A 61,662-nucleotide genomic window follows, 5' to 3' on the forward strand; every position below is an offset into this window, starting at 1 on the left:
GGATGTGGCGATATGATTTTCAACTTTTACCTTAAGTTAAGCAGCCCCCAAGTGATGCTTCGCTGATTTTGTTTTGCCTTGTTAGGATGATCCTGCTGAGTTCGTGCCACCCCGTATGTCCATCCACTATCAGGGGACATATGGGTCGATTGAGGAGATGATTCCTCCGGCTCCTGAGGGCGAGCGCTTTATGGAGCGGTCGATTCCTCGTCACCAGACTCGGGTAAGCTTGTTTATTTGCAACTTTAATCCATATATATTATGCATGTTTACTAACTTATTTCTTTGACAGTTCTCACGCGAGGTGGTCTCGGCGATGGCACAATGCATAGATGCCTTCCGTAGCCAGCTCGTTTGGATGAGGAACGTGGCTACCTGCCATCGAGACGACGCTGTTCAGGAGGTAGCTTCCCTTCTTATGTTTTTATATTACCGCTTCTATTTTACCTGATCTGATTTTAATTTCTTTTGCAGGGTCAGCCCATTCCTTCTCGTACCCGCACGAGACCTGAGGTGCAAAGGGATCCGGCGAGGTCTAGCTCAAGACGTTGTCGCACTGGTTCGGGAGGTCGGGGCAGTCGTTCTTAGGCTGCTCGTACCGAGGCGGTAGAGGGCTCAGGTTCTTCATCTGATGGAGCACATGTCGCGCCGGTAGTCTAGGGAGAGGCTACCTCGGCTCTTAAAGGTGGTGGGATGTACGAGGTCGGCTTGTCATCGCAGCAGCCTCCGCAGCCTTAGCCTCAGGCTGATCTTGGGTGGACGGGTCCCGTGTTGAGTTTTCCTTCTCCCGAGGAGACTGGAGCTGGAGCCGGAGCTGGTGGAGAGGTTACTCCTTGTACGACGCAGTTTTATGAGATAATTGGTGTACATCCCCCGGTGCCATAGTTTGTTCCTGTGCTTTTTATTATTTTATTTTGAGTTTGTATAGAACTTTGCCTTTTATTAGACTCATTATTTATTCATCATTTATCGTGTTTTTTTTTTATTATTATTATTATGTGCATATTTGTGTGTGAAATGAATCGTGAAAAATGATTTTGCGCAAAAAATTCCGTCATTTTTATTATTGATGGAGGGTATCCGACTTTCTCCCCCAAAAAAGAAAAAATGAAAAATAAAAGTTGAATAAAAAATATTGGATTTATAAAAACTTGGAAGTTAGTCTAAATAAAATCCGAAAAATAATATAATTAATATAATAGTTATAATAATTAAGAGGGAGGAATAGATGAATTTTTAGAAAAAGATAAGGAAATTGTAAAGTCATTAGCAGACTCGAATCAAGTAAAAAACGCGGTTTTTTAGGAAGCGCTTAAGATGAGACATATTAGCGCCAGCTGGCGCCACGCGTTTTGGTGTAGCACAAGGCGCTACACTTAGCGTTTGGTGCTAGGCTCTAGCGTCAGGCGCCAATAGTTGGCTTCTGGCGCTAAAGAGCGCTGACTCCGAATCCTTCCTGGATTAAATCTGCTCCGATTTTGTGTATAAATAGCCCTCTACCTAGCCGATTTTCTTCATAATTTCAACAAATAAAATATTTCTTAGCTTTTAGAAAAATAACATCATGTCTTTAGTCTCCAAAAGTTTTACCTAATACACTCATGAATGGTGTCGGTCTCTTAATGCCAAGGGGAGAAAAGAGTTAGATGTGTTTCACTTGGGGGGTATTTATGGTGTCAAAGGGGTAGATTTTGATTCAGCTTTTATGCATACCGCTCTAGAATATTAGGATGTAGATACTCATTGCTTTAGAATAGGGTATGATGAAATTAGCCCTTTGCCGGAAGAATTTGATGCTATTTTAGGCTTCCTTGCGCTAGATCTTGTAGTAATCCCTAGAATAAATGAATATTATTATAAGGATTTTGAACGCTTCTTCAATTTAAAAGACAGAGATCTAACAAAAATAGTAGTTGGTATCATAGTTAATTTGAAAGAATTTGCTCGCCATTATTTTGATAGACCTTATTGTGAATCTTTCCATGTTTATAGAAGAAGGGATTTCCTCTTTTGCATGCTTAATCAAATTTTTCTTACTAGTGGTAAAAATAATGAGGGTCAATCAATTATATCCACTGTTTTAGAACAAATTGAATCTGGGAGAAATCTAATGCCCTTAATAGTTGGAGAGACTATGCTTAGTCTTGATGAATTAAAGAAAAATCCAAAAGAACCTTTTCGGGGCTCTCCAATTTTATTACAGGTAGAAAAATAATATTTTTAATCACATAAATCAAAAATATATTTTTTTATAGTAATAATAATTTATTTTCATTGCAATTTTTATAGATGTGGCTAACGGAAAGACTGGAATTAATTAGCCCTGCGGACAACATTGAGAAGTATACTCCAAATCGCTTCATGGGAAGGAAGAAACGCTTCTCTAAGATGGGGCGCCATGAATGGAAGAAGGTCTTCGAGTCTTGTAATTTTTCCATCAAGTGGGTCATCCCTTGGTGGAAGATAAAAAAGATGGTTGGTGTCAACAAGAAGCCTTTCTGTCGTCTTCCAAGCTTGTCCCGTATGTCTTTTTATTATTCCTGCAGGGTAAAAAGACAATACGACCTGCTTCAGTCTATTCCTTCCGTTGATCTTCGTCGTCCCTACGAGTTCCCTGTCTCCTAGGAAGTAGACAAATTTGATGCTTATTGGAGCGTTAGACCTTTATGGGAAGTAATTACCCAAAAGGTTCCTCCTTCCTTGCCCAATGATGTGAAAAAGTGGCTTTCGAAGAAACTTTTAAAGGACGTGAAGAAAAATCAGAGTAAAACTGATGTGAAGAGTCGTCTCGGTGACAAAGTGATTCCTTTTAAGGAATGCTTGGGTGAAGGATCGAGCTCAAAACACTTATAATGCCTAGGAAGAAGAGTACTGCGAAAGATAAAGGAAAAAGGAAAGCTGACACTACAGAAAAGAAAGCTTGGGTAGAAAAGAAGCATGGGGTCCTAGCTGAGGGGGAAACTATTTACTCCAAGATTGAATGTAGGTCCTCTAAAGGATGCCTACTAGCTAAGGTTATGGATGAGGAAGAAGATGCAGACAAGAATTGGAAAAGGGCTAAGAAAGAGAAAGAAGATTGAGATCATTGCTTAATTTCCAATTATTAGACGTAGTTTTAAAATTTAAAGTTAATTTATTTAAGATTTATTTAAATTCCATCAATAATGTAATTTATTTTATTAATGAAATTTCAGCTTTTTAATTAAATTATTTACTTTAAATTTATTTTTATTAAAGCAATGAAAATCGAAGAATTAATTTTCCAGAAATTTTTTTTCGGGTACGGAAGTCGAAAATTTTCCGAAAAACGCCGAAATAATCCCAGATATTTAACTGTAAATTGGCGCCACAATTCTACAACTGGCGCCGGCTGCGGCAGTCTGGCGTCAGGCGATTGATACCATCGTCTGGCGCTAACGTTCATCGGCTGGTGCCAGAATCTTTTCTGTGACGCCGATGTTTCGTCGATCTTCTGTTGAATTTTTTATTAAGTTTGGGATGCGAGATTTTTAAAAATAAAGTGGCCGCACCCGTAAAGGGTTGCCTACGTATCCTTTCTTAAGGAATCAGGCCAAACGTAGCTCTCTTGAGTATCCTACTCAAGTGATTATGGGTAGTATTTCTTAAGTTGGTCAAGATTTTTCATGTTCAAGAACTCATTGCCATCCATATCAGTTAATTTTGCTGCACCTCCTGACAGGATTGTTTTGACAATGTAGGGTCCGGACCAATTAGGTCTGAATTTTCCCCTTGGATCAAAAACATTTTTCCTTAATGCTTTTAACACCAAGTCTCCTACTTTGATGTATCGTGTCTTGACCTTCTTATTAAAATGCCTAGCCATACGTGTTTGGTAACATTGAGTGTGATGTAGAGATTCTAGTCGTTTTTCGTCGAGTAGAATTAACTCTTCATATCTTGCCCTAGTCCATTCAACTTCATCGAGTTTACTTTCTAATGCAATGCGTAAAGATGGAATCTCTAGTTCTACAGGTTGTACAACATCCATTCCATAAACCAAGGAAAATGGCGTATTTCCTTTTGATGTGCGAATTGACATGCAGTAACCCCACAATGCGAAGTGAAGTTTGTCAGGCCAATCTTTGTAATTTTCCGTCATTTTCTCGATGATAGTTTTTAGATTTTTATTAGCTGCTTCGACTGCTCCATTTGCTTGAGGCCTATAAGGGGAAGAATGATGATGTTGAATGCCATATTTTTTTAGCAATTCTTCACATTCGGCTTGAAAGTGAGTTCCATTTTCACTTAACATTTCATGTGGGACTCCGTATCTACAAATAATATTTCTCTCGATAAAGAGTGCTACATGTTTTGCAGTGAGTTTAGCGTATGATTGCGCTTCGACCCACTTTCTGAAGTAATCAATTGCCACTAGGATATATTCGTGGCCTCCTGTTCCTGGGAGAGTGATTTTGCCGATGATGTCAATTTCCCATGTAGAGAACGGCCATGGGGACGTGTAGGTGTAGAGCAAAGATGGAGGAAAGTGTTGTAAATTGGCATAGATTTGGCACTTAGGGCATCTTTTTACGTATTGATGGCAATCTCTATTCATTGTAGTTCAATAATATCCTTCTCGCATTATATTTTGGACTAACATTTTACCATTTACGTGAGTTCCATAAATTCCTTCATGGACTATTTTCATTGCTCTTTGGGCATCCTTTTTTCCTACACATAAGAGAGCTCTACCCTTAAGTACCCTTTAATGTAACTCGTTGTCTATGAATACATATTGGGAAGCCAAGAGCCTTAATACTCGTTTTGCTCTTTTGTCAACATGGGGAGGGTATTCTCCTTTGGTGACATAGTTGAGTATATCCGTATACCACGGTTCTTCTTCTTCTTCTTCTTCTTCTTCTTCTTCTTCTTCTTCTTCTTCTTCTTCTTCTTCTTCTTCTTCTTCTTCGTCTTGGACTACTTCATCATCTTCTATAGCTTGAATATATGTTGGTTTGTGCCTTTTTTCTATAGTTAGAAGCATTTGCTCGATTTCCGTGGGAATCCTAACCATCGAGGCTAGTCTTGCCAAGGCATCAGCAAATTGATTTTCTTCTCTAGGTAGATATGTGTATTCTACCTTCTCTAACTGATTAGTAAGGGTTTCCAGATAGGTTTGGTAAGGGGCTAGACTTTCGCTCCTTACTTTCCACCTTTTGGATATTTGATTGATGATTAATGAAGAGTCTCCGAATATCCGTAACTTTTTTACTCCCAATGCCAAAGCTGTTTCAAGGCCTACCACGCATGCTTCGTATTCAGCAGCGTTGTTGGTAACGTCGAAATCAAGCTTTATGGAGATTGGAACATTCTCTTCTTTAGGCGATACTAGTATTACCCAAACGCCACATCCCTTTTGGTTTGAAGCTCCGTCGAAGTATAAGGTCCAAGTATCATCTTCCGTGACCATTAAGTCTTCATCTGGAAACTCATTGTCGTGTATTGGCGTCGAGTCTTCTATTGGAAAGTCCGCTAGAAATTCTGACACCACAAATCCTTTGATAGATTTTTGCGGCATGAACCTTACATCAAACTGGGCTAAATTGACTATCCATCTCGATATGTGCCCATTGAGTGTAGATTTATTGAATAGATACTTGAGTGGATCTAACCAGGAGACTACAAAGACTGTATGCACTAGCATATAATGTCTTAACTTGGTCGTGGCCCACACCAAGGCGAGGCACAATTTTTCAAGTGGTGTATAACGTGCTTCATATTCGAGCATTTTCTTACTTAGATAGTAGATCGCATTTTCTTTGCCTTCTACTTCTTGTGCTAGCACAGCGCCCATTGTCTCTTTGGTAATTGTTAAATATAGCCTAAGAGGTATTCCCGGAAGTGCTGGTGCTAATACGGGAGGATTTGCGAGATATGCTTTGATCTTTTCATAGGCTTTTTGACACTCGTCATCCCATATTTCTGGTACATTCTTCTTAAGCTTTTTAAAGATTGGTTCACATATCGTTGTCAATTTTGATATGAACCTACTTATGTATTGCAACCGGCCAATAAATCCTCGAATCTGCTTCTTGGTTTTGAGCGGTGGCATTGACATGATTTCCTTGATCTTGGTTGGGTCTATCTCTATTCCTCTAGAGCTTATGACATAACCTAAAAGCTTGCCTGAGGTGACTCCAAAATCACACTTAGACGGGTTCAACCTCATATTATATTTTCTTAGCCTTTCGAAAAATTTTCTTAAGGCTACTTGATGGCCTGAGCGATCTTTTGATTTTACAATCATGTCGTCCACATATACTTCGACTTCTTTATCCATCATGTCATGGAGTAAGGCAGTCACTGCACGTTGGTAAGTAGCACCCGCGTTTTTCAACCCGAATGGCATTACTGTGTAGCAGTAAGTGCCCCATGGTGTTATGAAGGTTGTTTTATCCATGTCTTCTTCTGCCATGAGAATCTGATTGTAGCCTGCGTATCCATCCATGAACGAGAGGAGTGCGTGATTTACTGTGTTGTCCACCAGAATATCGATGCGTGGTAAAGGGAAGTCGTCCTTTGGACTTGCATTATTTATTTCTCGATAGTCGATACACATTTTTACCCTTCCATCTTTTTTCGGAACTGGGACGACATTGGCGACCCATTCAGAGTATTTGGATACCTTGATGAAACCTGCAGTTATTTGTTTTTGAACTTCTTCTTTTATTTTAAGAGCTACGTCAGGTTTCATTCGACGTAACTATTGTTTTACAAGTTTCATTCCCGCAATTAGTGGTATAGTGTGTTGAGCTATTTCTCTATTAATGCCTGACATATCTTCGTATGACCAAGCAAATACATCGATGAATTCTTTAAGAAAGTTAATTAAATCGGTTCTTTCTTGTTCATTAAGTGTTAGTCCGATTTTAACTTCTCTTTTATTGGTTGAATCATTTGAGATATCAACCGTCTCAGTTTCTTTAATTATCGGTGCTTTCTTTTCAAGTGTTTCCATTGCTTTAATAAGTTCTTTGTCTTTTTCATTGTTAGTTAAGCAATGCTCGTCATCTTGGGTTAAGGAAGAACACAAAGGGGTAAGGAGAAGAAATCATATTATTATACTCTGAGATCATTACATCAAAGAGTGATATGTCCTCAGGGACTTGATCACTAACTATTCTAGGAGAAGAGATAGAAGGAGAAGGTGCTACAACTAAAGACCTAGATGACTCTATAGGGAGAGACTCTAACTCTGACTCTGACTCAGACGACTCTTCGAACATCGGTGCTTGCCCTATCGTGATGAAGATTTTCCTTCCACTTGGAGTAGTCACCTTGACTGTCTTGCGCCACCCTTGTATTGATCCTTCCGCTAGAGTGATTAGCTTCGAGGGATCGAAGTTTTCACTTTGTAGGACTGTTTGGATGAGCGAGGAGTTATCATCTTTGTATGTTGGCTCATCCTTTTCTCGCCCGAATAATAATCCCATGACATTAAAGTCAAAGCATGGGGGTGCTTTCTCCTTATGGACAGGAGTTAGGATTTCGTGTACGAAATAACAATCTAAGAAAATTTCGAATACCGGTTGCCTTATGCTGCTTACGACAAATGGTTCAGGAAATTCGTAGCATGGATAGTCCTCTCCTTCTTTTATGAATTGACCATTAAGTGTGAGAGGGTACTGATCCATTGGGATTGCTTTCTTTTGAATGCGAGCGTCCCTACGGGCCTTTGACTTTTCCTGCTCACTTAAGATCTTTCTAAGTCGGTTCAAAACCAAGTCCGAAAGTGTCTAACTTAGGGAGGCCAGGTGACTCCAGCGGTTTTTCTATTCTTTTCTTCTTTCCTAGGGTCATCCCAGGAAAATGTCCTTGCTTTTTCAGAATAGCATTCACGATCATGTTGGAATGGGGGTCATGGCAGAGAGGGGTCCTTTCATCCTCCTTGATTAAGGAGACCTCTTCATTAAAGCCCCACAAATCTTCATCATCTTCATCGTGCTCCACATTAATTATTAGATTTTCTATAGACTTGATTCTCATAGGCAAAGCACCAATGGTGATAGCAATTCCCCCAACTATAGCTTTTACTTGTTGGTGGAGAGATGAGGGGACGGCCTTTAGGTCATGAAGCCAAGGGCGTCCCAACAATAAATTGAATGAAGCTTTAATATCTACTACTTGGAAAGTAGTAGCATATTCTATCGCTCCCGCCGTTACATTCATAGTAATTTTACCAAGAGCTTGACGACGAGTGTTCTCGTAGGCTCTTATTCTTTGCGTTGACGGGGTTAAGTCTTCATCCCTTATGCCTAGCATCCTCGCGGTTCTAACTGGACAGACGTTAATGGCTGATCCATTGTCTACAATAATCATAGGGACGTTCATTCTCTTGCAAACCACTATGAGGTTTAATGCCTTAAAGTGTTTGTCACCTTATGGGGTAAATCCTTGTCGGAAAAGGTGATCAAATTGATGGGGCTAGGGAGATCACTCGTGAGGAAGTTAGCCAACCCCTCAGGAGTGGTGTCAGAATCTATCCCTATTTTGTCCAAGGTATTCATTACAGCCAAGCTATGTTCTCGAGATGTTGCCAGAAGCTTCCATACATTCATTTCAAATTTTGTTTTCTTGAACTGTTTGACGATGTCATTATCTTCAATGATAGGTATGGGAACTTGCTGTGTGGTAGGCATGGGTTGTGTTGAAATAGGAGCTTGCATTCTCCCGGATCTTGTGAGGACGTCTATTGATGAATCTTCTTCAACCCAAAAGTCATCTATGGCATACGACACCGAAGGTGGAGGTCCTACCATGTCTTTTAAATAGATGTCTTCTTCGTCACTGTCCCAAACTCCATTAATATTTACATCCTCTTCTTGTGGAACTTGGACTAGTTTCTTATCATTAATCATTTTCTGAATTAAATCCTTGAATTTAAAACGGTTTTCGATAGTGTGACCCCCTGATTGATGATATTGACTGTAATATCTATCTGTCTTTTTCAATGATTCAAATGGTCTCGGTTCGAGAGGTTTGATCTCGCCACTCTCGGAGAGCATTTCAAACATTTGTATATATGGGATCCCAATTAGAGTGTAGAGTCTATTACTCTTCTTGGGTTTTTCGGTGACTTTTAAAGGAAAACGTTTCGCCTCATAAGTCGTTCTCATGGGTGTGATTTCTCTCTTAGGTTCATTTTTCGGGAGTGGAACCTCGTCATATTTCTTCTGAAGTTCCTTTATAACCTTGAGAGTTTCACGTAGCAAGTGTGATCCTTCCATCATAGACAGTGTGAGCGATTGTATGTCCTCTTTACTTGCTAGTTCTGGAAGGTTATCCTTGGCGTCGAAAAAGATCTCCTCCTCTTCTTCGATGGTATGGATTTCTTTAACAGGTTTGATGAGAGACGAGGGATCAACCTTGTTTTCTTCATCAGAGATGGCCAAGGAGTGAGCGAGAGGAGCATTATCAATACTTGGCTTTTTACTGGCAGGGGGCAACGACAGCTTGTTGTTGTCGATTAAGTCTTGGATAGCTTCTTTAAGCTTGCAACAGTTCTTGGTAAGATGGCCCCTACCTTGGTGATACTTGCAATGTGCATTGGGGTTCTTGTTAGCCGTCCTTTTTTCGACTGGTGGGTCCCCAAATGGTCCAATAGGAGTTGTAAGACCTTTTGCATTTAATCGGTCAAATGCGGTGTCATAACTCATGCCAATAGGAGTAAAGTTCCTCCTAAATGGTTTCTTTTGTCCTTGATTATTCATAGCAAGGACTTCACCTAGGTTAAAAGTGCTAACATTGTTTGAGTGGGTGGTTTTGGAAGAAGAAGGATTGTTGTTCTTCTTGCCTTTCCAGCCACTGTTGGATGTATTGTTGGCAGCTTTCAACTTAGTCAGGTCGTCTTCAATATTGATTCCGATGTCGTAGACGGCCTTCATTTTCCTTCTGCTGGAGGATTTCAAGTTCCCTATGGTCAGTTTCAACTTGAATGTTGCATTTGTATCTATCAACAAAAGCGTTTGCTATGGACTCCTAGGTGGAGGTTTTCTCTTTCTCGAGAGAAAAGAACCATTGCTGGCAAACGGTTTCAAGAGATAGTAAGAATAGAGAGGGGAACACTTTCTTATCGATACCCTTAATACTCATTACTGTTCCGAAGGCTCTTAAATGAAAATAAGGGTTATCGGTTGCCTTGAATTTTGGGATGTCGTTGGCATTGAACTTTTGCGGAAGATGATCTTTGTCCACCGAGATCCCTTGTGAGCTAATCCCTTGAAACTTGTAGTCGCTTGATAGTTTACACAGACTCTCTTGCATGAGGTCCATCTGTTGTTGTTTCACGGGATCATCGATCTTAAGGGTTAGGATCTTTAGTGCTTCAGTTACGGTAACTAGTTGGTTCATGAGCTCATTGACTTCTTCCTGTGTTTCCATTGCTGTCCTATCCTTCCTCTTACGAGCGATGGGTTTGTCGAAAAGTTGAACTTGTACGAAAAGGTTGTCTTTGATTAACCGCCCTTCTTTTCTTGCCCACGCGCTGTAATTTAAACCATTTTTGCTTTAATTACTTGACTCAAATCGCCCTTGACTTTACAGTTTTAAATAAAAAAATAGGTGCATATTTTTGGCAAAAATAAGGTATATATTTTTAGGAACCAAGTATGGTATTTAAATTGGAGGATTAATATCCGACTTATCTCCATAAAAAATGACGGAAAAAACGCGCATACAAGACTTTCTTAGACATGGTCAAAGTATGTGTATTGGTGTGTGCGTTGAGTGTTAGTGACATGCTTGGACTTTTGTGTAAGACAATGGGACTTGGTTCCTAGACTCAATTAATGACTTAATAAGGTATTATTAACAGTAAAATTTAACCGAATTACTTAGAAAACTAGTTAATTAGACGCAAAGTGATGACTCGAGCAATAATCCGAACTGTCGTCAAAACGACAGGACTGGCGCCTCTCTTTGCAGTGTAGCGCCATATGACAGAACTGTCGCCTGAAGCCACACTCCATAGAGTGGCGCTACAGTTCAAACTTCAGCGCCATTGCTGGAGCGTCGATCTGAAACTGTTTTCGGTATTATTGATCAACATGGGTATGCCTAAAGTCATACTAAATCAATTCTTGTTAAAATATTAGACTTTATTTTACTCAAATTAATTAATTAATTAATTAGAAAAAGTTCTTTAAGTCATTAATTTATTTAATCTTAGCACAAGTCAAACAAACAGTTAAGAAAAACACATACCATATGCACAATTAGTCAAGTAGGCACGATATGATGCAATGAGTTTGCAACCTAACCATGGCTCTAGTTCTCTAAAGTTCGAGATATGGGTTAGTAAATAGAGGGTCCATGGTTAATTGTCCGAATGCACCGCGCGGAAGCCTAACCGTGAAAGGTTGGCGCGAGTGGATGGGACACCGCGATTTTTTTAAAAAAAATTCGCTTCCATGGTTTGGTGAATTCAACATTCTTGGATGTACCCTTTGTTGCTCAGAGCGTTCAATCAGGTAGATGGAGCATGAATTCCCAGAGGGTTATGTCCATATGTAGAACACATATGGGTTTCAGAAAAGTGAGAAAAACTCAATCAGGAAGTAGGATCGAGGGGCGAACAATGCTAAAAACAGGTTGAAACTAGACCGCATATTTCTGGCTCGGTATTGGAAGAATTTGGCGCCAGCAAACAGAGGTTGGCACCAGCTCTTGGCTTTAGCGCTTGGCGACAGGGGTGTTGTCTGGCGCTAAAGTCAATATACCGGCGCTAATTTTTGTTCGCTGACGCTAATTCCTACATGCCTCAGCAGGTTTCTGTGCTCGATAAAATTTTCCAGTTTCGCGCAGTGTTATTTCGGTCCTAGTTGTGAAATATATTTCTCAAATTTCCTACGTGTAAAAATCCTATGTTTTAACTCATTACGGATGGTCTTTCCAATGAGATCTTTTTTATGCATATGACAATAATGTTAACCAAAATTACGTACATGAAATACTTAGAACTTTTCGTGTCTCATCCACTCATTCTAAATCATTGCCGAAATAAATTTCAGGAATTAAAATAGAAATCCTCCCCAATGGAGTCGCCAAAAATTGTAGGGAATATTTCAAGCATTATCCCTAGCTTGAACCCCACTGTGATCATACACTAAAGTATGGTGGTGTCCAAAGGGAAAGAAGATAGAGTGAAAGAGTAGCGAACAAGTTTTTTTAGGAACTTGTAAACCGTTCACGAGGTGAAGGTTACACCCTTTAACTATCCAAGAGATCGTTAACTCCAATAGGTCTTGAACCATGACTGGTAGTTCGGGGATGAAGGTACAAATCCAACCTAAAAGAGATTGAACCCGCCCTAATAATAGGCCTCTACTTTATTCTGATCGTATTCATGTGCGCTTTCTGACTAACATGCAATCAATAGGATTAACCCTAAACCTATTCAATCTATGTTGGTTGAATATCAATGCACAAATAAAACTATTATTGGCGATCACTTGAATTATAATTATATTAACCCTAAACAAGATTATTAATTATCTTATTAAGCGTGATTACAAGTACAAATTCCCTTTAAACATGCATAAAAGGTGTGATCAAGCAATAACAATAAATATAAAGCAACATAATAATCATAATAATAATCATAATCATGTTAAAGCATAATATTAATAGCAAGATCCTAGGCATGATACTAACAAGATTAATAACAAATCCTAGCATGTCTATTTATCGAGAATTTCTTCATGAGAGTTGGTAAATGAAAACGGAGTTTTTAGAAGGCTATTTATCGATGAAATCATCCAAAAATATAAAAAATCAAAACAGAGTTCTGACGCGTAAAACGAGGTTAGCGTCAGACGCTGACATTAGTGCCAGGCACCAACGCTAGCGCCAGGCGCCAAGCTTAGTGTCAGGCGCTAATGCTGGCGTTTGGCGCTAACTTAATTATTGACGCGTTTTCTAAAATCAGATAGAAATTGCCGTACAGGAGGATAAAATCGTATTTTCCTCAAAAACATTCTTTTATTCTGATTAAAACTCTAAAAAGTAAACAAAAGTCAATTTATCAATGCTAATTGAATTAGAAATGAAAAGAACCTTCTAGAAGAATCTAGAAGACTAAAACCATTCCTAATTGCATTAGGAATGATAAATCCATATTAGGCCCTCCCCTAGATCATTGGGCCGCATATAAGGCTCAAACCAGGCCCATTTTAGTAATTTGGCCATAACTTTCTCAATATTCATCGGAATTTGGCTTATAATATATCGTCGAAAAGGTCTTTTCATGCCCTATACAACTAAACTACTATTGGACCCATATCATGGACTAACCAAGCTAGATTGGCAGTTTTCTTAAAATAGGTTTTCATAAACAGAGAGAAGAGAAAAGAAATTAAAACTACCCGCAACACTAAACTTTCCACACTTTTACTTCATTTGATTATGATTCGACGTGAAAGGTACTCATCATCACTGGGTTTGGTTTTGGGGAGACACAAATGGGTGTCTACAGTTTCCCTCATGTATGTTGGTGGAGATTTATAAGTTAAGCTCTTAGGAAACCTTTACAAGACCTCACTCGTCGTCATAGGCGACTTTGGGGTTTAAAGGGCTTGTTGTAGCTAAAAACAACCGTGATTCCTATGTTAGTGAGTCTTAGTGTATATTTCCGTCTCATGTCTTTCTTTTTCTTTTTGAATAAGTCTTTCATCCTTATTCTTTCTTGTTTAGTTTTGCTCGAGGACGAGCAAAATTTTAGCTTGGGGGAATTCGATGAGTGTCATTTATGGAACTCATTTGGTTCTCTTTAGGGTGGATTTCATGCTATTTTATTGCTCTTTTCTTTAGTTTTTCCTTAATTTTACTCTTTATTTCTTTGTTTTGCATTTTAATAGTTGAATTTCTATTTTTATACATTTCTTGGTTTATTTTGTTATTTTCTCCTTTATTTGCTTATTTTCTTTCATTTTTCAGGTTAAGGTTGTTATCCAAATATTCCCGAGGCCCCTTCACAAGTTTGGCATTGATTAGGATGCCTAATGTTCTCCATTTGAAGCTTAAGCATGGAGAAGTTCAGGTTCCTTTAGACCTTAGGCCGTGCATTCAAGCTGTGGGGGCACGAATTCTCGTGTTGAACCCACAATCTTGGAGTTTTGAAACCGCCATATCCCGTGTTTATCAAGAGCATCGAGTGGAACGCACGAGGAACATTGAAATGATGGTGAAAGGGGCTACCCTATTCCCAAGCGCTGGCGCACGCGACTATGGCGCGGCCGCGCGGCCTGGTGGCGTGGGCGAGCCTCTCTCGGGCGCGGGCGCACCTCTCTAGGTCTTTGTTCCGTACCCAGTCTTGTGCGGCCACGTTCCCCCTTGTAGTTGGCCGCGCCTGTACGGGTCTATTTGGGACGATCTAACTAATTTCTCTTTGTTAGTTTTACTATATATAGATTTTCCTTATATTTTTAGAGAAGGAGAATTAGAGAGAGTTTTTTTTAGAATTAGAATAGAATTAGGTTAAATTTTAATTTGTAGAGAGAGAAACTCTTGTTTGTAGAGAGAAGTTCTTGATTGATGATTCAAGATTGATGATCCTAAGTGTTTTCTCCATTGGTTTGAAGCAAGTTTGTAAGGATTTCTTTACTTTAATGCAATCTTTAGTTTTTGATTTCAATTACTTTGTTAATTGTTCAAGTTGATTGATTTTATCTTGATTAATTTGATTATGGTGATGAATTTGTTGTTTAGCTTAGTTTTGATATTGATTTCCATGAATTGTGAGTAGTTTTCTTGTTAGGGGAATGGTGAAGCATATATGAGTAATGGATTTATGCTAATTGGGGGAAATTGATGGAGTTGATGTTGTGGTTAAATTGGTTGATTGATTATGTGCGTGTGTGTGTTTCATTTAGGAGTGACCAACCTAGTTACTCGCACTAGATTACATTGTAAGATCACATTGATACGGACAATTGATTTATGGCTTGCATTTGTCGATTGAGTTGGTTTGTGAAGTTCCTAGCTTGAGTCTCTCGTAGTTGGCACTAGTTTGACTCTAAGAGATTAGCCTACCATACTCTCTTGATTGCTTAATTCATTTTCCCTCGCAACACTCGACGTAGTCATCTCCAATCCCAATAAGTTGAATTCATTGCAAGTATATGTGGATCTTAAACCCTAGTGTTTGATATATTTGATTTCGTTTTGATTGCTTGATTGATTTAGAATATACACCTTACTTCACTACTTCGAGATAGCTTAGCTTTAGTATTAGAATTCACCTCCCATTCCTAATGGTTCGACCCTCGACTTACTCCTATGCTAGCTATAAAGGTGTGTTGAGAGATTACAAATTTTGTTTGGCCGAGGGAAGATTAGTCCAACGACCTAGTCTCAACCCTTGATCATCTATTCATTTATCAGTTAATGTCGAGTCTATTCGGTTTAGGTTCAATGTCACTGTTTTCACCTATTCTTTGGATACAGGTTGGATACAGTGCAGGTCGTTTTTTGGGTCGGGTCAAATTTTGACAACTCTAAACAGGACCTAAATAAACCAGTACAACACATGGAGGATATGCGCAAACAAGAGGAAATCAACCAATCAAACCTTGTCATAGAGCAAGTAAACCAGTATGAAAACTCTGTCATGCAAACTGTGGTAAAGTTTATAGGAAAGTTTCTTCCACAATTCCAGAATATACTTTCAACTATATCCTAGAATTTTTTTTAATGTAGCTTCCTCAGTTGCTTCAAGATGAGATTGTTCATCGGTAATTGGTCCTACCACCACGCCCACGAAAGATGCAGCTTCTTAGTTCATATGCTACTTGGATTAATTTTATAAAAAGTGGAGTTCTTTGTAACAAATACTTTGAGAATCCAACTCATTACAAGATTATTACTCACTCATAAAGTCACAAGTGCTAAAATACAACACAATTAATAAAAAAAATATTCTAATGGCGTGTTTGGAATCAATTTGTTTCATTTACTTTCCAAATACTGGAATTGTAATAACCATTATATGAAAACCAAATAATTTGAAATTCTAGAAATGTCCCAAAATCTAAGTAATTCACAAAATTGTCATTTGAAAATTGCTTCCAAGCTTAATTTCTGTTCGTCCTTGAGCAAAACCAAAACAAGTAAGGGAAAAAATGATGAGCTTGCTTATTCAAAAAAACAAAAGAAAAATAGTGGAGACAAGAATATACACTAACTCACTTTCTTAGGAATCACGGTTGTTTTTAGCTACAACAAGCCCTTAAAACCCTAAAGTCGCCAATGCGGACGAGTAAGGTCTCGTGAGGGTTTCCTAAGAGGTTAACCCACAACTCTCTCAAACCAAACAAACAAGGCAAAGCACGGAAAAGAAACCAAAAGAAAAGAAAAGAAAACAAATGTTCATGAGTGGACTTTTGCAAATGAACAAGCACAAATGGATGCAATTCTTTCTAAACAAGTAAGGGAATGCACATTTCAAGATATCCAAGGTTGATTGAAATATAATATATGCTAAGCATAGAGAACTAATGAGACACAATTCACCTTCATCTCAAACAATCTTACCACGTTCTCCCAACTAGTTTCATATCCACCTTTAGTGAGCATCTCAATGATTCCTCGAAGGAACCAGAAAAGAAGAGATTTTAGGGCTACTTGACATCTTGACTATGCACACCGCTCCATAAGCTTGACTCACATCTCCCTCCACCGACTTGTAACTCAACCAAATAGGTCAAAAGGTCTTGAAAAGGGTTGTAATGTAAGGGCAAAAAATGTGAAGTTGGGCTAAAATTTGAAATTTGGTGGTATACCTAAATTGTGAAGCAAAGATTGGCCAAATCTCAATACTATAATCAAGCAATCACCAAACAAAAACACCAACACCCCCAAGTGAAAGGAATGGTGTCCTTCGAACAAGCGTATTATTCTAATAAAGGGTTTAAAATTATTAGAAATTTAATTATTCAGTGAGGTCAAGTGATCGGAATACCTGGGTGGAGGCTGCTTCCGATCAGTAATATTAATGAATAATTAATATTATAGCCTAATCTTGACTGAACCCTTCGGGTCACACCCAAGAAATTAGCGAAATGAAACGACGAATTAATTTGGAAGAAATTAATGAGTTGCCTAAGTAATTAATATTTAGACGTCGAAAATTCGAGCTTGGAGTGTCGAAAGTCGAGTCGAAAATAATAAAAAGACGAGACGAGAAAAACTAATAAATTAACAAATTCCCAAAATACCCCTAGCATCGAAATGCCCCGAGAAAACCGAATGCTAGGGGCCTAGGGACTAGCATGGTGGCTAGCATGCGCACCAAGCCGAGCCAAGGATGGCTGGTATATGCTGGCTGGGCGCAGCCATGTGCGTGCATTGGCTAGCTGCTGCGGGCTGGTGTGCCTAGCGTGCTGGTCTGCCGCAGCAGCCAGCCGCAAGGGCCAGCACGCCAACCCGCATCATCTAGCCGCAGCATGGCTGGCCTTGCATGCAGCTGGGCCTCGACCAAGAAGCCCGCACGCAAGTGCGAGGCCTGCGGACTGAGTGTATGGCAGCAAGGGCATGGTAGCCCACTTGGGTGCCTTGGTGCCCAAGTGGGACTGCCATGTGGCGCTAAAATAGAGGGGTATGAGGAAATAAGGTGGACGGTTTTTACAAGGAGAGTTGGGAGCAAGTTTTGTCCCCCTTCCTCCAAATGGTCCTCGCCTAACCCCTCATGTGAGCTTGACACTTATTGATAGAGTAGCTTGCTAATTTATTTTATTTTAGATTTAAAATAAAATGAATAAAATCAAAATCTCCCACATGGAAAGATGATGGGATTTTGGAGAGCCTTTGTGTAACACCCCAATAATTATCTCTTAAAACATGTAAATACCCTGAACAAAATCCAAGAGAATTACTACCGCCACGTGTTCAAACGTTAAGGCTATATCAGAAATTAGCAGCGGAAAAACTAACTCAGTTATAATTAAGTTTCAAAACCAATTACCAAAACCAAATTAAATCATACAACTTGGAACCATTAAGGCCCTTATTCAAAACCCTACAAAAGTAGTAAATAAATAAAACCAGAGTGTAAATAAATTCAAACTTATGAAAAGAAATAAACTGCGAATAATAACCAACTCTCTACTCAAAATCCCACAACCCTGATGCAAATGTTGCGTATGTAAGAACCTGTGGTTAATCTGCTCCCCAATATTACAAGTGTAATGGATCATCACAGGGTCATTGAAAGGTGAAGGCTATGACCAAAGAAAGACACACACAAAAACACGCAATCAGCAAAGCTGAGTACATACAAGCTGCGAAACAAATAAGAAATCCAAAACATGCTACTAATAATCAATCATCATGCATCATTAAATTATAGACTCAACACACGACTCAATTATCAATTTTTATTAAGACTTCACTAGTTAATAGTAGCAAACTCATTTTATTTAATTCTTTGGATTAAGCAAAAAGACACTAGTAGAAAAATGTACATTTGCGTCGCCATATTTGCGTCACTCATTCTAAGGAGCGAAGCAAATGTTTATTTTTACCATCCTTTTAAGTTATTGCGTCGCATGTTATTCAAGAAGCGACGCAAAACTCAAGTGCATTTCAGCTTTCTCTCATTTGCGTCGCTCTTATTTATTAAAGCGACGCAATTAATAAACTTATTTGCATCACTCATTTGTTAACAAGCGACGCAAATAAGTGATTAAGTAATTTGCGTCACGCTTTTACTACATGAGCGACGCATATGAGTTGTGTACAATATCATAAACAAGGTTATTTGCGTCGCTTTTTTATAATAAAGTGACGCAAATAACTCTTTTGGCTTTAGGTTTTCTGCGTTTTTTTACCTTAGTTTTTCATCACATACGCCTACATTCACCAACAAAAAGAAAAAAACAAGAGTTCTTCAATTCCAGTGAATTGCTACAGCAAAACACCCACAAATTTGTCTCTGAAATCCAACAAATTAGGCCAAAAAACTGCGATTCCCCAGCAAATTTAACATTTAAATTAAAATTGCAGTCAAGTTGAAGCAAATCCGAGCAATTTCGAGCAAAAATTTAGACCAAAAACCCTAAGAAATTCGAACCCTTAAACCCAGAAAAATTGATTGTTTCCGACCAAAAATCCCCCATTTCGAGCAAAAAATCAACTCAAAAGCATACGAATTCGAACCCTAGAAACCCCAAAAAATTCAATTTCGGTCTTCAAGTTCGATTGGGGGATTTCGAGGGGGGATTTCTTGGGTTTTTGGCAGCGACACAATATACCCTAAGAAATTCGTCCCATTTCAATCATAAATAATTTTTGTTCGGATTTTAGTAAAGAAATTACAGCAACAATAGTTTCAGTCAAGAAATTACAGCAAAAATAATTGTTCGAATTACGTCTTTTTTTGGGTTTAAGGGTTCGAAATCCCCCATTTCAGTCATAAATAGAAATTGTTCGAATTTCAGTCAAGAAATTACAGCAACAATAATTCGAGGGGGGATTTCGGCTTGACATTGTTGAATTTGTGAAGTCAATTTCACCTAAGATAAGATTTCTTCTATTTATGTTCATTCTTTTCATGGTAGATAGAATGTAGCATTTAACTTGAACAATGACTTAGTTTAATTTCAGGTTTAGTGTTAGTTCATTAATTAGAAAATATATATGGCAGATTTTAGTTGAATATATAACTGGTTGCATCTTTGAGCTGCTGATTTTTGTGCTGCTGGTTTGCAATATATTACTAATTTCAAATATATAACTGAAATCGAGTGCACAGTATGACTATATGAGCGGTTTTGCAAAAATAGATAAGACACGTGTTGTCGATCTTCATCCTGGCCATTAAATTCAGTAACATTGACCCTTGTTTTTCAACTGTCTTATCTTTAATTTGCCGTAAAAATGCTGCTAAATAAATTACAAAATACATGTAAGACTTGCACTCGTTTAGTTGGAAGTCAGTGTTTACATATATGTTATTTAGTTGGAAGTCAGTGTTTACATATATGTTATTTAGTTGGAAGTCAGTGTTTACATATATGTTATTGGGTCTCTTATTTAGTTGGAAGTCAGTGTTTACATATATGTTAGAAGAGTGTTTTTTGAGGTTTTCTGTGGACTGATACTATGAAATCTTGTTGCCTGACCATTGTAATTGTATTAGCTTTGTTGTGATGTTGATTAATAAGAGAGATGAAGAAGGGCAATTACAAGTACTATCAGCTCACTTGAGGTAAAATACTAAAATCCTCTGGTTCCTTTCAACTGCCCTTTGTATTAAGTTTCTGTCTTATGTGTTGATGCAATTAAAACTATAGCAATCTTGAAATGCTTGCTCAGATTGAACTATTCAATGGGATCATTTTGCATTTATGTTTGAGAATGTAGGAATATATTAATAAATTTTGATTGTATACAGTGGCCAACAATTACTAAATCTGTTTGGAAAACTTAAAAGATAATTTAAAATCGAGGAGTATTTGCGATGCTTATGGATTGAGCTTACAAATTGTTTAAGTATAATAATGCAGAAGTGCTACTTTTATTTGCTGGGTAAAAAGTTTGATTTATTCTCTGGTTGCAGATTGCTGAAGCAGAGAGTATTGATCTAGATTCAAAATTTCGTGCCCTGGTTGCTATTGGATCATTGGTATGTTGTCTTCTTATATCTGTTGTGTTATGAGAATGCCACAGCCCACTGGGTAATGTCAAGAGATACTTTCAAGTATAAAGAGGCTGTTTTTGCAATTATTTACTATACCGGCAGCTCTTTGTGGAGCTTCTGGAGGGGTGATTGCCATACAGTTTTTCTGTGCAAGTCTTTGGATGTTTGTATGGTCTTTTGAGTTTCTTGTTTTCAAACTATCTTACCTGCTTATTTAATACGGAGTACCAAGTACTTTTTTTATTAGTATAAGATCTAAATACCTGCGGATGGCTTAACACTCATTTCAGGTCTTCAAGTTTTACACCATGATTGGCTAATAAGCAATGCCGAATAATAACTTTTATGTCACATGGCAGATTAAGTTGAATCAACTATGTTGGTTTAATATATGTAATTTTTATGGCAGATTCTTAATTATGCGGAAGTGAATTCCACAAGTTGCTCGAGGTTCTGGTTGTGGACAAACGATTAAGGCGGTAGTAAGCATACGAGATTGTCTTCACTTGTGGTATATATACAAGGTTCTGGTGTGTAAGGGTAATATATATGTTATTTGTTTCAAATGTGTAGTGCTTTTCGAAGTTTTAAAGCATTAAGTGGACAATCTAGGAGAAGTAAATTGACATGGCATTTGGGACAGGTTACCTTAATTTCCTACCCTAACTTTTAGTTTCTTAATAATTTAAGTATAGAAATTTAATTCAACTTATAAATATATTACATGTAGTGTCCTCAACAATTGGGTGGACGTGAGTGTGGCTACTTCGTCCTGCGTCATATGTACGAAATACTTGAACATCACCATAGCAATGAGGATCTTATTCAGGTATGAGTTGTCAAATATTTCATTTTTGTTTGATAAATACAATTTGTTGTTAGCTACAATCTTGAATTAAAACTTTCCTCTTGTATATTAGTTGTGTTGATAGGATTTTTCAAGAACTACACCGTACACCGAGGAGGAGATAAATGAGAATCGAGATATTTGGGCAGAGTACTTATGTAATGTTCAACTTTAGATTTACACTTAGCGCATGTTGGACTCTTGTTTTGGATTATAGGCTTGAAATGAATGAATTTGGTTAATTAGTGTTGGGATGATGAGTATAATGTCTATGATATTGAGATGTAATTTATTGGACAGGTTGTTAATATAATGCCGTCATTCCCAATTTTATGGGTAGGCCAAATTACAAAGGAGACTCTGCCGAAATTTACATTTGCATTATTCAATAATATTGCATTTTAATTTCAATTATATTAGCGTTAGCATATTACTTTATACCACTAGTAAGGAAAACAGGTACTACAAACATATACAAGGCAATTATTATAATTAAAAAAAATCACCTCATTTGCGTTACTCATTAAACAAATAAGTGACGCAAATACATTAATTTTGTAGTGTCTACTCAGTCATTCCCATCACTCCTATATAAACAAGTGACGCAAATAACAAATAAGAAGTTTATCAGAAGAGTCATTTGTGTCGCTCTTTTATAGAGGAGTGACGCAAATAACAAAAAAGAAGTTTATCAGAAGAGTCATTTGCGTCGCTCCTTTATAAAGGAGTGACACAAATAAGAGTCATTTTCATCGCTCCTTTATAAAGGAGGGACGCAAATAACAAAAAAGAAGTTTATCAGAAGAGTCATTTGCGTCGCGCCTAGGAGTGACACAAATACAAGTCATTTGCGTCGCGAGCAGTTGCGTCGCTCATAGAAGCGACACAAATACACTATAAATGAGCGACGTAAATGAGCCTTTTTCTACTAGTGAGACAAGGTTGTCCAACCCATGCTCCATTTGGAACATCAATAAAGAAAACCCCATGCCTCCTTTCGGAAACATCAATAACACGATCACGGGGGCGACTCCGTGACCGTAGTTGGTATGAGATCTCACCTAACTCCTAGTTTTAAAAAATTATTTGAAATAGGAGACTCGTAGATCAGACGGCCTCGATAAAAGTACACGGCTAATACCCCGTGTACCCAACCCCTGATTGTCATTACTCCAGAAGTGCACCAATCCAGAGTTTTATTGCTCATCCATCTTGCACTTTACGTGATTTACAGGTTTAGACTTGGTGATGACTCATATGCAAACAATACAATCAATCCAATATCAATTCAATCTAGTAAAACAACTTTCCAATTTCAATTCTTGATTTATTAGTGACAAGCAACATTTATTATTTATTCCTTTAACTACCTCGGCGTATAAACACCTTGAGTGCATAAGGTACCCCAAAACCTTAACCTCGTCTTATAAGACTGAAATTCTTCCTTTACTCATCCTGTTTGCATAATCATGAATGAGTAATAAATTAATCTTTACACCATCACATACTTTTGCCTCTAAGCACACCTTGCATAATTAGAGCACAAATAATACTTGCAATATAAAATAGTGCACATCATTTGAAATTCACAATGTATAACCAAATAATTTAACCCAGTCAACCCTATAAATGATACTAATTTCTCGATCCGTCCTTAAACATGCACCTACAAGCAAGGTTTCGTAACTTGTACGTACCTTGTGTAAACAATTCGATTAACCACTTTAAAACTAGAAATCACCTTCAATAAACTCTTCTCCTAAACCAAACAATAACATCTTAATCAATACCCAATCAATCAAATTTACAGCAGTACTAACTTACTTTAAAACTTTCAAAATCCAAATCAAACAACACTTTAAAACCTTCCCTTTCGTTAAAATTAAAGGCTTATATATATTTCTTTAAATTTTCTTCATAAAAACCTTAAAATACACTCTTATATATGAAATTATAGTAAGTTTAAAGTTTAATAAAAAAATCTTAAAATTATTTTAAAACCCCTAATAATCTCCCTTTTTAATGGGTGATTAAACCCTTTTTATAAAACATCAAAAGTAGTACTTAGAAACTATTTCCAGCACTTAAAATTTCAATAAAAATATATATTTATGCTTAATTAACTTTAAACATAATTAATATTATTAATCAAACTCAAGGATAAAATTTTAAGTTTAAAAAAACTTCGTTAAAATTAAACACTGCCCAAAAATCATATTTAGAGGCTGAATTTGGCCAGAAAATACACTCTTAAACCGTTGTTTCCACATGGAAAACACTACTTTTTTTTTATCAAAATTGGATGAATTCAGAACCTGATCGGGATTAAAACAGGATTAATATTAACGAACGGAAATCTAAAAATTTAAACACGAATTTATGTATTCAAAATAATCTGGAATTAAGTTAAACTAATAATTAGTTATAATCACCCAAATTTTAAAACATCATTACTATAAAAGCCCTAAATCAATTGTTCATAAAAACCCTAAAATCATGATTTTCAATAATTAAAAACCCTAGGTTATAAAATTTACAAAATCTGAAAATTATGACATTTATAAATCTGAAAATTCATCAAAATACAATCTAATACTAATTTAATTAATTTCAAACAATTAAATCAAAACCCATAAATCAATAATTATAATTACACAAATTAATAAAACAAAGGAGAAAGAAAATAAGACTAACCTTTGTGTGTGGGAAATTTTTGGGGATTAATGGGGTATTTATAGGAGAGAATTGTAGGGCAAATAGGAAGATTGGGCCTCATAAAAATAATGGGTCAATTAAGTAAACAAATGGGTTAGGGTTGTTTGATTGGACATAAATTGTAGAATAAAGGTGCATAAAATAATTTGTTCAAATAATTTTCGACCCAGATTAATAATTTGAAACTTTTGAAATTAAATTCCGAAAAATAACAAATAAATATTATAAATAAAATAAAATTTCATTTATAAAATATTTTAAAAATACGGGGGATTACACTTTTCCTATAATTACCAACTTGGGAAGTTGGGAATTCTTCACTTAAGTGTTGAAAAAGGAATCATAGAGTGAAAACTTTTGAACACTAATTACTCGGTTTTTGAGGTCGGTCCTTGCTAACTCCAAGGCAATAGACCGAGTTCGGTGCTCGCGTTTATAGGTGGACTTCGAAGGAGGTCGCCGTGTGAGCGGGACTTGAAGGCTTTCAAGTAAGAGCTCGTTTTGGTGAGTGAAGCACACTACAAAGGTAATAATTACTTACTTAGTCTTGTGTTTATGTTAATTATGTTTATGGATATAATTATTGTGTGTTTTGTTTTAGGGTTAGATTTCCTTCCGCGGTGGGTCGGACTCACCAAAACCCAACACCAAGCTTATTAAAAGCCAAAATCACAAACATATATACAAAAACCGTAATAACGCTTCCCCCCCAAGCTTGAACAAAGCATTGTCCTCAATGCTTAAAATAGGGAGAAATTACATCAAAATATTTTTAAGCTTTTTCATTTTTCACATTTTTATCACTTTTGCCAAAGCATTTGAATTTGCTTTGCTTTTTCCCATTTTTTTTTTCACTTTTTCACTTATTTCATAGTCCTCGCCTCATTTATCTATGGACGACCTTTTCAACTTGTCATTCACCTTTATTCACTAAATATTTACAATACAAACTTGCTTACATTAAAAGAACCGAACTATCTATTTCATCCACCAAAACTTCAACAATAGAGACCAAATGCTTCACAAAAACCAAAGATGGGAAAAATAATGAAACAGAAGGCTCAAAAGCTAAAGATATGGCTTGAAAAGAAAGGTATAAGGCTCAAATGGTTAGCAAGAAGGCAAATGTAAACCCGAAACAAAGAAAAGAAAACTATCCTAGAAAAGTAAAAAATATCACCTGTAGACACCCATTTGTGTCTCCCTAAAACCAAACCCAGTGATGAATACCTTTCGCGATAAATCAAAATCGAATGAATTGAAAGTGTGAAAAGTCTAGCGGTGCGGTAGTTTTATTAAAATCTTTCTTTCTGTTTTCGAAAACCTACACTATTTTATGAAAATATCCAGTCCAGTTCATTTTGGTCCATGAAAAGGGTCCAATAGTGGTGTAGTTGGATGGGGCTCGATAAGAGCTTTCCAACGATATATTATAAGCCCAATTCTGATGAATAATGAGGAAGTTATGGCCAACATACGAAACTGGGCCCGGTTTGGTTCTTATATGCGGCCCAGTGATCTAGAGGAGGACCTGTTATTAATTATTATTCCTAAAGCTATTAGGATTGATTATAGTCTTCTAGAATTGTCTAGAAGGTTTTTTTTTAATCCTAGTAGGATTAGGATTGATAATTATGTATATGAGTTTTACTTGGAATAAAATAAGTGTTTAATATGAAAATACGATTTTAGCCTTCGTACGGATTTTACAACTCAATTTTATCGATAAGTGGATTCCACATTGAAAACGCGTTGAAAATAACTGCACCACCTGAGGACAGGTTTATCGCCTAGCGACGAGCTCTGTCGTTGGTGAATGGTTGTTGTTTTATTCCTTTTTGAACTCTAACTCATTTCTATCAATTCCGGACGATTTTCTTATAAATAGGGTCCTTGGACCTCCGTTTTCAATAATCAACTCTCAAACAGAATTCTCTAATTATTCTCTCTCTCTAAGGTAAAGCTTATTCTCTCAACCAGAAAAATGTACATTTGCATCGCCATATTTGTGTCACTCATTCTAAAGAATGAAGCAAATGTTTATTTTTACCATCCTTTAAAGTTATTTGCGTCGCTTGTTATTGAAGAAGCGACGCAAAAGTCAAGTGTATTTTAGCTTTCTATTATTTGCGTCGCTCTTATTTATTGAAGCGACGCATATAATAACCTTATTTGCGTCACTCATTTATTGACAAGCGACACAAATAAGTGAGTGAATAAATTGTGTCACTCTTTTAATAAATGAGCGACGCAAATGACAAATTTTCAGCATTATAGATTTTGTTATTTGCGTCGCATTTTTATAATTAAGTGACGCAAATAACTCTGGTGCATTTAGGTTATTCTACGCTTTTTTGACCTTAGCTTTTCACACCTACCATTCACTAAACAAAATGAAAAAAAAACAGAGTTGCTTCTAGTAAATTTCTACAGAAAAACACCCACAAATTCGACCCTGAAATCCAACAAATTCGCCTAAAAAACTGCAATTCCCCAGCGAATTCAACATCCAAAATCGCAATCGAGTTCAACACCCATAATCGGCAGCAAATCCGAGCAATTTCGAGCAAAAATTTAGACCAAAAACCCTAAGAAATTTGAACCGTTAAACCCTAGAAAAATTGATTGTTTTCAACCAAAAATCCCCCATTTCGAGCAAAAAATCTACTCAAAACCATACGAATTCGAACCCTAGAAACCCCAAAAAATTCAATTAAAAATCCTGGCGAAAATATTCGAGCAATGATTGAAATTTTCGAGTGGAAAAATTGCTTAATTTCGCCCCAAAAAACCCGAGGAAGTTCTAGCAAATTACAGCAACAATAATTGAAGTTCGATTTCGGCTCGACATTGTTGAATTTGTGAAGTCAATTTCACCTAAGGTAAGATTGCTTCTATTTATGTTCAATCTTTTCATGGTAGATAGAATGTAGCATTTAACTTGAACAATGACTTAGTTTAATTTCAGGTTTAGTGTTAGTTCATTAATTAGAAAATATATGGCAGATTTAATTTAATTTTTATAATTTCAGTCATTGATTTTTCATTGAGGCTCATCTCAATTCAAGGCTTTAATATATTCACCTGAATGTTTTCAGCTAGTACATTTAGTCCGTAGATTTTTACAGTTGCTGGTTTGCAATATACTACTGGTTTGCAGCTGCATCTTTGAGCTGCTGGTTTGTATCTTTGAGCTGCTGATTTTTACAGCATTTAACTTTGATGGAAATAAAACATTAGCTTTGCAGCTGTTATAAGGTTATTAATTCATTGGACTGAAAGTTTCACATACTTTAGGCGACAAAAAAGGTACTTCCCATCTGTTGGACCTAGCTAAGGTGACCTTCAATCAGTCATCAAGTTAAAAAAAAAAAAACTATAAATCAATATTCCATCCATTAAACAACCACCTTGTTCAACCCTTAATTAAAAAAAAAAGTTTCAAAAAACTATCGGACCAATTCTATCAGTTGGGTTGCTCTCACACTTTTCTCATTAATCGAAATAGTCTCACACTTCCCTCAATCATCACAAATAGTATATTTGATAATTACAACGAAATAAAAGGAGTAAGGAAAAAGGACAAAACAAACTTAAACAAGCTAAAGCAAAAACTTACTTGTGCTGAACCAGCACTGTCATCTGCAACTTCTCTAATTAATCCAAACTTGGTCAATGTATTCTCACATTGAGCAAGAGCCTACTAATTCATTTTTTTTTATTTAAATTGACGCAAATATCATATCTAAGAAAGACATGGATTAGTATAAGATCTAAATACCTGCGGATGGCTTAACACTCGTTTCAGGTCTTCAAGTTTTACACCATGATTGGCTAATAAGCAATGCCGAATAACAACTTTTATTTCACATGGCAGATTAAGTTGAATCAACTATGTTGGTTTAATATATGTTAGTTTTTATGGTAGATTCTTAATTATGCGGAAATGAATTCCACAAGTTGCTCGAGGTTCTGGTTGTGGACAAACGATTAAGGCGGTAGTACGAATACGAGATTGTCTTCACTTGTGGTATATATATCTAAACCATTCTTTGCAATATTAACTTATTTGTTCTAGTTGGTATAATGATTGTGAATTGTAAGAGATTTTTAATTGTGATATAATTGATTAGAATTGCAATAATACTTGCATCATTGGCTTAGATACCCGTTCAGGGCTTACTCATTAGAAGTAAGTCTTGAATAGTCCCCGGTTTGGGACTATTCTTGAATGTTCTATATCATTTAGGTGATAACTACTTGAACTGTTTTTGGGTCTGAGAAGATCATGGCTCACTATTTCCCGATTGTTCTCTGGGTACATATGTTGATAGCCGATTATCTACATAGGGAAATGCTGCCAGATTTTCTTTAGAACCAAACTTTACAAGTAGTTATTAGTGAGATAGGACATTCAAGAATGGGTTAGGTTGGAGTGATAAGGACCTTATTGGATCATCCGGAGTTGCATTTACATGATATAAACTGTGAATGAAAATGTTTGATGCCTTATATTCTTGTTTATGGTTAAGGAGCTATATATGTTAGAAAATATACGCATTATCTTAAAATTAATTTTGTTATTCAGTTGTTGAAAATGGATCGAAGTTGGATGTATGGTAAACGAAATTGTACAAGTTTTTTTACGAGGAATTGAAGAGTTTGGCACTGTTGCCTTAAAACACCAAACAGAGAATAAATCAAAGATTATTCTTTGTCCTTGTTGTGACTGTAATAATTCGAGGGGATATCGTGATATAGTTGATATTAAAGATCATCTCATTCGTCGTGGGTTTAAAGAAAACTACACAAGGTGGACATGGTATGGTGAGAGAATATATATTGAGGTAAGTTCTAGTTATTGTCCAAGGGAAGATGAGAATCATTGTGATGATGATAATGAACACCAAGGTGAGGATATCGATACAGCTGATATTGGTGTTGAAAGTGAGAGTGAAGTGGAGAAGGACAGGATAGATGAAATGATGCATGATGTTGAAGACCATTTCACAGAGTGTCCCTAGACATATGATAGTATTTTGAGAGCTGAAGAAACCCCGTTATATCCTGGTTTACAAAGTTCACTAAACTTGGTGCTATTATGAAGTTATTTAACTTAAAGGCGTGCAATTGTTGGACCGACAAGGGTTTTACGCAGTTGTTAGAAGCCTTAGTAGAAATGTTTCCCAAAGGGAATGAACTTCCAAACTCCATCTATGAGGCCAAGAAACTTATGTGCCCCTTGGGTATGGAGTATGAGAAGATACATGCTTGTCCCCATGACTGTGTGTTGTATCGAAATGAGTATGCTGATTTGCATGAGTGTCCAAGGTGTGGAGTTTCTCGTTACAAGATGAATGATACTGGTGAGTTGTGTAAGAAAGGGTCTCCAGCTAAGGTATTATGGTATCTTCCAATTATACCGAGATTTAGGAGACTCTTCTCGGATGAAAAAACTGCAAAATTATTGAGGTGGCATGCTGATGGGAGGAAGAAAGATAGGTTAATGAGGCATCCTGCTGATTCCCCGCAATGGAGGAACATTGATCGATAGTTCAAGGACTTTGGTGAAGAAGATCGAAATCTTAGGCTTGGTCTTAGTACAGATGGAATGATCCCATTTGGGACACTAAGTACCCAATATAGCACTTGGCCGGTTCTTCTAACTATCTACAATTTGCCTCCTTGGTTATGCATGAAGTCTAGATACATTATGTTGTCCCTTCTAATATCTGGTCCTAAACAACCTGGAAATGACATTGATGTGTATCTAGCGCCTCTCATTGAAGATTTGAATTTATTGTAGAATAAAGGTGTCCAAATGTTTGATGCATATAGTAAAACCAATTTCACTTTACGTGCCATGAATTTTTGTACGATAAATGACTTCCCAGCTTATGGGAATTTGTTGGGGTACACTGTGAAGGGAACAACTCCTTGCCCCATTTGTGAAGATGATTTGGAAGCATTACGCCTAGACAATTGTGGCAAGCATGTATACATGGATAATCGCAGACATCTTCCTGAAGACCACCCTTTTCGATTCAATAAGGATGCTTTTAATGGAATAGTGGAGTTAAGAGAAGCTCGTGGCCCTTTACGTGCAAGTGAGGTTTATCAGCGGGTCAAAGACATGGAGAATGAGTTTGGTAAGCCTTACAAAAGCAAATCAACTGGGGGTTACAAGAAGAAGTCTGAGCTATGGTCTCTTCCATATTGGAGACATTTGGAAGTTAGACATTGTCTAGATGTAATGCATATTGAGAAAAATGTTTGTGATGCCATTGTGGGAACTTTATTAAATATGCCAGGAAAGACAAAGGATGGAGTTAAAGTAAGAAAAGACATGACTTCTATGGGTCGTTCAGAGTTGGCACCCGAATCTCGAGGAAAACGCTGGTATCTTCCCCCAGCTTGCTTTACCTTGTTTAAAAAGGAAAAAACTAGCTTTTGTGAGTCATTGCATGGTTTAAAGGTCTCGGCTGGATTTTCTTCTAATTTTTGTAGACTTGTGTCAATGTCTGACTTGAAATTGGGTGGCATGAAATCTCATGATTGTCATGTCTTGATGCAACAATTATTACCAGTTGCCATCCGAGGAATTTTTCCACCTCAAGTGAGGTATACGATTACAAGATTATGTGTCTTTTTTAACACTATCTGTAGCAAGGTCATAAATCCAAGTATTTTAGATGACTTGCAAGCAGATGTACTTGAGACAATGTGTCGATTTAAAATGTATTTTCCCCCATCTTTTTTTTGACGTGATGCCTCATTTGGTTATTCATCTTGTACGTGAAATTAAACTTTGTGGACCAGTGTGTATGAGATACATGTATCCTTTTGAACGAGAAATGGGTGACTTAAAGGGAAAAGTCATGAATCCGGCAAAACCTAAAGCAAGTATTGTACAACGAACAGTTGCTAAGGAAGCGGCAGCATGGGTTGCTCAATATCTTGCACGTTCACAGAAAATTGGGTTGCCAAAGTCTCGACACGATGGGAGGCTTGGAGGTCAAGGTACTATTGGCAGGAAAAGGATATCCATGGGCTTTGAAATGAAAAATAAGGCCGAGCTTTTTGTGTTGCAAAATCTTAGTGAGGTTCATCCTTACTTGGACGAGCACATGCTTTTTCTTAAAAATAAATATCCTTCCAAAAGTGATCTTCAGCTGATAAAGTTGCATAATTGTTCATTCTTTACATGGTTCAAGAAATGAGTGATGTCCCAACTATCCACCACACCTAACGATATATCTGACACATTATGGAATCATTGAAGAAATAATAGAGCTGGATTATGTTGATTTCAAGATTCCTCTATTTCGATGTAAGTGGGCTAATAGTAGCGTGGTGTAAAAAAGGATGAACAAGGGAACTGGACCCTTTTAAATCTTGGTCGACGAGGGCATCTAGCTGATCCATTTATATTAGTTTCACAAGCAAAACAAGTTTTTTACATGGTTGACCCACCTGATTGTAAGTGGTCAGTTGTTTTAGAAGGTAAAAGAAGGATACTTGGCATTGAAGATGTGGTGGACGAGGAAGAATATGATGAGCAATTTAATGAGTCACCACCTTGCGTTTGGAGCATCCCTCCAATAGTCGATGATTTTGACACAACGTTGAAACGAAAAGATCATAATGAAGGATTTTATGTCACAAAAGCGAAGAATGAAGTAGGTATGAATTATTTGATTTTGTTTTTTCCAATATGTGTTACTAATTGCATAAATTGCTTATTATTGTTATGTGTACAAGTTTATAATTTAAAAATGATACTAATCGATGTCTTAATTTATTTATGTCTTTTTTTTCAGGTAAGTAATAATGGAGGATGAGGATATGCATAATCTTTACATGTTTTCGTAAGGTGAGGAAGATGAGCAACACAATCAATCACAATAAGAGCAACAAACAACCGACTCTCAAAAGAATAAAAAGAAGCCAAGAGGTCCATCAAAGGGCTTGAAATCCATGCCTGGGGTTCCTAGAGTGCTTGAATGGGATGAATTGTGTCGACCCATTGGAAAGTGGGCAAAAGCATACAAAACTCATCTTGGTGAAATAAGCCGTGCAAAGGTGTCTATATTGTATAAAGATTGGAATCAAGTTCCACAAGGAATAAAAGACACTTTGTGGGAAGATGTTAAGGTAATATTCACTATTAAATGTTAAATGTTATACTATTATATGATCATTTTGACATTATTTGAACATGATGAAAACAATTTATTTGAATATGATGAAATTATTTACTAACTTTTTTTTATTTTTTTAATTTTTTTGTAGAGAGAGTTTCAAATCGAAGAAGATGAAGACAAGAAAAAAAAGGTCCTACGCACTTGTGATAAAACTTGGAGAGATTTTGAAACAAAATTGGTCAGTGGTGGGATCACATGTACCAGGAATATGCCAAAGGAGAAAAGAATGTCGTATGTACTCTATGATTTCATATTTGAAGATATGTGGAAAACATTTGTGGAGGAGCATATTACAGATGATTTTAAGGTTTTTGTGTATTAATATCAATGATCATGCAGGTTATTAATACTTTGTTAACAGATTCTTATGTACTAATCTTCATTTATGCTCGTGAAAATAGGAAATCAATGAAACAGCAAGATAAAGTCAGTCTTTCAACGAATACCCTCACCATTTAGGAGCCAAATCATATGGTGAAATGAATATTATATGGCGTAGAAAAGGGTATATTCCCACAGCATCTTTAGCATCAAGTACTTCATCTTGTTCTTCGGTTGTGTCTAGTTTGCCGGATAAGACATATGCTTGGCTTCTAGCAAGATCAATAGAAGATGATAAGGGAAATCCTTATTTGCCGGATGAGAAAACAAGAGAGGTGAAAGAATCCATTGTAAGTATATAATAAGTGTTTATTTCAATTTTGAATATATTTTGTTAAGTTTATGTATTGCAACCAAAGTTTTCTAACTTGAAGTCTTTGTGTAGGATAATTGGAGAAAGCAACAAGCTGATGGAAAATTTGTTCCTAATAGGCATGATGATATCTTATCTCGTGCCCTTGGGAAAAAAGATCGTAATGGTCGGGCAATAGCATTTGGCAGTGGAATTGGCAGTAAAGCTGTATGGGGATCCGGAGAGAGGCGTAGTGGCCGACGGGGTAAGGAATTCGGAGATGCTTAGCTGGAAGAATTAGAGGCAAGATTAGCCCGGAGGGTACGAGAGGAGACTATGCAAGAGATGGATTCTCAAATGGATTCCATGGTTCAATAGAAGTTTATGTTATTTGCTAAACAGATTGGTATTCAAATTCCAACTGAATTGATGGAAATGAATAACATAGGCCGGACGACTCAACAAAATCTTAGTAGTTTCCAATCAGTGGGTGATGATCCATTTGCAAACATACAGGTATCCAAAACTTTGTTATTTTATATTTTTTATCTTTTTTTTTGTAATGATTTATGACTGCGACATACTTTTAACTTTGTAACTTTGTTTTCTTTTTTTTAATAATGATTTTTTCCTATCTTTGTAAGGAACCGATTCCATGTCGGCTATCATGGTTGAAAAATGACTCTCAGAAAGTCATTGTCGCTGAAGGTACATATCATTCGGAGTTTATCCTTGATCATCATAGTAACCTCCTTCCAAATCACGTGAGGGTAAGTGTTGATGATTTTTTTGACGAGTTCAAAGAATTCTCGGTTCCAGTTCCTTCTTCAGTCATCAAGAAACTTAAGCATGCTTACGGTACATTTAGCCAATGGCCGAAAGACTTGGTTTCACTCATGCATGACAAGGTAAATTATTTTTGTAACAATTTACGTATAGTTTTCCATACAAAATATAGCAAATTGTTGAATAGATTTGCTTTACTGTTGATTAGGAATTCATATCAAATAAGAACGATGATAACAACAAAGCGGCCAAAGAAAACATGCAAGACAAACTGAAAGTAGTTGAAAGTGGTCATGAAACAAAAGAGTCCAACACCAATCCAAAAAACGTTTTTCTTATGGATTATGCTTTGGAAAACTTGTCTCAGAAGTGTGGGTCTTTGAATAGTTTGTTATCTTCATTACCCAAAGGTGAAACTATTAAGGTAAAGGTTGACGCTTGGACCTTTAGTTATGAAGATAGTAAGGACATCGTTATAAGACTTGAAGATGTCAATCAACTTCTCACGGGAGCTTGGCTGAATATTTCAATTTTGCAAGTTTTTATGATGTAAGATATTCAAATTTCACTCTTCCCATATATACTTATTTATTACCATTTATAATGTTATTACATGATATATATGTAGGGCCTTGAGTGACTTACTCGATACGGTGGATGTGGCTTCCATTGGATTCATGTGTCCGGAAATGATTTCATAAACCTATTTGCATAGTGATGCAGATCATATCCTACTATACATGACACATGTGATGGAAAAACAAAAATCTAAGTAGTTCATCTTACGCCCATACCATGAAAAGTATAAACTTTGAACTTGTATTTATTTGAACTTTGCAAATTGTTGATATTATTTTACTCTTTTACAAATGTGTGTCTAATTTATTATGTAGGAATTATTGGGTTCTTTTGGTCTTATGCATGGCTAAGCGTGAAGTCGTTATCTTTGATTCTTTGAGGCAGAAGCGAAATTTAGCAATTAAGTTTGCAAAGACAAAGTAAGTCTAGTTTGTTATTAATGTCATGATTTTATGTGTGTAAGGATAATATATATGTTATTTGTTTCAAATGTGTAGTGCTTTTCGAAGTTTCAAGGTATTAAGTCGACAATCTAGGGGAAGTAAATTGACATGGCATTTGGGACAGGTTACCTTAATTTCTTACCCTAACTTTTAGTTTCTTAATAATTTAAGTATAGCAATTTAATTCAACTTATAAATATATTACATGTAGCGTCCTCAACAATTGGGTGGACGTGAGTGTGGCTACTACGTCATGCGTTATATGTACGAAATACTTGAACATCACCATAGCAATGAGGATCTTATTCAGGTATGAGTTGTCAAATATTTCATTTTTGTTTGATAAATACAATTTGATGTTAGCTACAATCTTGAATTAAAACTTTCCTCTTGTATATTTGTTGTGTTGATAGGATTTTTCAAGAACTACACCGTACACCGAGGAGGAGATAAATGAGATTCGAGATATTTGGGCAAAGTATTTTATATGTAATGTTGAACTTTATATTTACATTTAGCACATGTTGGACTCTTGTTTTGGATTATAGGCTTCACATGAATGACTTTGGTTAATTAGTGTTGGGATGATGAGTATAATGTCTATGATATTGAGATGTAAATTATTGGACAGGTTGTTAATATAATGTCGTCATTCCCAATTTTATGGGTAGGCCAAATTACAAAGGAGACTCTGCCGAAATTTACATTTGCATTTCAATAATATTGCATTTTAATTTCAATTATATTAGCGTTAGCATATTACTTTATACCACTAGCAAGGAAAACAGGTACTACAAACATATACAAGGCAATTATTATAATTAAAAAAAATCACCTCATTTGCGTCACTCATTAAACAAACAAGTGACGCAAATAAAGCAATTTTGTATTGTCTAGTCAGTCATTTGTGTCACATCTATATAAACAAGTGACGCAAATAACAAACAAGAAGTTTATCAGAAGAGTCATTTGCGTCGCTCCTTAATAAAAGAGCGACGCAAATAAGAGTCATTTGCGTCACTCCTTTATAAAGGAGCAACGCAAATAACTCTTATTTGCGTCACTCCTTTATAAAGGAGTGACGCAAATGACTCTTATTTGCGTCGCGCCTAGGAGCGACGCAAATGACTTTTAAATCATTTGCGTCGCGAGCAGTTGCGTTACTCATAGATGCGACGCAAATACACTATAAATGAGCGACGCAAGTAAGCCTTTTTCTACTAGTGGCATAACCCTTTTACAAACACAATTCCGCACTCATTAGCACTAGAAACACCTAGCCAAGTTCGAAGTTGCCTTCGCCCTAGATGTGAATGGTTTGATATTTATGAGGTTTGGCCGTAAATTCCTATTTTAATTATTTAATTTAATTGTTTTGTTTATTACTTTTCTTTGAAGTTACTAATGTGTGTATTTTGTTATTAGAAAGAGGTACGAGGTATCGAAGTAAGTAATTTAATTATTTTATTGATATTATGATATAGAAATCATGTTTAGATTATTATTTTGATTCCTAGTATCATGTTAGGATGCTTTTGTTGTTTCCTAGTATCATGTTTAGGGTAATAATTAAGTTTCTTATATCAATTATGATTTCTATGATGCTTCCTATTTTCTTTCCTAATATCATGTTAGTATCATATTAGGGTTAAATCTTTAATCTTTGATGTTTAGTGACATTCTAGGATTTGTTATTAATCTTGTTAGTATCATGCCTAGGATCTTGTTATTATTATGCTTTAGCATTGATATGATTATGGTTATGATTATTATTATGATTTTTATTATTATGATGATGATTATTATGTTGCTTGATGATGATATTATTTATTGTTATTGCTTGATCACACCTTTTATGCATGTTTAAAAGGTTTTTGTACTTGTAATCACGCTTAATAAGATAATTAATAATCTTGTTTAGGATAATATGATTATAATTCAAGTGATCGGCAATAATAGTTTTGTTTGTGCATTAATATTCAACCAACATAGATTAAAAAAGTTTAGGGTTAACCTAAAGATTGCATGTTAGTCAGAAAGCGCACATGAAAACGAGAAGAATAAAGTAGAGGTCTATTTTATAGGGCGAGTTCTTTCTCTTTTAGATTGGATTCGTACCCTCATCCTCGAACACCAGTCATGGTTCCAGATCTATTGGAGTTAATGATCTCCTGGATCATTAAGGGGTGTAACCTTCACCCTGTGAACGGTTTACAAGTTCCTAAAACTTGTTGGCGACTCTTTGATCTCGTTTCCTTCCCTTTGGACGCCACCATGCTTAAGTGTATGAATACAGTGGGGTTCAAGTTTGGGATAATGCTTGAAAATTTCTATTTTAATTCCTGAAATTTATTTTGGCAATGATTTAGAATGAGTGGATGAGACTCGAATAGTTCTAAGTATTTCATGTGCGTACTTTTGATTGACATTGTTGGCATAAGAATAAAAATTTTCTCATGGGAAAGACCATCTGTAATGAGTCAAAAACATAGGATTTTTATACGTAGGAAATTTGAGAAATATCTTTCACAACTAGAATAAAAATAATACTGCGAAGACTAGAAAATTCTAAGAACACCGAAAGCTGCTTAGGCATGTAGGAACTGGGTCTAGAAAACAGAGCTTGTCGCCAATGATATGGCTCTGTCGCCTGGCGACAGGGCTATATCTTAGCGACATACTCTGTTGTTTGGCGCCAAGTTCTTCCAGTACCGAGCCAGAACTCTTCCTTCTTCTTTTGACTGGCTCTAGCACTATTGGCTCGATTCTACTTCTTATTGAGTTTTTCTCTCTCGGAATTCATGCTCCATCTACCCAATCGAACGCTCCTGGAAACGAAGGGTATATCCGAGATTGTAAAATTCACCAAACCGTGGAAGCAAGTTTAGCTCGCAGGGTCCCATCCACATGCGCCAACCCTTCCAAAGGTAAGGCTTCCACGCGGTGCATCTGGACTCATAACCATGGACCCTCTTTGACTAACCCATATCCTGAACTTTAGAGAACTAGAGCCATGGTTAGGTTGCAAACTCATTGCATCATATTGTGCTTACTTGACTACTTGTGCATTCTTTGCTTGAGCATAACCTATGTGTGTTCACACTAACCGTTTGTTTGACTTGTGATTGAGTCTAAATAAAATAATTAATGACTAAAAGGACTTTTCTTAGTTAATTAATTTGAGTAATTAAAGTCTAATAAATTAATCAAACCGACTTAGTACGAATTTAGCCATGTCCCTTTAGAGTAAAAATACTGAAAACAGTCCCAGATCAATGTTCCAGCAATGACGCAAAAGTTTGGGCTATGGCGCCAAACGCTGCAGTGCAACGCCGGGCGACAACCCAGTCGTCTGGAGCTGCACTTCAATGTGTGGTGACAGTCCAGTTTATTACTCGAGTCATCACGACGATTCTAATCAATCAATTTATGAATCAGTTTGATCAGTTAGATTAATGGCAGTAGCTATATTTAGTCCTTAATTGAGTCTAAGCATTTAGTTCCATGGTCATACACAAGAGTCAAAGCATGTCACTTGCACTCACTAATAAAGTACACACTAATATGTATGTACAGCATGACCATGTCTAGGTTAATGCATGAGTCGTCTTCCGTCATTTGAGTGGGGGGTCCAATCTATTCCCATTCTCTTCCACATTCTCTTACATGTTGAATAGAGCTTAAGTCAACATAAATAAAGAAAAAAATTATCCCTAATTTCCCTTTCTACAGTACTTGGTTAAGGATAGAAGGGCGATTAATCAAGGACAACACCTTTTTGATAAACTAGTCAGTCGAAAAAGAAAAGCTAAGAAGATAATGACAATTCAAGAAGAAGTCAATGAGCCTAAGAAGCAAATGGCTAACATGACTGAGGTGTTGAAGGCTTTAACCCTTCTAATCAATGACCTTGTGAAACAAAAATAAATGGAGCTCATTCAAGAAAGCTTGAGCAAAATATCCAATGACTATAGATTCCAGGGCATTAGCTCACAAGGGGTCTTAGTGGACAAGGAACTTCTTCCGCAGAAGTTCAATGCCACTGACATCCCTAAGTTCAAGGCAACAAATAATCCTTACTTCAACTTAAGGACATTCGAGGCCATAATGAACATTAAGAGGATTGATAGGTAAATCTTTCATTCCTTGTTTTCTTTATCTCTTGAAAATATTTGTCAACAATGGTTTTTCTCCCTTGATAAAGAGAAAACCTCTACTTGGGATGCCATTGTAAACGCTTTCATTGATAAATATAAGTGTAATATTCAAGTCGAAACCGACTATAGACAACTTGAGATCTTAAGACAAAAAGAGAATGAAGGCTTTACTTCTTTCTTTAACAAGTGGAAGGAAACTTCCGCCAATATGATAAAAGTCCCTACTGAAAAAGAATCCGTGATCGAGGATGTTCATCAAAAATTTACGAGAAATGTATTCAAAGCACTTAAAATATCAACATAACTTGAATGATTTTAAGGTCCTCTATGACATAGGCATCGAGATCGAAGATGACCTCGCAAAACAAAAAACTACTAACAATAGTAACCACAGTGGCTAGAAAGGAAAGAAGAACGACAATCCTTCTTCTTCCGAAATTGCCCATCTAGTAACAATGTTAGTACCTTTTATCTCATTGAAGTCTTAGCCATGGATAACCAAGGATCTAAGAAGCAACTAAGGAAAGACTTCGCCCCCATTGGGATGAGCTATGATGCTGCCTTCGATCGACTCCATACTAAGGGACTCATTACTCCCATTGGACCTATTCAAGATCTTGCACCTGAAAAGAGATTGCCAAGTTGGAATCCAGATGCACATTGCAAGTACCATCAAGGTAAGGGTCATACTACTGAGAGTTGTCTAAAGGAGGCCATCCAATATTTTATCGACAATAACAAGCTTCATATACCTCCAATTGGAAAGAAGACCGAGTGATGATAAAACACAAGACACGAAGCGAGCTTTAACAATAAGATTTTGTGACCTCTTTTTTCTATATCTTTTATTTATCCCTTCCCCAATAATTTTAGCATAGACACCTTTTATTTTCCCTTAGATTTATATTGTAGGATTATTATTTCTTTTCCTTTAATAAAAAAAAAATCAATGCCGAACTAAGCACAAGGTATACCCATGATTAGAGGCACCCCTTGTAGCCATATCATATCATCTTTACCCTTTCAAATACACAATTGTTTTTTGATAAACCACTTTGAGCCTCACCTAACGATAGGCCTTTCTTTTTTTCAACCCACATCTACCTAACCTTGGGATGGGATGGGATGGTGTGTAACTTATGCAATTTTCAAAGAACAAAAAAGCTTGAGTGATTCAAAAGATTAAAATAGCAAAAATAGAAATAATAAAAGTGTAACAAAGGGCAAGCGTCCAATAATTCCTTTGACATGAACATGTCCTTGATAAGAACACGTCTCAGATTACGTCTCTTATCGAGTGCTCGGTACCGTGCCTGAGAAACATGAATGCCAAGTGAGTGATAGACTGCATGATCGGGATTGCCCACCCTTATAAAAATAAAATAAATGCAAAAGCAAAAGAGAGAGAAAAATATAAACAAAAAAAAGAAAAGAGAGTTAAAAGCCTCAAGCATAAAAATATAAAGATTCAAAAGCAAGGCTGCACACCTTGGGGGCTTATCGAGTGTCTTGAGCCTTTATCCCCTTCTTCTTCAAACCTTTAGCCTAACCACGTTACAACCCTTCAAAAGACCTTTTTGTGGTATACACACTTGTGCGAGGTTCAGCGGCAGTATGCCATGTTTTTTAGGATTTTTAGATCATTCCGGCCTGCGTGCCGAGTATTTGTGTTTTTACCGGCTGTGGAGTCGGGTAACAATATAATTTTTCTTCCTCTCGGATGTTTATCCAAATAATAATATTTATCCGGCTTTTTACCGATTTTGAAGGAAAATATGCCGACTAAGTCGGCTTCATGAAATTTTGATTTGTTTCGATTTATGCATATACATTCTGCAATTGAAATTTTTGCCTATCTTTTTAAAGCATGCGGCAATACAGACAGTACACCGGCTATTCTTGCCCCTGGCGGCTGTGTGATTGGTTTTGGTACTTGTATGATTGATTGACTTTGGAATGTTTGATACTCTAACGAGTATGGAATGTTCCAAGTCAATCAAACACAGTAGTGATTGCCCCAAACCAAGTGCACAACCGTCTATCAGCAACTGTTGTACCCAATCCGGGTATTCACATAGGACTCTTTGCTAGCTAGACGGGCAATTACCGCCTGGCGGTCAATGAAACAGGGGACATTGTCCACCTATTTGATTGGGGCAACTGGTACTTCATTGCTAGCCAGGCGGGGCGTTACCGCCTAGCCATCAATGGAACAGTGGACATATTGTCCGCCTGTTTGATGGGCCTTAGACGGCTTATAGGCCATCATGAACACCTTCAATCCATTGTACCTTAATCTCCTGCCCCACTAGGGTAGTCGGTATAACTTCGTTGAATAGTCTCATAGAAAACTTCGTTAATTTACCGGCTGGCGTCTCTTGACATCCGGTTTTAAGCTTAATCATTCTTTTAGACTATTTTGGTCAGACAACTATTAGTTGAACAATTTGGTCGTTCAATCTTTGCTGTCTGCATATGCCGTTAGAGCAACCGATAGAATGCCCTTTCCGACGATAACACCCAGAGGGGCGCCACCGGACGCCATACTAAAAAAAGAGTAGACGAATTTATAAAAACAATGTTGCATCCGGCCATTGGCCTCGGTTTTAATTTTAATTTTAGCCACTAGGTCTTTTGACTTAGTTTAATTTCTTATTTAAAAGTCCGCTTGTGCATTTCCCAGACGGAGGTCTTATTATAAACATCATGTTAGCCGCTAAGTTTTAACCTAGCTTATTCAATTTGTTGTCCGTCTGAGTTTTCAACAGATGGTAACTTGGATTGCGCATGTATACATACAAAGCAAATAAATCAATATTGAAAATAAAAGGCAACTTTTTCATTGATAGGCAACTTTTACAAAAATTTACAGGCCTTTGAAGTAGTACTTTTTTAAGTTATCTACATTCCAAGTTCTAGGAAGCCGCCTGTCCTCTGGAGTTTCCAAGTGGTAGGTGTCGTTTCTAACTTCTTCAAAAATCCGGTAGGGACCTTCCTAATTAGGAGTTATCTTTCCTTGCTCATTGGCCCTACTGGTTGCCTCCATTTTACGTAACACAAAGTCCCTAAAATTCAAGGGTCGTTTGTGCACTCTCTTGTTGTAAGCACGAGTCATTCTTTGACGGTAAATCTCATGACGCAAGGCGGCATTTCCCCTTTGCTCCGGGAGTGAGTCCAATGCTAGCCGCATGTCCTCCTACTTTTCCTCTTAATCATATAGCATGACCCGTAGAGTCAGCTCATAATTCTCAATGGACAAGGCGACTTCAGCACCGTAAACCATAAGGAATGGGGTTTCGCCGGTTGCCCCTTTTTCCGTTGGCCAGATGGCCCATAGGAAGTGAATTAACTCTTCAGTACATAAACCACCGGCTCTTTCAACTTTCTTCTTAATACCGTCTGAGATGAGTTTGTTGACGGCTTTAACCTGGCCGTTTGCTTGGGGTCGGCCGACTGATTCAAACCAGTGTGAGATCCCTTGATCTCCTAACCAAGTTTTGAGCTGAGGCATCTCAAATTGAGGTCCATTATCAAATACCATAGATATAGGTACCCTAATCCGGGTGATAATGTTCTTCCATATGAAGGAGATGACATCTTTTGTCTTGATGCCTTTGACTGCCTCCGCTTCCACCCACTTGGTGAAATAGTTCACGCCACAAGAATATAGTGTTTTCCGCCTGGTGCAGGCGTATAAAGACCTAGAATGTCCATGCCCCATTTAGCAAACGGGACTGGGTTGTGGATCGCCGTCAGATCAGTAGCCGAGCGATGGATCAGCTTGTCAAATCTTTGACACTTGTCACATTTTTTAACAAATTCCATGGTATATGACTCCAAAGTGGCCCAAAAGTAATGTCGCCTGGATGTGACGGCTAGGGATCTGCCGCCTGAGTTAGATGCGTAGTATCCCGCATGCAACTCTTCGAGAACTTCTCTCCCCTTTTCTAGGGTAACACACTTCAGTAAGGCCTTCAGAATACCCACCTTGAAGAGTTGTCCTTCTCTCATCTTGAAGTTTGTTGCACGCTTTTTCAGCTCCCGTCTTCATGCACCTTCCAAACCTGATCAAGGTTATCTGGAGCAACTGGCCTTGTCATTTCAACAATGAAGTTGACAAACGCCTGACCCTTCTCTTCTTTTCTTGGTTTGTAGGAGATTTAAAGACTCTGCATTTCAATAGCCCATTTGAGCATTCTCCCGGATGATTCCAGGGTCGTCATTGGCCGCTTGAGGGGCTGATCTCTGTAGATCACCACCGGATGTGCCAAGAAGTATGGTTTTAACTTCTTAACAGCCATGTATAGAGCGAGGCCAAATTTTTCAACCATGAGGTACCAAAGTTCATCATTTCTTAGCACATGGCTAATGAAATAGATCGGGAGCTGATTGTCGTCTCTCTCAGCAACGAGAACAGCATTGAGGGCATGATCTGAGACGGCTAGGTACATGAAGAGCGTCTCTTTTGGAAGAGGGCTAACAAGCCTTGGAAAGGAGTGTAAATGTTCTTTCAATTTCTAAAAGGCCGCCTCAGCATCATCTCCCCATTCAAACCTAGTCTTCTTCCTGATTGCCTAGAAGAAGTAAAGGCATTTGTCACCTGACCGGCTGAGGAGTCTCCCAAGCACGGCTAGGCAACCGGTAAGCCTCTGAGCTTCCTTGACAGTGCGGGGTGACTTCATATCAATCACCGCCTGTATCTTCTCGGGGTTAGCCTCTATCCCCTTTTGATCAATTAGGAATCTGAGAAACTTCCCAGACTTAACACTAAAAACACACTTTTTGGGATTTAACATGACCTTATGTTGCCTGAGTGTGATGAAGGTTTCTCGGAGATCAGCAAAGTGATCCACCTGTAGCTTGGATTTGACTATCAAATCATCAATATATGCCTTTACATTCCTGCCAATCTGATTAACGAAGAATATATTTATCATCCGTTAGAAAGTAGCAAGCGCATTCTTCAAGCAAAACGGCATCACTGTATAGAAGAATAACCTTTGATCAGTGACAAAGGCCATCTTCTCTTGATCTTTTTTCCACAAGGGTATCTAATGGAAGCCGGAGTAGGCATCCATAAAACTCATCAAGGCATGAGCGGCTGTAGAATTGACCAGGCTGTCGATCTTTGGGAGCGGATAACTGTCCTTTGGACATGCCTTGTTGAGGTCTATGTAATCTACACACATGCTCCAGGTACCATTCGACTTCTTTACAAGCACAACATTCGCAACCCAGTCGGGAAAATTACATGGCCGAATGAACCCAACGTCCAGTAGCTTTTTTACTTCGACAACTGCCGCCTGACTTCTCTCCTCGCCGTGATTTCTTTTCTTTTGCCGGATGGGCTTCTTTTTTGGATCCACGGCGAGTTTGTGGACTACGAAAACTGGACTGATGCCTGACATCTCCTCCACTTTAAAGGCAAAGATGTCTATGAATTCCTTCAGTAGATGGTGCAAGTCTACACCAAGCCTTTCAAAGGCAGTCGTCCCCACCTTAACCATTTGCTCTGGACAACTGACATCTAGAGGAATATTGATTAGGGGATTTTGCTCCCACCAATCGGAATGCGCCACGTGGGCCAATCAGGTCCTGCCAAGTGTCCCCCAGTTGGACCTCTCAGGGCTTTCCACGTGGCACACGCTTATTCGTCCACCCTGGACTTATTATGTCATGACACGTGGCATACTCCATGCCTAATGGAGAAGCCGGTCACCTAGGCCCAACATCCGAGGGAAGCCCAATCAGCCCAAGGTTAACCTAAACCTAGATTGGCACGTTTCCCGAGGTTATAAATACCTCCCTTAATCCTCATTAAGGGAGATTACGCAGATTACACACATTAAACACTCTCACCTAGAGAGACCCAATCACTTTAATTTCCGCATTAATTACTCCTTAATCAAGTACTAACTTGACCGTCGGAGGCGGATCTCCAATCATCCGGAGCATCCGTTTGTTTTGCAGGTACAGGCGTCCGGTTCCAGTCTCGGAATTGTAACTCTCCCGCAGGACATCAGAAAACCCCGAAACATTTTGGCGCCGTCTGTGGGGAGAGTACTTCTGAGATGGCACCCACGTTTGTACCGGCTCCTGAAGAGAGACGTCCCCTGGACGATCCTCTAGTTCAGTCGGACCACGATACTGAGAATGAATTTGAAGTTGAAGCCCACACAGCTTCAGACGGGACCCTAAGGGCCCGACGTACCCGTCATACCGAAAGGAGGGAACGGGAACATCTTCAAACTGGAAGCGAGCCAGCAGGCGCACCGCCTGTTCGGCAGCAGCCGACTGATGGGTCTGCTCCCATCACAAGGAACGAACTCATGACCTTCATGAGGGACTTCAAGGGAGAAATTCAAGAGTTGATCAACAAGAAGCCGCCTGCTCTGGAAAAGGAGCAGTCGGCTAAGAAACCCTCCACTTCACGGAAGAGGAAGCCAGTTCAAGGGCGAGAGGCGACCCCTCATCCTAAATCTAGGAAGTGGGAGCCACCTGCCCTTGATTTCACAAAATACCGTTTTCCTACTCCAGGAAATAGGAAACCTGTTCGTCATATTCAGGCGGACGGGTCGAGGAAAACATACACAGACGCTCGGCTACTGCTAGAGCAGAAGAAGAGTGACCGATTGTCAGAGTCGGCCTCTACTTCAAACTTCCAAGATAGTCTGCGAAATACCTCGATGAGGCATACTCAGTCGTATCATGAGGGTCAGTCAGGCGGCACCTCCCGTCAGTCCGGCTTTCATAGCGACCAGGCGGTACCAAACTTACCGTTTGTACCGCAACAACAGTATTTTTTACAGCCACCTCCGTTTGGTGGACATGCAGCAAAAAATGTCCAACCTATGGACTGGCAGCTACGGTTGCTTAGACTTGGTGAACAGCCGTCGGCCTTCTCCAAGGAAATTACTGAAGCCGCTTAGCCGGCCAAAGTGAAAAATGTATTAGTAGGCGCCTATGACGGCACTACTAACCCAGAAGACCATCTGATGGCATTCACCAACCTGATGTACCTTCAAGGGTTGGATGATCCCACTTGGTGCAAGTATTTCCCAGCGACTCTCAAAGGAATCGCACAACAATGGTTCGACAACCTGCCGACTGGTTGTGTAAATAACTTCAAGACGCTTGCTTACTTATTCACCTCCAACTTCGCCATGAACATCCCTGCGAAGAAGACGACCCTTGATTTAGGAACAATTCAGCAGGGCGAGAAGGAGGGGCTTCGTTCTTACATCAGGCGATTTAACCTGATGAAAATACAGATTCAAGGGTTACCGGATGAAGTAGCCTATACTGACTTTTTCAGAGGTCTCAAAGACGGGTCGAACTTCAAATTTGATTTGATCCGAAAGAGGGTGGCGACTCTTCAAGAGGCCTTGATTGAAGCGGAAGCCTATATACAGGCGACTGATCTTTGTAGTACGGTAAAACAGTCAGACGGGAAAAGGTCCGACAAAAGAGAAGGACAACAGAAGTAGTCGTCAAACAAAGACGAGAAGAGAAAAGAGGTATGGGCAACTGATTCCTCTAAACAGCCGTCCCAGAAGAAGAAAAAAGAATTCAAACCATACTCCCCAAAGTATGTGTTTAACAAGGATAGCCAATTTATCCTAAAGGAAATCAAGGGACGGATCTCAATTGAGAAGCCGGTCCCCATGAAGGGTTCTGCAAACAATCGGAACCAAGAAAAATTTTGTGATTATCATGAAGATGTTGGTCATCACACCAATGAATGCATCACTCTCATGAGGTATCTGGACCACCTGGCTGAGCAAGGTCACCTTGACACTTATGTCAAGAAATCTACAGGGAACACTTCCTCGAAAAAGTAGTCGACCAAAAAGAATCAACAGGCTGACAGCTCCGATACAGATGATGCAGTCGTCTACACCATTGCAGGCGGCTTCTCAGGAGGCGGCCCCACTATTAGGGGCAACAAAGACAATATCAGACGGTTAGATGTAAATTCCGTTCACCAAGAACGGCCCTCCAAATATTCATTTCCTGAGATTGTCATCACTGAAGAAGATCTAGGAGGGGTAAGAGGGCCGCATGACGACCCTATCGTTATTGAATGTAAAGTGGCCAACCAGAGAGTTGGCCGAATCCTCATAGATACCGGAAGCTCCTCAAATCTCATCAGTAGCAAATGTCTGTCGAAACTAAAATATCAGGCTGATTGCATACATCCGGCATCCCACCCTTTAGTAGCGTTTGGAGGAGGAGTCGTCCACCCAGTGGGACGAGTGGATTTACCCATCCGCCTGGGCGAAAAAGGGGAAGGACGACACATGGTAGTCCGGTTCTTGGTAGTAGAAGAACTCTCGGCCTACAACATGATTCTGGGACGACCTACCCTGAATAATTCCAAGGCTGTTATAATCCCATCTCTTATGTTGCTCAAGTTTAAGAGGGATAATGGAACAGTCGAGTCCCAAAGGGGAGGTTAGAGGATGGCCCGAGAGTGCTATCTCTCGGATGTCAAGCCCACTGTTATGGCCACTGGGTCGAGAGGTGGAAAAATAGACCTTGACAATGTCAAGGACAGTGCGCCTGTTCAAGAAGCAGGCGGCAAGAAGAGAAAGGCATCCCAGACAGGGGCCGCAAGAAAAGACAGAAAATAGCAATCATTGGCAGAGGAGCGGTCGGATGAATTCCGCCCTCAGCCAGCTGGTGAGCATACGGACCTGATCTTAGATGACTCGCGTCCTGACAGAACAATCAAGGTTGGGACGACTGCTCTAAGGGACCTGGGTGACGACTTTCACAAACTATTGAAAGAATACAAGGACATCTTTGCATTCGAAGTCCATGAAATGCCAGGCATTAGTCCTGATCTGGCGGTACATAAACTGGCCGTGGATCAGAAAAAGAAGTCGGTACGGCAGAAGAAGCGGAACCATGGCGAAGAAAGAAGTCAGGCGACAGCCGCTGAAGTTAAAAAATTACTTGATGCAGGGTTCATTCGGCAATGTTACTTCCCAGACTGGGTTGCAAATGTGGTGCTTGTTAAAAAGCCGAATGGCACCTGGCGAATGTGTGTAGACTACACAAACTTAAAACAAGGCGTGCCCCAAAGACAATTACCCTCTGCCTAAAATTGATAACCTGGTCGACTCAACAGCCGGCCATGCTTTGATGAGCTTTATGGACGCCTACTCTGGTTTCCATCAAATTCCTTTATGGAAGAAAGATCAGGAGAAGACGGCCTTCGTCACTGATCAGGGGTTATACTGTTACACGGTCATGTCGTTTGGTCTTAAGAATGCCCCGGCCACTTTCCAGCGAATGATAAACACTGTGTTCTTTGATCAGATTGGGAGAAATGTCGAGGCATATATTGATGATATGATTGTCAAGTCTAAACTTCAGAAAGATCATCTGTCGGACCTCCGAGAAACTTTCGCCACACTCAGGCGGCACCATGTCATGCTCAATCCCAGGAAATGTTTCTTTGGAGTTGAGTCTGGGAAATTTCTCGGATTCCTTATTAATCAGAGAGGAATAAAGGCGAACCCTGAGAAGGTGCAGGAGGTCATCGACATGCAGTCGCCTCGTACCATCCGAGAGGTTCAGAAGTTAACAGGTTGTCTGGCGGCCTTGATTTCTAAGCCAATCAGGCGACAAATACCTATACTTTTTCCAGGCAATTAAGAAAAAGGCAAGGTTTGAATGGGGGACGGATGCTGAGGCGGCCTTCCAGAAATTGAAAGTTCACTTGCATTCCTTGCCGAGGCTGGTCAGCCCTTTGCCCAAAGAAGTACTCTACATGTACCTGGCCGTCTCTGATCATGCGTTAAGCGCTGTTCTCCTTGCTGAAAGAGACGGCTGTCAGCTCCCGGTCTACTTTGTCAGTCACGTACTGAAAAATGCCGAGTTGAGGTATCCCTTAGTGGAGAAATTTGGTCTTACACTCTTCATGGCTGTTAAAAAATTGAAGCCCTACTTTTTGGCACATGCAGTCGTCGTGTATACAGACCAACCTATCAAGCGGCCACTGACCATCATGGAGTCGTCAGGCCGAATGATCAAATGGGCCATAGAAATACAGAGCCTCGAAGTTACCTTCGAGCCTAGAAAAGCAGTGAAGGGGTAAGCCTTTGCTGACTTTATTGTTGAGATGACTCGTTCTCCTGACTCTCAAGTTCCAGACCAAGTCTGGAAGGTATATGTGGATGGAAGCTCTACTTCAAATGGTTGTGGAGCAGGCGTCATATGTCAGTCGCCAGAGGGCGACAGGTACGAGTATGCTCTACGCTTCAGTTTTCAGGCCTCAAACAATGAGGCAGAATATGAAGCTTTACTAGCCGGAATCCGCATGTGCAAGGCGGCAGGGGCAAGAAAAATAGACGCCTGTTCCGATTCACAATTGATAGTGAGTCAGTACAATGGCGAATACGAAGCAACCCATCCGGCCATGATCAAGTATTTACAGGCGGTCCGACAAGCAGACGGCTCCCTTGAGGATTTCCATCTGACCCAAGTGCCGAGATCAGAAAACAACCAGCCAGATGCACTTTCAAAATTAGCATCATCCGCCTCCTGTGATACTCCTCGAACTGTTTTTTGGGAAGTAATGGAGAAGAGAAGCATTGAGGAAGACCCTATTGGAATCTTAGACAGAAGCTCAACCTGGATGGATCCAATCAGGGCATATCTGACAAATGGTACCCTGCCGGATGATCATCAATAAGCGGCAGCACTGAAAAAATGAGCAACCAGTTTTGAAATAATAAAGGGAGAACTTCACAAAACGGGGTACCTTCAACCCTTCTTAAAGTGTGTTACTCCAGAAAAGGGGCGAGAGATACTAGATGATCTTCACTCTGGTTACTGTGCTTCCCATATAGGCGGTAGGATGCTTGCTCAACGGGCAAGGCGGTAGGGCTACTTTTGGCCTACTTTAGAAGCAGATGCGATGGAGATGGTGAAAAAATGTGACAAGTGCCAAAGGTTTGGCAAACTTATTCACCGTCCGGCTACTGACCTCACTACCATTCATAGCCCACTACCGTTTGCTAAGTGGGGCATGGATATTCTGGGTCCATATACGCCTGCTACAGGCGGAAGGAGGTACATACTTGTTGCCGTCGACTACTTCACTGAATGGGTAGAGGCGGAGGCTGTAAAGGGAATCAAGACAAAGGATGTAATTTCATTCATTTGGAAAAATATCATCACTCGGTTCGGGGTTCCCATGTCTATGGTTTTTGATAATGGTCCCCAATTTGAGACGCCTGTTCTCAAAAGCTGGTTGGGTGACCAAGGAATTGCACACTACTTTGCATCTGTCGGCCGTCCACAAGCAAACGGCCAGGTAGAAGCCTTTAATAAAATCATCTCAGACGGTCTCAAGAAAAATATTGAACGAGCAGGCGGCCTATGGGCGGATGAATTACCACATGTTCTCTGGGCCATTAGGACGACTGAAAAAGGGGCGACTGGAGAAACTCCATTCCTCCTAACTTATGGTGCGGAAGCTGTTCTTCCAATAGAACACTACAAGCCGACTCTTCGAGTAATGCTATATGACGAAGAGGCAAACTAGGAAGCCATGCGCCTGGCATTAGACTCACTTCCTGAAAGGAGGGGCAATGTTGTCTTGCGCCATGAAATTTACCGCCTGAGAATGACTAGATCATACAACAAAAAAGTACACAGGCGTCCACTCAAAGTGGGGGACTTTGTACTTAGAAAAATGGAAGCAGGTGGAAGGGCTAATGAGTCTGGCAAACTAACTCCGAACTGGGAAGGACCCTACCGAATCTGTGAAGAGGTCAGGGACGGTACCTACCGTCTGGAAACACCAGACGGCCAATCGTTGCCTCGAACTTGGAATGTAGATAATCTTAAGAAATATTTCTTTTGAATGATGTAAATAGTCAAGGGCTACTTAATAAAAGTTTGCATACTTTATATTCAATTTTGTACTAAGAGGGGCACGCCTACTAACAAACAGTCGGCTACTCTCCATACTCAGTTTTCATTTTTACTTAAGAGGGGCATGCCTACTGACAAACAGTCGGCTACTCTCCATGTTTAATTTTTTTTTTTTTAAAAAAAAAAAAAAAAAAAAAAAAAAAAAAAAAAAAAAAAATTGCCTAAGGTTATTAAACCCGGCAGCATAGTCAGTAACCAATTGAAGACCGTCTCCCTTCAGGGATTACCTCCACTTATTTGTGTGACAGTAAGAGAGGCGGCATGAATAGTAGCCGGCCCCCTATACAATGAAGTCTCGTAGCTATGAAAGCAGCCGACTCTCATTAATAACACCATCCATCCTTTATGGAAGGGAACTAGGTGATCCATCTGCTCTAACACTTGAAATGATTTCAATACTTGATACTGATTGAGAGGGGCAGGCCGCCTATACATTTACAGTCGCCTACTCTCCATTGAGTATTTCACTTTATCATCAGAGGGGCATGCCGTCTGTACCTTTACAGTCGGCTACTCTCCATTGAGTATTTTACTCTATCTTCAGAGGGGAATGCCGCCTTTACCTTTACAGTCGGCTACTCTCCATTGAATATTTTACTCTATCACCATAGGGGCATGCCGTCTGGACATACAGTCGATTCCAAGACAGACAACCATCCTCCTATACTTAGCTAAAAATGATGGTGGCCTGGCCGACCCTGTGCCTAAATAGGCAGCTGCCCTCCTCTTACTTAGCATCTGCATCCACCAAAGGACTAACCAAGGCCACAGGCCGAATGATCAGACCAGGCGCCAAGCCAACTGATCCAATCTTCAAAACTAATACGACCTGTCCCTACATTATAGCAGGCGTCCGGCGGCATCCCTCCGGATGAAATTCGCCGCAGAGAGCAGCTCCCTTTTGGGTGGAACATTGCTCTATAAACTAATTACACGGCACCTATACGACTGTCCCCAAGGGCAACCACGTAGCCGTTTTTGAGACAAGGATAACTCTATCACTAACCAAACTAGTGGTAACAGTTGACATCTGAGTCAGATGACCTCCTGTATTACTTGGGATAAATGCAAGGGGTACCTCTTGAGTTAATAGCCAACAAACATTGGCGAATCAAAAGGTTCAGCCAGCCTCCGCCGCCTGGTACCTTTACTACTCAAGCAGGAGTGACGGCGACTGAGTAACACCAAAGTTAACTCATAGTCACTCTCTCAAACTTAGTATGGAGCCTAAAAGGTATGAGTCGTCCACCTGTTTTTAGCAAACAGGGGCTCTCAACCACTACTCCTGCTAGGTTAACAACCTATAATTTAAAAAGCCAACAAACATTGGCGAATAAAGGGGAACAACCGGTACCCACCGCTTGATACCTCTACTACTCAGTTACTTGGCGACTAGATAACAATCATGTTTACTTGGTCACTCCTTAAAAATTTAGTATGAAACTAAAAAGGTGTTCATACAGCACCTGTTCACAATAGATTAAATATGGCGGGGAACAGTCGGCCTAGACGGCCTAAAGTCTCTAGCCTAAAAACATGACAAGTAGGAAACCACTTTCCTACTTGGTTAATTTTACAAATGACAGGACCGCCTGCCTAAAGGGGATCCAGTCTTTAAATTGGTTCGAATACCGATTGGATAAATGGTCGACTGATCGTCTAGCCTGGAAACAGACAACCAGTCGTCCAGGGGCATAGGCGGCGTGACTAACTATCCGTACCTGTCTGCAACTATTGGCCATGTAAAACAGTCGGTATAGTGTACAATTGGATATCAGAATATTCAATACTTAAACAAATTTGAAGCAAAACAAAAATATTCATTAAAAGGAAGCCGGTTATTAAAGACCGGCAAAATATTCAGAAAACCCCGTAAATACAAACAAACGGCACGCAGGCCGGGGAAAGAAGACATAAAGCTTATGAAGGGGGCAGATCTTCAATATTAGCAGCTGCCGCCTGGTCAGCACTCTTTTTGCTGGACTCGGCTTCAGCTGCATCCTTCTTCAATGCATTACCCCCAAGCGGCACAAGCGCCACTACCGGCTGCTCCTCCTCCTCCAACGCCTCTTCCTCAGCAGCCGCCAAGATCTCTTGATTATATCTATCAGAACACTGGCGGTACGTTTTTTCCCAGGAGCCAAAGTCGGCATTGGGGAAGAGGCGGCCCCAAGTCATGCGCTGGATTTGAGCAGAGTCTTCCATCATCTCCCGGACCAGCTCTTTCTTTTCTTGCTCGACCTTTTTCGAGAGCTCCTGAGTAAGACTCTTCTCCTGGGTCACAAGGCGTTCCTTTACGCTCGCCAAGGATTTCTCCAAGGTTTCGTATGAGGACATCTTTTGGCGAAGAGGTCTCAGCTCGGTCTTGAGGTTGTTGATGGTCGCCTCCAGCTCGCTATTCCTCTTCTGGGCCGCCTCTAACTGAGCCCGGATAGCGGCGGTAGCCTACGCATGATAATAAAGAATATCAATTGTCAGAACTTCATTTTGGGCAATTTGAAACATTGCCTTATCACAGTCAGAGGCGGCCATAGCTTTTGCAGCCTTTACCTCTTTGTTCTTCCGGTCAAGCGGCTTGCGAAGGCCGTTCACTCGGAGCAGGGCCTAAGTAAAAAGGGGAACAGGCGTCAGTTTCCAAACAAAAAAGAAAACAGGCGTCCTGGAATTCAAATACTCAAAAATATGCTAAGTATACCTCAGCAAGGACCCCTGCAATCCCGTCTAGGTCAAGGGTGCCGACACCCTTGACCGCCTCCCTTTCAGCTGGAGGTACGGCCTTGATCATAGACTTGGCCACTTCGACCAAGTCAGGCTCCTGAGGACCGGCTGCATCAAGCATAAACAAACGGATTAGACCTAGTAAAGGAGGGAGCAAGTCTAAAATTTACAAGGACAATTTCATACTTTTAGGTGGCCCAGCTGGAGTTTTAGAAGAAGTGGCCAGCTGTTTCTCCGCCGCCGCATGTTTCCTGGCAGAACTAGGAGAGCTCGCAACAGTCGTCCTCCGGGCCTTGGGGTCCGGCTGTTGGGAAGAAGAAGCTCTTGGAGCGCCCGTCTAAAAAAGAAGAAAAGAGTCAGTGTATGCATAAACACAACTCCAAAAGGAGGGTGAAAGGTTCGAAGCCCACCAAGGGTGCCCCCTTGTTAGGGGAGTCGGTTGAAGACTGTTGCATGATGGAGGCCCGCAGCATGGCCGCCGCAGTCTTGGAGGCGGTAATTTTGCTCATGGCGTCCGCTGCAAAAACAAATAGCAAAGTTAATAAAAGTCATAACAAGAAATGCACGGAACAACAGAGTATTCGACAGGCCGGCTACCTCTTGAGCACCGACTGTTGAGGCCACAGGCGGCCAAAAAGTACTCGTCGTAGAGCCATTAAAAGCTCGGGACGCAGTGCAGGGGTACTTGCTCTCGTACCCCTGAAGTAGAGTTCACCTTCGACTCTACTTTGAAGAGTCCTTTATCTAGGATCTCTTTCTTAGCCTTGGGGGGAACAGGCGGCATGCTGCGGCCGCCTCCAAGAAGGGGCGGATTCCTGTTCCACCTGTTGAAGCGCTTGTTCAGCTCTGTGTCTGAACTCTCAATGATAAGGAAGGTGCTCCGCCAGTCCTTCCATTTGTTTGCTTTACCTCTCGTCATGAGGTAGCCCCTGTGGCTCGTCAATTGATACCAGTCGGTACCGCCTGCCTTAGGGGTCCGGCTGAGGTAGTTCATGTGGGCGAAAGCCTCGAAGTTCGGCTCCACCCCGTGCAGTTCGCACCCGGCCACATAGCCGAGTACGTTGACCCAGGAGTTCGGGGCTAACTGCCATAACCCCAACTCATACCCATCCAAGATCCGCTAAACAGCCGGATGTAGTGGGAAGCACAGCCCAGCCTTAATGGCCGCCTCGTAGCAGCCAAAGCAGGCGCCATCATAATTGGTACCAGCCGGCCAGACGACTGTGTCCTCTGGATCCGGCACGAACACTAAAAAAGTCGGGGCCCATTGTGTGGTTTGCGATAAAGCTCCCCACTTTCTCTTGCATGGTCGTGATCCAGCCCCGAGGTACCGTGCAGTAGTAGGGGGTATTTTGCTCTCGGTGAGAGGCGGATGGCTCCGCCCAATCGTCCCCCTTCTCAACTGCGTGAGAAAGCCTCGCCTCTTGTAGGCGACTGTTTTTCTCTTATGTGTCCAGAGAAGCATGGCTAGAAGAGCTAGACTCGGATTCGTCCTCTGACGAGTCCGAAGAGGACGACTCCTCCCTCTCCCGGAGGGGCCCGCCTCCTCTCCTTTCAAAGGAGCAGGAGAGAATGTAGAATTGTCAACTGTAAAATGGGCAGGGGTCACTTTGACTCCTCCCTCAGAACTGCCGGCTTTCAAGCCGCTTTGTTTCACATCCACATCTGGCGCCTGGTCAGATGTTTCACTAATCGGCACCCTATGGGAGGAGCCGTCTGAGTTTGAGATCCTGGCAGTCTTTTTTGTTCTTGCCATCATGCTCTGCATAGACACACATACAGTCGGACTTTGTATAAAGGGCAAAGATGGGTCCTGAAAAGGGCAGGCGGCACTCCTAGTCCTAGATTCAGCCGTCCTCGGTGACCGGCTGATCACTAACCTAGGTCGTGTCGTGTGTTTCCGTGGTGCCATTTCAAAAAAGAATAAAGTAAAGAGAAAATTAAGAGTAAAAGAACCGACGGTTACCTGAACAAGTGACGATTGATGAAGTTCTGAAAATCCTTTGCAGTCGGCTTGTCAGAGCAGGCGGTAGGCAGAAAGGGTCCAAAATGTCAGAGCAAGTTCAGGGGTCCAAATGTTCTCTCACAAATTTTTCAAGTGTGAAAATGACTGAAGTCCAACACTCCTTTATATAGGCAAAGTGAGAAGGCGAAGGGTCACTTCCAGAATTCAAAATTTTGGCGGGAGAATCTCTCGGCCTCTCGCCGAGTGACACCTGTAGCAGGTCGTCGCCTGTTACAGGGCGACACCTGTCACAGGTAACACGTGACCAGTCACGTGCCACCTGTGAGGGGCAAATGATTAGGGGATTTTGCTCCCACCAATCGGAATGCGCCACGTGGGCCAATCAGGTCCTGCCAAGTGTCCCCCAGTTGGACCTCTCAGGGCTTTCCACGTGGCACACGCTTATTCGTCCACCCTGGACTTATTATGTCATGACACGTGGCATACTCCATGCCTAATGGAGAAGCCGGTCACCTAGGCCCAACTTCCGAGGGAAAGCCCAATCAGCCCAAGGTTAACCTAAACCTAGATTGGCACGTTTCCCGAGGTTATAAATACCTCCCTTAATCCTCATTAAGGGAGATTACGCAGATTACACACATTAAAACACTCTCACCTAGAGAGACCCAATCACTTTAATTTCCGCATTAATTACTCCTTAATCAAGTACTAACTTGACCGTCGGAGGCGGATCTCTAATCATCCGGAGCATCGGTTTATTTTGCATGTACAGGCGTCCGGTTCCAGTCTCGGAATTGTAACTCTCCCGCAGGACATCAGAAAACCCCGAAACAGATATCAATGTGCTCACCAGCCGGCTGGGGACGAAGATCATCTGACCGTTCCCCGGTCAGTGATTGCTTTTTTTCTTCCTTCTTTACCTCCACCAGCTTTTCTATTTTCCTTTTCTTTGTGGCTGCTTAAGGGGGTGAATCAAGGTCCTTAACATCGTCAAGGTCTATTGGCTTGACGTCTCAAAGATAGCACTCTTTTGCCGTCTTCTGATCCCCGTTGAGGGAGCCAATAGTGCCATCATCCCTTTTATACTTGAGAAGCATGGGAGTTGGGATGATGACGGGCTTGCAATCGTTCAGAGTGGGTCGGCCAAGAATGATGTTGTAGGCGGTCAGCTCCATAACCACTAGGAATCGGACAACCATGTGTCACCCTTCTCCCTTCCCCAGCCGGATGGGAATGTCAATTTGTCCGACAGGGTGCATAACTCCTCCCCCAAAGCCTACTAATGGGTGGGAGACGTCGCGCATACCGTCTCGCTTGTAATTAAGCCGGGACAGACACTTGTACCTGATGAGATCAGAAGAGCTACCTGTGTCTATGAGGATCCAGCCAACTAGTTAGTTGGTGACCTTGCATTCAATGACGACAGGATCGTCATGCGTCGGCAAACTTTGCCCTAATCCTTCTTAGTGATGAGGACGTCTGGGAATGTTCCACTTGAGGACGTCTATCCATCATCAACTGAAATGGACCATCCTCTTCAGATGATCCTTGGTGCCCTGGATGGTCGAGCCCCCGCTTCTGAATCCGCCTACTATGGTGTAGACCAGATCCTTGTCTGTATCCCAACTACTAGTAGGCTGGACAGTTTTTGACGACTACCCCGGATTCGTCTTTGAAGCCGCTTTGGACTTCAAGACATAGGACTTTAGCAAGCCCTTGTCAGCCAAACGGTCCAATGTCTGCTTGAGACTATAGTAGTCGTTGGTGTCATGGCCCACCTCCTGATGGAAGTGGTAAAATTTATTCTTATTTCGCGACTGAACGAAACTCTTCATAGGATTCGGCTTCTCAATGGTCAGCCGGTCCTTCACCTTTGTAAAGATGGTGTAGCAGTCTTTATTGATTTCTCACCAGGTCGAATCGCCTGACATAGGAGCGGAGCCCTTCTCTATCTCCCTGCCGGATGGTGCTCAAGTCGAGACTTGTCTTTTTGGCAGGGATGTTCATCAAAGAATTTGGAGGCAAATAGAAAAACAAGCTTCCTCAAGCAATCAATGCACCTGGCTGGCAGGTTGCTGAACCATTATTGGGCAATGCCCTTCAATGTAGCCGGGGATGCACCGACACCACATAATGTCCTTCAGCCCCTGCATGTGCATGAGGTTGGAGTAGGCCATAAGGTGGTCTTTCGGGTTGGTGGTGCCATCATAAGCACCCACCAACACATTCTTAACCTTGGCTGGCTATGCAGCTTCGGTTATCTCCTTGGTGAACGCAGAAGTTTGTTCACAAAGTTTGAGCAGACGGAGCTGTCAGTCCAAAGGTTGGACATTGTATGTCGCCTGACCCCCACAGAGGCCGGCTGCATGAAATGAGGGGAATACGGGTCGTAGACCATAGGGGTACATACGGTGCATTCCCGATCATCTGAGGGCAAGAGTGGTTGGTATTACCGCCTGTATAGCTCTCATGCAAGGATTGGGCATTCCCGTGCGGATGTATTCTTGAAAGCTATCTGAAAAAACTCAAAGTAGAGGCTGACTCATACAGCTGTTTGACTTCTCCTGCGGGTAATGATTTTCCCGGGCATCAGGAGTAGATTTTTTTGTTTCCCACCATCTGTTCACCCCGGCGGGTTTTTTTTATATTCTTCTGGGGTAGAAGAATCTTAGACCAATAAAGGGTCCCGGCTGCCTTTTTCCTTTGGATGAGGAGTGGGATGCCTGTCCCTGACTGGATTTCTCCCATTTGAAGGAGTCTTTCTTGCTGATTGACCCTTGCTTGGGCCAGCCCTGGTCTTGGTGATCAGATCCTTGATTTCACCCTTGAAACTAGTCATGATTTTCATGAGTTCATCTCGGGTGACTGGGGTGGACCCGCCTGCCTTATGGGTTTCCCCTTCCGGCTGACCAGGGGGACGGGTTGTACCCGCCTTGCTTGCACCCCGTTCCAGAGTGTCTCTGGGACGGATGCACTTGGTATTAAGAGAGCCATCCTTGGCTATGTAGGTTTCGACCTGAGGATCATCATCCTCATGGTCAGTGAAGACCTCCGGCTGATTAAACCAGGTGGTCAAGAGGTGGTACAGACTCTTGAACCATCCTTGAGGTACTCTCCCATAGACGACGCCAAATGTTTTGGGTGTTTTTTGTCCCTCGGGAGAGTTACAGCTCAGAGACTGGTTGCGCGCAACCTGTGCCTGCAAAACAACGGAGACTTCGGGTGGTTGGAGCTCCGCCTCTAATGATCAAGTTAGTACTTGAATATAAACGGGAGAAAGTGCGAAAAAAGAGATGCGATCTTCTCGGATTCCGAGTTCAGGTGATTCTATGATGTAAGAGAATGTAAGGTATGCTGTAATGATTGTAGATGCCCCAAAAATGGGAGAAATCTCCCTATTTATAGGGTCATTGGAATATGTGCCCTTTAATAGGTCACTCTGACCTAATCATTCTGGGCTGCGCCGAAATACGGCTTTTCTCGGGATTTGGGCCATAAAGAGGCCGCCTTTTTCTTCCAAGTTCTAGGAGGGAGACGTGTTAGAAGGAGATTGGCCCAATTCGGATCAACAAGGGTATGACACGTGTCAAGGTCCTGATTGGACCACGTGGCATGGGTAAAATTACCCAAAACATAAACCATGAATCATATAGATGGACTTCATTTTTAGAGAGGATTTCACCTACGTCGGAAACGGACAAAGCTCGAAAACGCAATCTCAAGAAGTTGTCAACAATTCAAGATGTAGCACCCTAGGTTTTGTTTTGGTTCTTTCCTTTGTTTTTTATGATAGACTAAGAGTTCTGCTGTCGAATCTACTTTATTTTGCACTATCATTAATTAATGAATAAAAATTATATTTTCAAGTACGTCTATCTTGTTCTCTTTTCAATCTCTTTATTGTTATTAACTCGAATTAAATAAAACGTATACATACAAACAGGCAATATCAAAAGGCATACATACTCAACACTTTAAGAATCTTGATGAGCTTTGGCTTACAATATGTAATTGAATGAAAATAGGCTCATCTTTACCCCCACAAAGAAAGGATATAATGATTTCACCAACACAAGAGGCAACTTGAAACTCCACAAAGATAATCCCTTGTTCTTAATCTTAGAGAAAATCCATCTTTTTGAATGCCCTATCTAGCTTCATCAATTGAGCATGTCCATTCTTCATAACCCCAAGCCTAGCCACGTTACAAACCTTGGAAGGCCTTCCTTGAGGTAAGACCATAACCATATACCAAAATCATCATTCCATGGAATATATGGCCAATCTTAGGCCTTTGCACATATGGACATACTATTGAGTAGTCATGCCCATATATAAAATGCATGAAATGTTGAGTTATGATTACAAAATCATATTAAAAAATCAAAGGATTTGGATGATTTGATATCCATTGGCTTGATGACACCATTTTAATAAAACAATCGAATCAAACTAAATTCGATGTTTTTCATATTTTTCCAAGAAAAATGAGATGACTAATCACTTTAAAAAAAACAATCATCTTATTTTCTCTTAATAATAGGGCTATTACCAAGGTAATTTAAGTTCTATATACATTGCCTTGAAATAAAAAGAGTTAATACAATAAAATGATTTGATATATCGACAAACTCGACGTCAACTTTAGATGTCTTTTACAACACTTGAGCATTGGTCTTCTCACTTATCATGAGCAACTAATATGTATGCCTGCGTGGGATATCTCCATCTTCTCCAAGCGAGGAACATTAATTGAACATGATCGCTACATGAAAAAATGATCGTTATCGCTATCACACGTATACCTCACTGCCAAGTCATCACAATGATTCAAATATTAAGTCAATGATCCTTGCTTTTCAAAAACATGTCTAATTCTCTTTCTTTATTCTTCAATGGGAAAGTTAGATTCCCCTTCCTTTTTATACAAATCCGTCTTTTTTGTTCATTTCTTTTTTAGGGGGTAAGTCGGAATGATCCCTCCCATTTGGCAACTAAATACTTGAAAAATAGTATAATTTTTTCTCTCTTTGCCTCAAATAGATAGGGATGTAAACGGTTTAGTTTGGTGCGGTTTGGGGGTAAAACCGCACCAAACCGCAATTACGCGGTTTTGATTTTTCCCAAACCGCATTCTTAACCAAAACGCACCAACCCGCAATATAAATTGCGGTTTGGTGCGGTGCGGTTTGTGGTTTAACCGCAATTTTTCAAAGAAAAAAAAACACCTCCTCAAATTTATTTAACTAATAGCAACTTATCAGCTACAATAACAAACAACAATCAACAATGAATATAGCTTTCAACTTACACTTTTACAAACAATCAAAATTTTAAAATATACTACCACAGGTACACAACTAAATTCAAAAGAGTTTGAAAGTAAAACAAACGGTTATGATTATTAAAAAATCTAATCGGAAAAGGGTATAATCATCTTATTAATTGATCTAATTAATTGATAATCTATCATACAATTAAACTAATAAGTTAAGAACCTAACATATAATTGAAGATCTTATGTTTCTACCATATGATATATCATTGTATTATACTTCGTATAAAAATGCGGTTTATATTTGCGGTTTGCAGTTTTGTGGTTTGCGGTTTAAACCACAAACCGTAAAATTGTGGTGTTGTGGTTTGGTTTGGTTATACTTTTTTGGAAATCCAAACCAAACCACAATAATACGGTTTGGACAAAATAAAAACCAAACCGAGAATTTCAAACCGCAAACCAGACCAAACCGCAAAATTGCAGTTTGGTTTGCGATTTGGTCCGGTCTAAACCGCACTCTGTACAGCCCTACTCAAACTAGGGGCTAAAAAAGTCTGGACTTCCCCACTTCCCTCTAATTACATATTTGAACATGTTATTTACGCTACGAAATCAACATCATGCAAAGCTTATTATGAACCATCTTAATAACTTTAAATGACAATGAGAAGAATACCACTTCCTATTATTTGAC

General features: G+C 39.8%; 1 protein-coding gene and 3 long non-coding RNA genes across 5 annotated transcripts; all 4 read left to right on the forward strand.

Annotated features, from left to right (window-relative positions):
* Positions 1–18,733: 18,733 nt before the first annotated feature.
* LOC110709189 lies at positions 18,734–21,911 on the forward strand. 2 transcript variants are annotated; one of them, XR_002508882.1, is made up of 6 exons: positions 18,734–20,221; positions 20,573–20,638; positions 21,063–21,135; positions 21,227–21,296; positions 21,384–21,482; positions 21,574–21,911. It is a non-coding gene; the product is annotated as an uncharacterized LOC110709189 (long non-coding RNA). The 2 variants fall into 2 exon arrangements; XR_002508883.1 differs by having other exon boundaries at positions 21,063–21,132.
* A 9,828-nt stretch (positions 21,912–31,739) lies between these two features.
* LOC110709188 lies at positions 31,740–32,898 on the forward strand. Its single transcript, XM_021887402.1, has 2 exons — positions 31,740–32,369; positions 32,508–32,898. Exons 1-2 carry the CDS (start codon positions 32,193–32,195, stop codon positions 32,739–32,741), a joined length of 411 nt encoding a protein of 136 aa, XP_021743094.1. The 5' UTR covers positions 31,740–32,192; the 3' UTR covers positions 32,742–32,898.
* Positions 32,899–32,992: 94 nt separating this feature from the next.
* LOC110709191 lies at positions 32,993–34,107 on the forward strand. Its single transcript, XR_002508885.1, has 3 exons — positions 32,993–33,090; positions 33,186–34,000; positions 34,087–34,107. It is a non-coding gene; the product is annotated as an uncharacterized LOC110709191 (long non-coding RNA).
* A 1,000-nt stretch (positions 34,108–35,107) lies between these two features.
* Positions 35,108–35,580, forward strand: LOC110709190. Its single transcript, XR_002508884.1, has 2 exons — positions 35,108–35,210; positions 35,314–35,580. It is a non-coding gene; the product is annotated as an uncharacterized LOC110709190 (long non-coding RNA).
* The last annotated feature ends 26,082 nt before the right edge of the window (positions 35,581–61,662 follow it).

This window comes from Chenopodium quinoa, unplaced genomic scaffold, assembly GCF_001683475.1.
Source record: "Chenopodium quinoa cultivar QQ74 unplaced genomic scaffold, ASM168347v1, whole genome shotgun sequence".
Classification (NCBI taxonomy): domain Eukaryota; kingdom Viridiplantae; phylum Streptophyta; class Magnoliopsida; order Caryophyllales; family Amaranthaceae; genus Chenopodium; species Chenopodium quinoa.

Coding starts and splice junctions, on each gene's coding strand:
- LOC110709188 (XM_021887402.1), top strand. CDS start 32,193: ATGCCTGGGGTTCCTAGAGTGCTTGAATGGGATGAATTGTGTCGACCC. Junction 32,370..32,507: donor CTTTGTGGGAAGATGTTAAG/GTAATATTCACT, acceptor ATTTTTTTGTAG/AGAGAGTTTCAAATCGAAGA.